The 68357-nt window shown below is 38.2% G+C and overlaps 1 protein-coding gene across 5 annotated transcripts; it reads left to right on the plus strand.

The window, feature by feature from the left end:
* The first annotated feature begins 19619 nt into the window (after positions 1-19619).
* On the plus strand, positions 19620-48623 carry LOC141816650 (small RNA degrading nuclease 5). 5 transcript variants are annotated; one of them, XM_074704392.1, is made up of 15 exons: positions 19620-20157; positions 22783-22839; positions 22910-22975; positions 23989-24122; positions 24327-24445; positions 29234-29341; positions 29406-29476; positions 31326-31385; positions 38620-38675; positions 40758-40818; positions 40976-41240; positions 44413-44594; positions 44677-44972; positions 47891-48029; positions 48128-48623. In XM_074704392.1, exons 1-14 carry the CDS (start codon positions 20053-20055, stop codon positions 48012-48014), a joined length of 1704 nt encoding a protein of 567 aa, XP_074560493.1. In that variant the 5' UTR covers positions 19620-20052; the 3' UTR covers positions 48015-48029; positions 48128-48623. The 5 variants fall into 5 exon arrangements, with proteins under 5 accessions (XP_074560493.1, XP_074560492.1, XP_074560494.1 ...); XM_074704391.1 differs by having other exon boundaries at positions 48113-48621; XM_074704393.1 differs by having other exon boundaries at positions 40764-40818; positions 47891-48622.
* The last annotated feature ends 19734 nt before the right edge of the window (positions 48624-68357 follow it).

Here is a 68357-nt window from a genome sequence, read left to right on the forward strand (position 1 = left end):
GCATGAGAATGAGGTGGTGCTTGTTGTGCTTGTCTGTAAACTTCAATTCTCTGCACATAGTATAGAGTGCTTTTGATCTAGATGGCTTCAACAGAAAACTTCCGTGCCTTATGCACTGGTATGCTTCCATCTCATTGGAATGCTTAATATCATAGAAGTTTTAGCTTCTGTTTGTGGTATACTTTGCTGAAGAAACTTTCACCATATCAGTAGCACTTTTCTTTCTCGCTAGCTTTGACTCGTGTTTATCTCTCTTCACCATCTCTGGCCTTTATTCCACCTACATGTTGGAGCTTTTCATCGGTCTAAGCTTCTCCTTTTTTTTTATGGTATGCATTTCACCCTTTGCTGTTGTCTTTGATGTGCTGGAATTGGTCTTTGATTTTCATCGGTCTTTGATTTTCATAGCTTCCATTGAGCAACATACCTGCTTGCCTTTCTTTCATTTACTCCTTTCATGCCTCTTCAACTTCTAATAAATCCAATCTTGATATTCTACTGTGCTACTGGAATTCCAGGTTAGTTGTTATTTTGTTCTGGCTGCATGGTTCTTGTCTCGGCAATGCTCATTTTAGGGGCCAATAATGTCTGTGCTATCCACAAACTTCAGTCTTCTTCTTCCTACAATGTTTTGTCTTTCTGTAGTGAGCCAATTTTATGGATCCTCTTCAGCAGCTCCAATCAATAGTAGATTCCAATTGAATCCTATTGCTGAAAAATTTGTTGCTGAAAATTTTTTGAATCTGCTTCTTGTTTCGTGCTGAAAATTTTATTGCTGAAAAATTTGTTCTAACGATTGGGTCATTTACTTGTTTTCCATACTTTCTTTTTTATATCAGTTGAAAAATTTATCTGATATTGGTTTGTAAAATTAGGTTTGTAGTGGTGGAATTGGTAGCGGTATTGGAAATTCTACTGGTGGTGATAGCAATGCTGCACCTCAGGTAACTATCTTACTACAATATTATACTTCTCTTTTATTATTTATAACATGCTTTATTATAAAAATTTGTTTAATCATTAATTATTTTTTATTATTATACAGTCAACACTAAAGAAAGTGACTGCTGGAAATATCAATGTTAATGCTAAATGTAAGCTGCTTCATTGGTCTGTTGATGGAGCTGTTGCAGAAGGTAGAATTGCATCCACGGATCCAAAAGCAAAAGTACATCATGTTCCTCTTGGTGGATCTTATTGGAAAGTTTGGATTGATAGAGTTTTCGTGGAGAAGGTGGAGCTAATTCGACCAAATGAAGAGATGTTTTTTCTTGAGGATGCAATAGGAAGCACAGTCGCTTGGGCATCAATGTTTATAGTTTTGTCTGACTGATATAGATGTTATTGATTTGATCTTAAACTTTTTGTAGCAAAGATGATTTTTGTTACTCTGATATATATTAGAATTGTTTGAGCTCTCATTTTATAATTGTGAATGTGATATTGTATGTAGTATTTATCTGTTGGATTTTAAATGCTAGAGAAATGATTTTATAATCATTTGTATTTTTATTATATTTGAGTATATAGGAATATTCAGCAGCGCGTGGGTATGCACTTTTCTGCAGCGCGTGAGCGCGTGCTGCCGATGCATTTTTCCACAGCACACCCTTACACGCTGCGAAAAATGCGTATGCACTTTTCCGCAGCGCGCACCCGTGCGCTGTCGAAAATTACAATCACAGCGCGCGCCTGCGCGCTGCGAAAAAGAGCAACGGCAGCGTACCCTTGCGCGCTGCGGAAAAGAGCAACGGCAGCGCACCCTTGCGCGCTGCGGAAAAGCGCATCCGCAGCGCACAATTGCGCGCTGCGAAAAGTGCTTAACTTTTAACAGCTTAGAGTTATGCAGCATGCAATGTGCGCTGCGGATAGACTTTTTACGCGCTGCGGAAAGTCATATTTGTTGTAGTGGACGAAAATTGATGGGATCATCTTCCGTCATACCAGGATCATCCTCATGTTCCTGAAGAAATACATAGTCATCCGACATAGTGCTTCTTCTTTCTCTTGTAGATCGTCGCAATGGCACTTGTTCCTCAATAGCTTCTTCTTGAGGTTGTTGAGTTTGCACCTCTGGAAGATTAACATTGTCTTGATTTTCTAGAATTATTCCGATATTTTCAATGACCAGACGAGAATCCTGATCATTGTCTAAAGAAATCGGAATAGGAATCAACTCCTCGTTAACCGAAGTAGAAGTTGATTCTTCCTCAAAGACAAACTCCTTTATTTGATTCTTCCCCCCAAACTCAATATCCTCAAAAAATATAGCTGTACCAGTCTCGAAAATCGATTTTAAGTTGGGATCATAAAATTTATAGCCCTCGATCGCTCAGAATAGCCAATAAAATAGCTGCTAACTGTTTTGGGGTCCAATTTATCCGTATGAGGCTTATAAGGCCTTGCTTCAGCTGGACATCCCCAAACATGGAAATGCTTTAGGCTGGGTTTTCGCCCTAACCAAAGCTCATAAGGTGTTTTAGCAGCTGCTTTTGTTGGTACTCTATTGAGAATGTATGCTGCAGTTTTTAATGTCTCACCCCAGAGTGACTTTGGTAAGGAAGAATGGCTAACCATACTCCTTACCATATCCTGTAGAGTGCGATTTCGTCTTTCCGCTACACCATTCATGCTTGGAGAGCCCGGCATAGTGTATTGTGGAACGATACCACACTCCTCTAGGTATTTGGCAAAAGGCCCTGGACGTTGTTCACCTGAACCGTCATACCGACCGTAGTATTCACCACCACGATCAGACTTTACTTTCTTTATCTTTCTGTTGAGTTGATTTTCAACTTCAGCCTTAAATGACTTGAACACGTCCAATGTTTGAGCCTTTTCTTGAATAAGAAAAATGTATGCATATCTAGAGAAATCGTCTATGAATGATACGAAATAGCGTTGACCATTCCAAGAAGGAATTGGAAATGGCCCACATACATCCGTATGTATCAACTCAAGGACTTCTGTAGCTCTATACGCATTCAATTTTCTATCTTTGGTTTGTTTTCCTTTAATGCATTCAACACAGACATTAAAGTCCGTGAAATCAATGGAATTCAGGATCCCATCTGACACAAGACGTTCAACTCTATTTCTAGAGATGTGACCTAAACGTTTGTGCCATAATGCACCCGAAGTATTATCATTTAGTTTTCGTTTAGTACCTCTTGATTCAATGTTTAGGGTTTCATTATATGAAGCATTTGTATCAAGTAAATATAGATTGTCATATTGCATTAATGAACCGGTTCCAACAATTGAATTACTAATAGATAACTGAAACTGATTGTTTCCAAATGAACAAGAGTAACCAGATTTGTCCAAATAACAAACAGAAATTAAATTCCGTCTAAAAGACGGTACCACAAAAGTATCTATTAAATCCAAATAGTGACCAGTACTGAGTAACAATCTAAAGTGCCCTATTGCTTCAACTTCTACCGATTTTCCATCGCCCACAAAAATGCGTCTTTCAGCATCACTTGGCTTTCGGTAGTTCAGGCAACCCTCCATTGAAATACTGATGTTAGTAGTAGCACCGGAGTCTAACCACCAAGTATTTCTAGGTACTGAAGCTAAATTTACTTCAGAACAAACCAAATTAAAAAACATACCATTTTTCTCGCGCCATGCACGATATTTGGTACATTCCTTCTTTATGTGTCCAACCTTATTGCAAAAGAAACAATCTCCTTTATTTTGTTTCTTTGCATTTGGACCTGCAGCATCTACATTCTTTCTTTTCTTGCCCTTATCCTTAGAGGTGATTGCTAGATGAGCACTTTCAGTCTTTTCTTGCTTCAATCTCTCTTCCTCTTGAACACAATGAGAGATCAGTTTATTCAAATTCCACGTTTCCTTTTGACAGTTAAAACTGACCTTAAAGTGGTTGAATTGAACTGGAAGAGAAATCAGAATGAGATGCACAAGTAACTCCTCATGCAAATCAAGCTTTAATGCCTTAAGTTTTGAAGCAAGACTGGACATCTCCATGATGTACTCCCTTATATTACCATTGCCCTTATACTTCATTGAAATCAAGCTCTTAAGAATAGTGCTTGTTTCAGCCTTATCGCTTTTGGCAAAGCGCTTTTCAAGTTCTGCAAGGTAATCTTTAGCATTAGTGGTGTCCTTAGACACAGCACCCCTGAACACCTCCGGAATTGCACGCTTAATGATCATTAGACTCATGCGATTAGAGCGTTCCCACTTCTCAAATTTGGCTTTCTCTTCAAGAGAGCTAGCTACCGTAGGAGTAGGGGGTTGCTCTGTCCGTATCGCAAGGTCCATGTCCATGCATCCGAGAACTATCTGAATGTTCTCCTTCCAGTCCTTAAAGTTGGAACCATTAAGGACCGGTATTGAATTTAAGTTGGCAGAGATATTTGCAACATTAACTTAAAAGAGAACAGAAAATAAACTGTAAATAACATGCACACTACTTTAATTTTCAATCTAGTTCAAAATAATTAGCAAACTCATCCAAGATATCTAATGCACCATTACTTTCAAGTCTTTGGACAGTAAAATTAACTGCTAGTAATATCCTTGTTGTAATAATCAAACACTAACAATAATGCATGACAAATAACAAACTCATCTTTGGATTGATTTGCTATTCTCATGTGAAATCCTTATAATTGTTACGTGTTTACTATCACAGGTAATTTATGTACTCCGGTCAATCATTGACCGTTCTTTGGGCTGATCAAATGATCACATGGAAATACATAATTACAAACATTCAAAATTCAAAATTAAATAAATCAAATTAGAGAGGTCACTTTGGCAACTTCATAATTCAACTTATTTAATTTGAATAAAGAACTAAATGCTAATTAAAGAACAAGATTAAAAATAAAAAATGAGGCCCACGCCTAAATAATTATTTAAAATTTAAATAATTAATTGGACTGTGAATAATTAAATGAGGCACTCGTCTCATTTAATTGGACTTTAAATAATTATTTAAAATTTAAATAATTAATTGGATGCAACTGTTCATGATTTACTCACGTTGAATAATTAATTAGATGCATCTGTTCATGACTTACTCACGCCGAGACACGCCGAGAGCTGTAATAATTAATGGTGGGGGGTTTTTTTTTTAATTAACTTTAAAAAAAACAATCACGTTTCCTTATTCTAACCCACGAGCTCTGCAGTTCCGCCCACGAACGCTGCAGTTTGCCCGCCGCCGACACTGATTTTTTTTTTCTGCCTTAACCCAGTGCCGAGCGCTGCACTTTCGCCCACTGCCTACGCTAGCCTCGCAGACGCCCAACCTCAACGCCTGCGCTAGCCGACGCAACTTGCGAACTGCTGCAGAGACTTTTGTTGCCGACGACAGCCTCCCGTTTATTGCCAGCCTCGCCGGTGTCACGGGGATATCTTACTCGACACGGACAGCGCCTGTGCGCTGCCGTGTACGTCATCGGCCAAAACAGAGACGAACAAGAAATCGTGGAAGAAACAAAATAACACAGTAGGCGTATGAACAATCAAATAAAATGATTTCATGATTTCTTAAGAATTTGGAATAAACCTGGCTCTGATACCAATTGTTGGTATTTTTCCTAATGTTGAGAAATCTCAACACATGTATCTGCTATCCAATTCTTAAGAAACAACAAGATCAAAATTCGGAAGCGTACCGGAATCCATCGCTAGCAGCCGAGGATGATCTTCCAAAAGGTGCAGAGTTCCTTAGGTTTCCGTAGTTTCTCTGACGCCTTTTGGGGACCATAACCCCTTATAAAGATTGACATAATTCTAATTTGGCCCCTCATCAAATTAGAATTACAAAATGGTATCCACATTTATAATTCATAACAAATATGCCCTTAAGTCAAATTCCAAATAAAATTTAGATCACAAATTTTGACTTAATTTATTTGATGACCATATATATTCATTTAATTATATAATTGTCCCATTAGATTCTAACACGACCGCCCTCAGGCGCCCCCCTGTAGCTCCGCCCCTATCTCACAGAGATACAATATTTGAAAGTAGATCTTCTATTATTAGGAGATCTTTCCCAATCAACATCAATGTATGTTTCTATTCTCAAATAACCATTGTTTGAGAAGAGTAATCTTTTCTAAGGACTAGATTTGAGTTAAAATAGAATCTGAAAGATAACATGAAAGTATATACTTAGGGCTAGCATAATTGACTTACTATATTTACTGTAGAAACAATGTTTGAGAAAGATAAATGAATCTCTCAACTAATCTTTGGTATTAATCAATATCGACCAATTTTCTAATAGTTTCTTTTAGTCTATGATTTACTTCAATGGGAGTATTTGCAGGTTTATATTCTAACATTCTTGTTTCCTTTAGTAAGTCGACAACATATTTATTTTGAGAAATAAATATGCCTTTTTTGATCAGATAACTTCTATCCAAAAAAATATCTTTGTTGGCCCAAATCTTTAATCTCAAACTCAATAGTCAAATGTCTCTTCATTCTAGTTATCTCTTCTTCTTGACTACCACCTGTCATCACTATATTGTCTATATATAATAACATAGTATGATTTGCATTACTTTGCTTTAGCCAAAAGTGATCATTGCTTTATTAAATATGTCAAACCAAGCCTGAGGTATTTGTTTCAAACCATATATATCTTTTTTTAAATGAAATATCTTCCCTTTAGTTTTATGCAAGAAAAACTAGGTGGGATTTCCATATATAAACTTTCCCTTTTAACTCGCCATATAGGAAGGCATTTCTAACATCAAATTGTTGAAGGTTCCATCCAAGATTAACAACGCAGATAAGAGAACTCTTATTGAATTCATTTTGGCAACAATGCAAATGTTTTTTAGTAATCAATTTTGTAGGTCTAGCTAAAACCCATTGCTACCAACCAAGCACTTAGTCTCTCAATAAAACAATTTGCCCTATGCTTCACTATGAATACTCATTTACATCCTATTGTCTTATTAACCAAAGTTAGATTGACAAGCTCCCAAATTTCATTTTTTGACTAAGGCTTTCATCTCTTCCACTATGACATTTTTTCCATCTAGAACTATTAACAACTTCCTTCCGCCCCTATGGTATAAAGATAGAATGCAAGGAATACAAACAAAAAAAAAATCTATAGGAAGGAGGCAATGAGCCCTAAGAAATAAAGTTAGAGATTGGATGTTGAGTCATAATTTAACTCCTTTCCTAACAACTATTGGAAGATAAGGCCACTATTACAAGAATTATGGGGAGGTGTTTTAGCAAATAATGTTGGGACCAATGTGAGCTAGAAGGGGGTGAATAGCTTCTTTCATGTCAATGGATTGTGCAATGGAAACTTGAAGCAAATCAACGCACCATATCACGAACACAATCGATTTACTTGGTTCACAACCTCCCAAAGTTGCTACTATTAGTGCAAGGAGCACTAATCTGTCCCCAAAGTTTTGATGTTTGATAATACACTTAGATTTAGTCAGTTTGACTAAGGATTGATCTAAATAGGAACTAATGTTTAAATGTAAGTGAAGTCTAGTCAGGTCAGTTTGACCAGAAGACTAGCGAGAAGTCTTAATTAGTTGGACCGGACAAGAAGTCTTAGTCGATTAGACCAGGTAAGAAGAAGTCCTAGTTAAGGCTAGGCGGAAAAAATCTTAGTTGTGGCTAGGCAACGAAAGTCCTGATCTTGAGGATTGGGCAATGAAGACCTGATTTGGAGGACTAGGCAAGGAAAACCTAGTTGGAGGCTGGATAAAAAATCCTGGTGAGTAAAGCTAGGCAAGGGAGTCCTGACTGAAGGTTGGGCAAAGGAAAGTCCAAACAAGTCAAGTGTTACTGGATGTTTGATAAGTGAGAAGTCTACCTATGAAAGTGACTAGTCCTAACTGAAAGTCAGGCAAGGGAAAGTCCAAATAAAATATTGGCAAGTGGGAAATCTACCTATAAAAATGACTAGTCCTAACTGAAAGTTAGGCACGGGTAAGCCAGTAGGTTAGACCTATAATGTAAGACTTAAGTAAGCCTAACAGGTCAGACGGACTATAGGTATGCTTAAGTTATTTGTTTGTTTGTATGCTGATCTTGCAGAGACCAAGAGCTAGAAGCAAAATGGAGGAAGCATAAGAGGAGAAAACAAAAGTAGCAAAACTAAGTCCGAGGCCAACTTAGGTTAAATTTGAGTTGACTAGATTCGGGTGCCTGGATGTTACTCCAGGCGCCCAGATGGTCCAGGCGCCCTGGATGATCCAGGCATCCTGGATGGTTCAGGCATCCTGGATGGTCCAGGCATCCTGGATGGTCCAGGCATCCTGGATTAAGAAGAATCAACCCTAATAAAGATTGAAGAGATCGAATCGGATCTAGACACCCAAATAAGAATCCAGACACCCGGAAGAGTCTATATAAGGGTCTGAACGTGCACCACAAGGAAGACATCTAACTCTCCATACTCTTTATCCTGCGGTGCTATTGAATGCGAACAGATCCTGCTCGTGCCACTGGGGAAACTCAAAAGGGTGCGCTGCCCTCAAGATTTTTAGATCGTCCATCTCGAGAGTTTGTTATTACATTTTAGTCTTACAATTTATGTTTTCATTTGTATATATTTTATACTGTAAGATAGGTTTCTTCGCCTATGGATAAAAGTTCAGAAAGAAGATCATTAGTGGACTGACGTCTTCCCATACATAGGCCTTGGACGTACTAATCCTCGGGGTTAGGAACTAAGTAAATCCGTGAGTCTCCTGTCTCTTTATTTAATACCGTTGCCAGTCTTTGTGTTAGTAACGAACGAACGATGAAAGTGCTATTCACCCCTCTTCTAGCGCGCTCATTGGTCCTATAGCTACAATCAAGGCATCATCCTAGCGAACTATCACCACTAAACTTTCTCTTTCTCGGACACCTTCTGGAGATGGAGAAGCCTCTTACAATCCTATTTTTACAAAGCAACACATAATGAAACAAAGATACAAATACAAATGAAAACTTTGCTTTGGATATTTTCTTGTTACTTTGGATTGCCTCTTGATTATAGGAAATATAGCAACACTATCTCCAAACCCTCAAGAACCGACGTATTCAACTTCTTAGAAACCCTCTTTTATAGGGTTGTTGTCAAGTTGATTTCCACCTATTAGTTGATTGTTGTCTCCCATCAATTGACTGTTGTAGAAGTTTGACAGTTGACTCGACCATTGAATGGGGACTGACTTCTGTTTTACAACTGAAATCTGTTGGTGCAGGGAGCACCAGATGATCGAACCTTAATTTTGATAATGGCAAGAGGTTCAAGTTAAGTGTATGGTGATTACTAATGAGCTGATCAAAGTGTGTAGGGAGCACAGAAAAGTCCTAGTTGAGGCTAAGCACAAGCAAGTCCTAGTAGAAACTAGGCAATGAAAGTCGGCTAGAGGCTAGGCAATGGAAGTCCTGGCTGGAGGCTAGGCAGTGGAAGTCCTAGTTTGGAGGATTATGCAGAAAGTCTTGGTGGATCAAGTGCATTAGATGGAAGTCTAGGTAGGTCAGGTGTACCAGATGTCTAATAGTGGAAATCCAAGTAGGTCAAGTGGACCAGATGTCTAGTAGTGGAAGTCTAGGCAAGTCAGGTGGACCAGATATCTAGTAGGAAATCTTGAGAGTCAAGGATTGAGGCTAAGCAGAAAGTCTAATAAGGGCGTGTTCCTAGTGTAGGAACAGTAGGCGTCAGTCTGACTTAGGATTTCACCGAAAATCCAAAATCAAGTCCAAAATTAGTTTTAAAACTGTTATCTTTTCCTGTTACTTTTGGTTTTGTGCTAACTTGTAATGCAGGAAAGGAGGGGCGTGAACTTTGGTTCCAAATAGGTAAATTCTCTCGAGTGGAGTAGGTAAGGGTGTGTTCCTAGTATAGGAACAGTAGGCGTCAGTCTGATTTAGGATTTCATCAAAAATCCAAAGTCAAGACCAAAATTAGTTATAAAACTGTTATCTTTTCCTGTTACTTTTGGTTTTGTGCTAACTTGTAATGCAGGAAAAGAGGGGCATAAACTTTGGTTCCAAACGCCCTTATCTGGATCCAGGCGATCAAAGTCCAACGCCCAGATTGGTTCCAGGTGATCGGACGTCAACGAAACAGGGTCAGTGATGTACTGAGGTGGCAGAGTCCCAGTGGTTGGGACACCTCAGCTTCCAGGCGCCCAAATCTGGATAAACATTGTGGAAGTCAAAGTTCATCCGGAACCTCCACGTCAACATATAGGTGCCCAAAAAGGAATACAGACGTCTGGAAATGCCGAGTCAGCAACATCGATGGTAGATCGGCGGACAGCGTGGAGGCGCCTGGAAAGGTTTCCAGACACTTAGATAGCCCAATAAAAGAGCATCGAAAGAGACCCCTCAGTGCATCATTCTAGAGACAATTGACGACCGTCTACACGCAAAGCATCAACCAGGAACGTCGTCGTAACGCCGAAGTGCTGCACGAGAAGTCTATATCTTCATTACTTCAGTAACTTTAAAGATTTTATACTTAATTTCTAAGGGCGGTATCGTTATTACCGTTCTGATGTTTTTGTAATCGCTAACTCCCTTTCGTAAGAGGGGAGCTATTTAGTTGATTGCCCAACGTAAACGGTCAACTGATCATGGGTCTTGGAGTAGCAGTCTATGACTGTGAACCAAGTAAAACACCTGTGTATTTTTCGTTGTGTTTTCATTTTTCCCTGCATTTACAATTCTGATTGCAAGAATTCATGGGGAACCTTATGAAATTTAAAAATACTACCGAAAATGCTATTCATCCCCCTCTAGCGCTCTCAATGATCCTACATTTGGTATCAGAGCGAGGAGCGCTCGAACATAGTGCAACCACTGGTCGAGCAAGTTTTCTTGGTTTTTTGTATTTTTTTCGATTTGTTCTATTTTTCTTCCGCACTACTAATCCAAGATCAAATCTTGGTACATTTTGTTGTTTACTTGTGTGTGAGAGTTAATGACCCATCAGGAAGGATTCAGTACCACAAGGCTACCTCTGTTTTCTAGGGAGGACTTCATCTACTGTAAAGGTAGAATGGAGTACCACCTAAAGACACAAGTAGACATATGGATAGTCATTCAAACGAGATTCACAATCCTAACTGATAATGATGGTCTTCCACAATCTTGCGACAAATGTGATGTGACCACCAAGAAGAAAATTGAAGCTGACGCAAAGGCAACCCAAACACTACAATGCGGGTTGACCAAAGAAGAACTAAATAAGGAACATCAGACACGAAGGTCAGCAAACGGGATCTCCTCATCAACAAACTCTACAATATTAAGATGATGGAAGGAGAATCAACAAGTGGATTGCACACACAGATCCAAGATTTGCTGAATGGGCTGCACCCGATTGGACAACCTGTTGAAAATCAAGATGTTATAAGGTACGCATTGAAAGTGTTCCCTAGCAACACTTGTGGGCATCTATGGTTGATGCTTACAAGGTTTCCAAGGACCTTTCAAAAATCAAACTAGATGAGTTATTTTCTAAGTTTGAATTACATGAACAAACTAATGTCATAAAAGGTGTAACTCTTATTGCAAGACCAACCAAGGAAAAGAGGTCCAAAAAATAATAAGAAGAAAAAACTGATGAATTATCTGAATCAGAAAGCAACGATGGAGTTACAACAGAACTAGTTAATCTAGTTTGGAAGATGTTACGGAAGAAGTGTGTAATAAAAAGATCAGAAGTAAAGAAGATGGAACAAAAGGCCAACTCCAACAAACCTTTGACAAACAAAACGGAGCTTACTTGCTATGAATGCAAGGAAAAAGGTCACTTCAGATCTAAATGTCCTAACTAGAAGAAGGCGCTCAAAGCAACGTAGGATGAATCTTCATCAGAGGAATCAGAAGAAGAACCAACCATAAGTTTCCTTGCTCTTCCAGCTTGGGATGAATCAACTGAAACAAACAGCAAGTCAGATAGCGACTCAAGTTCAAGCCACGGATCCACATCCGTTTCCGAAGGACCCATAACCAATGTAAGCATAGATAGACTATATTCAATAATTTATAATTTATCAAAGAAGCTAACTAGATCTAATGCTCAAGTTGAATCACTCCAAGATGAGGTAGCCCTCCTTAAGAAGAAAATCAACTCCAGATCGCCAACTAAAATTGTTTAAGTTGGAAACTCAACTCAAGTCAAACTTGAGGAAAAGAATTCCTAATTGAAATTTCAGATTGACAATCTGAAAAGATCGCTGGAAAATTTACCTCAGGCTCCAAATATCTTGACATGATTCTTGGAACTCAAAGGGCTGGATAACCGATCTGGGCTTGGACACATATTGAAAAAAATTCTTTGATCATTGGATTCAAGATTTGATAGTATCACAATTATCATTGAAGAGACCAAGGATCCATAAGTCATGACGATAGAGCAACTCTTGGGTTCATTACAAGCCCATGAAGAAAAGAAGAAGATAAATGAAGAGATCACTCAACAATTCCTTAAGACGTCTCTTCAACCAACTAAGAATGTAACGACCCGGCCCCTCGGCCCCTTGGGCGGCCCAACTAGCGGCCCAATTGGCGGCCCAATCGGCGGTCCCTTGGGCGGCCCAACTAGCGGCCCCCTTGGCGACCCCTATGTCGTCAATCGACGACCCTCGACCGTGTCGTTACTCACTAGGACTTTCCACCCCTGGCCAGTGGATTTTTGCCTCCCCAGGATTCGAACTCTAGACCTCCAGGATAAGTACTAGAGTTTATGAATCCTGGTAGCCAAGTGAGAAGTCTCACTTGGCTACCAGAATTCATAAACTCTAGTACTTATCCTGGAGGTCTAGAGTTCGAATCCTGGGGGAGGCAAAAATCCACTGGCCAGGGGTGGAAAGTCCTAGTGAGTAACGACACGGTCGAGGGTCGTCGATTGACGACATAGGGGTCGCCAAGGGGGCCGCTAGTTGGGCCGCCCAAGGGACCGCCGATTGGGCCGCCAATTGGGCCGCTAGTTGGGCCGCCCAAGGGGCCGAGGGGCCGGGTCGTTACAATAAAAAGGCGCCTTTTTATTGTAACGATCCGGCCCCTTGGGCGGCCCAACTAGCGGTCCAATCGGCGGTCCCTTGGGCGGCCCAACTAGCGGCCCCCTTGGCGACCCCTATGTCGTCAATCGACGACCCTCGGCCGTGTCGTTACTCACTAGGACTTTCCACCCCTGGCCAGTGGATTTTTGCCTCCCCCAGGATCGAACTTGTTAGACCTCCAGGATAAGTACTAGAGTTTATGAATCCTGGTAGCCAAGTGAGAAGCGCTCACTTGGCTACCAGGATTCATAAACTCTAGTACTTATCCTGGAGGTCTAGAGTTCGAATCCTGGGGGAGGCAAAAATCCACTGGCCAGGGGTGGAAAGTCCTAGTGAGTAACGACACGGCCGAGGGTCGTCGATTGACGACATAGGGGTCGCCAAGGGGGCCGCTAGTTGGGCCGCCCAAGGGACCGCCGATTGGGCCGCTAGTTGGGCCGCCCAAGGGGCCGGATCGTTACAAGAAGGATGAAAGTTTCTCTAACAATAGAAGCCAACGTGGAAGAGGTTGTGGATATGGACAAGGGCATGCTAGTGAACAAGAATGGGGTTCTAATAACAATAATGAAAGAGGAGAAAATTCAACAAGAGGATGTGGAAGAGGGCACACGAGGTATGATAAATCTCAAGTTAAGTGCTACAATTGTAACAAGTTTTGTCATTATACTAGAGAATGTATATCACCTAAGAAGAAGTATATGAAAAAGTAAACTATATGAAAGAAAGAAAAGAAGAAGATGGCACCCTGTTGCTAGCATACAAAGATAATGAAAGAGGTGAAGATACAGTGTGGTATCTCGACGCTGATGCAAGCAATCATATGTGTGGAAAAAGAAGCATGTTCGTAGAGCTTGATGAATCAGTTGGTGGTAATATATCATTCGGAGATGAATCAAAGATCAACATAAAAGGCAAAGGTAACATTCTCATCCGCTTGAAGAATGGAAAACATCAATTTATTTCGAATGTTTACTTTGTACCAAATATGAAGAACAATATCTTGAGCTTAGGACAATCCTTGAAAAAAGGATATGATATTCACCTAAAAGATAACATGCTCCTCTTGAAAGATGATATTGATCGCTTGATTGCTAAGATGCCCATGACAAGAAATAGAATGTTCTCGCTTAATATTCAAAATGATATTGCCAAGTGTCTAAATGCTTGCTATAAAGACACTACTTGGCTATGACATCTTCGATTATGGGCATCTCAATTTCGGAGGACTAGAATTGCTCTCAAAGAAAGAGATGATGAGAGGACTACCTTGCATCAAACATTCTGATCAATTATGTGAAGCATGTCTAGTTTAGAAGCATTTCAAAAAAAGTTTTCCAAAATAGTCAAGTTTAAGAGTCTGAAAGCCGCTTGAACTCATACACACGGAAGTTTGTGGCCTGATAAAGCCAAGCTCACTTGGTAAGAGTAACTATTTCCTTCTCTTCATAGATGATTTTTCTCGAAAAACTTGGGTGTATTTCTTGAAGTAAAAAATCAGAGGTCTTCGGCATATTCAAGAAATTCAAGGCTATGGTGGAAAAGGAGTGCGACCTTGAGATCAAAGTCATGCGATCTGATCGAGGAGGAGAATTTACTTCAACGGAATTGCAAGAATTCTATGAAGCAAATGGAATATGATGACCTCTAACAGTTCCAAGATCCCCTCAACAAAATAGAGTGGTGGAAAGAAAGAACAGAACCATCCTTGACATAGCAAGGAGCATGCTTAAAAGCAAGAGACTAGCAAAGGAATTTTGGGCAGAAGTGGTTGCATGTGCAGTATACTTAGCCAATCAGTCGCCAATAAGGAGTGTGTGGGGCAAGACACCACAAGAAGCATGGAGCGGAAGAAAGCCTAGGATCTCTCATCTAAAAGTTTTTGGGAGTATAGCCCATTTTCATGTGCTTGACGAATCAAGAAGCAAGTTAGATGATAAAAACAAGAAGTTCATCTTTATTGGCTACGATACCAACTCAAAATGGTATAAGTTATACAATCCAGATACTGGGAAAACAATCATCAGTTGTGATGTCATATTTGATGAAGTAGAAGAATAGAATTGGGAATCTCAAAATGAAGACTATAACTTCTTCCTATACCTTGAAGAAAAAGATAAAGAGCAACCAAGGATGGAGCAAACAAAAGAGGAGCATATTACTCCACCAGTAACACCAACTTCAAGTACTGGAGGAAATTCATCTGCATCAAGTGAAAGAGTACAACGCTTCAGAAGCTTACAGGACATTTATGAGGTAACTGGGAATCAAGATAATCTTACTCTATTTTATCTCTTTGTCGATTGCGAGCCTATGGATTTTCAAGAAACTATAAAGAGCAAAAAGTGAAAAGATGTAATGGATGAAGAAATCAAGGCGATTGAGAAGAATGACACATAGGAGATAACTTCACTTCCGGAAGGACACGAGACAATTGGCATGAAGTGGGTGTATAAAATAAAGAAAAATGTCAAAGGAGAAGTTGAAAGATACAAAACAAAATTGGTGGCAAAAGACTATAGTCAAAAAGTTGGCATTGACTATAATGAGGTACTTGCTCTCGTTGCTCGATTAGAAACTATTAGACTAGTCATCTCTTTAGCAGCTCAAAATAAGTGGAGAATATATCAAATGAATGTAAAATCTACTTTCTTAAATGGAATTCTGGAAGAAGAAGTCTATATTCAGCAATCATCAGGTTATGAAGTTGAAGGACAAGAAGACAAAGTTCTTAAATTGAAGAAGACTCTCTACGGGCTAAAGCAAGCACCAAGGGCATGGAATAGTCGGATAGATAGGTACTTGCAAGAGAAAGGCTTCATCAAATGTCCTTATGAGCATGCACTTTATATTCAGAATAAAGATAAAGATATTCTGATCATATGCTTATATGTTGATAACTTGATCTTCACTGGAAGCAATCCAAGTATGTTAGGAAAAATTCAAAGAAACAATGACTAAGGAATTTGAGATGATAGATATTGGGCTCATGGCATATTATCTGGGCATCGAAGTAAATCAAAGGAAAGACAGAATCTTCATCTCTCAAGAAGGTTATACGGAAGAGATACTAAAGAAGTTCAAGATGGATAACAGCAAACCTATAAACACCCCAATAGAATGTGGAGTCAAACTGTCAAAGCATGATGAAGGAGAAAGTGTTGACCCAATATTTTTCAAGAGCTTGGTTGGAAGCTTACGATACTTGACATGCACACGGCCTGATATTCTTTATGTTGTTGGACTTGTTAGCCGCTACATGGAGGCTCCAACTATCACCCATTTTAAAATCGCTAAGAGAATTTTACGCTATATCAAAGGTACGTCAGATTTTGGATTGCTTTATTCATTATCTAATAATTTTAAGCTTGAAGGATCTAGCGACAATGATTGGGGTGGAGATATGGATGATAGAAAAAGTACTACTGGATTTGTGTTTTATATGGGAGATACAACATTCACTTGGATGCCAAAGAAATAATTTATTATTACACTTTCTACTTGAGAAGCGGAGTACGTGGCTGCGACGTCATGTATTTGTCATACTATTTGGCTCAGAAATTTATTAAAGGAGCTAAATTTATCACAAGAAGACGCAACCAAAATTTGAGTTGACAACATGTCTACAATAACACTAGTAAAAAATCTAGTCTTCCATGATAGAAGTAAGAATATCGATATGCGCTATCACTATATCAAAGAATGCATCATAAGAAAAGATGTGCAAGTGGAATACACAAAGTCGCAAGATCAAGTTGTCGATATCTTCATGAAGCTAGCCGCTTAAATTTGAAGACTTTATCAAAATGCAAAGTTTGCTTGGAGTCACGAAATTAAGTTTAAGAGGGGGTGTTGAAAATTAAATTTAATTTAATTTTGTGTTAATGTGGCATGTTGGGTTAGTGTAGTGATGAGGTGGCAAGTAGTGGTGGTCATATTGCAATAATGGAGTGAGTGAGATAAAATAATAGAGTTAGTGGATTTACATGAGTTGTGTTATGTAGGCTATAAATATGTCATTTGTTTGTAAAGAATGCAAATAAAAATTTAGAATTTAGTGTTTCCTTGTTGTTTCTCTTCCACATAAGTGAAATATTTCTTCCACAAATCTCTTTTATTTTTCTAACACAGCAGAACAGCGCCGCAGCACATGGGGAGGAAAAGAGTGTAGTGATGGAAAGTTTTAATAACAAAATTTAATTTTATAATCTCAATCAACTCCTAATTTAATTTAGATAGTCCAAATGACTCTACAGTCCAAATAGACTTTTTAAAATTCAAATTGAATTCCCCATTAAAATCTATAATAAAATCTGTTTTCAATTTCAAAAATTCTAATAAAATCACATATATATTTTTATATTTATTATTAATGATTTAATATTTTCATTCATATTAAAAGTCTAAATTTATTAATTCGATTAATATTTTTTAAAATATAAATATAAATATATTGATCATATATATATATATATATTTATTATAGAAAAAATTAAAAAAAATCTTGAGGGAAAGAGAAAAGAAAAAAAATGGAGAAAAAAACTCATGCACGTGGGACATGGTCTCGAGCGGGGTCGCATGGCATGGGTTGCCATTTGCTGCCATGTAAGACCTAATTGTGAGTTAGGTTAGAGAAACCCAACTCTACATGGAGAGCCAGTTGGAAGGGAAGAAATTGCTTTCCGCTTGGATGAATAAAAAAATAATAAAAAATTCATCCACAGATGGATTCATAAATTTATCTGCTCATTTAGTAAATAAAAAAAAAGAAAAATAATTCATTTTTGTATGAAGCAAATAGGGAAAAGTTTTTAATCATAAATTTTTTTCCACAATTTTTATTTCGTCCGGTTTACTCTCAAGTAAACAGAGCCTTGGAGTTAAAAGACGAGGAACATATTTTAGAAATTAAGTGACCTTTTCGTAAAACTCAAAGTTGATAAATTTTTTTTAGTATAAAAGTATTTTATATGAAATATTTTTCTCTAAATTGAATTAAGAATAAAAATAATTAATATAGCATAAGAATATTTTCCCAACTCTAAGTTTTTTTAAAGAGTTAAGCGCGCTTAATTTTTATCATTTTTTTTATTTTAATAAATAAATTAAATAAAATTTAAATATTTTCTTCATAAAAAATAAAACTAAAAATCGTATCGGGATCGATCATCCAAGTCTTAGTAAGATCTTAATCCTACTTAGAACCAATTTTGGATTAGGATCGATTGATCGACATCATATCTAAATTGTACAATCTTATTAAAATTTTTTAATTTTAATTCAATATTTAATAGGAGGATTAAATTGATCGTTACTAAATTAATTTAATATTTAATTAAAATTTATTTTAAAATAAAAATAAAATAAATTAATAATAATAATATTTATAATGATAATAAATTGATAGTATATATAATAAATAAATATAATTTATTTATAATTTTTAAAATTTGAAATAAATTTATACTTATTAAAATAATTTAATTAAGATTTTAAAAAATTTATTTAAATTCTTTTATTTAAGTGAGCAATTGATTTGAATTAATTAAAAATCTAAAGCCTTTGACTCTGTAGTTGTTGTTTGGAATTTGGATGATATGAGAAAAAGTTTATTAACAAAAGAGAAAAGAGAGGATGAGAGGAGGTAAAGTATTTATGTTTCTCTTATTTATATTATCTTATTTGAAAAAAAAAGAAAGGAAATAAAAATTAAATATATAAAATTATAAAAATATTTTTGTAGATAAAAGACGGATATGAAATTGTAAAATTCTATCAATATTATATGTAAAGTTGAAATATGAAAGGTCATAAAATAGATAACGTATATTTTTTGGATGAGTTCTCGTCTTTAAGGAAAAGAAGAAAAAGATTAGGGTTATCTATTTCTATTTTCTTAAATATTTCTATCAATATTATAAGTTGGAAAGTTTTTGACAAGATGAGAGAAAGTTTATTAATGAAAAAGTAAATAAAAGGTTGTAAAATATTTATGTTACTTTTATTTGAAAGGAATGGAAGATATTAATTTAATATGTATTATTTATTTGAGAAGGAATGAATGAGAATGAATATTAAATATATAAAATTATAAAAAATAATAATGTATGCAGAAGACGGATGTGAAATTATAAAATTCTATCAGTATTACATATAAAAGTTGAAATATAGAAGCTATCTTTATCCTTTTGAGTCTTATTTTTAAAGAAAATTTATGGTGAGCGATGACGTTGATATCATGAAATGGGGTAGCGGTTGGACGTCATAGACGATTCGATCTTGAACGCGACATTGTGTTAAGTTTTTCGATTTACCTCCTCATAAACGACGAACGACGTAAAGATAAAATATCTAAATAAATAAATAAATTTAAAAATTAATATTTTAAAATAAAAATAAAATTATAATAAAATATTTTTAATTATTTTTTAATTTATATAAATTATAAAAAATTATAATAATTCATGAGTTTATAAGGGTAAAAGTTTACCTTCTCTCCTCTTCCCTCTTTAACCACCTCCATCCCAACCCTTATTTGACCCTCCCCTCCTTCCAACAGAGCATAAATCCCCAACGCTCTTTCACCCGCGCGCTCTCGCTGTCGCCGCCGCTGCAAGCCACCGCTGCAAGCCGCCGCCCGACGCAAGCCGTTCGCAAGCTGCCGGCGCACTCTCGCGCGTCCCCTCCGCTGTCGCTCCCGCCTCCGCCGACGACGTCGCTGCTGCTCCCCTCACCAGTGCGCTCACGCTGTCGCCGCCGCCAGACGCCGGCCGACGCAAGCCGCCGGCACGCCGCCGGCGCCGCCATCTCGGGAACTTTCGCGCGTCCCCTCCTCTGTCGCTGACCGCCGCCGCTGACGACGACGCTATCCTAGCTTCTGATGCCGGAGATTCTAAACCGTCTGTATAATCGTTTGCAATCGCTTGGCTTCTCCTCATAAACAATCAAACCCTCTCTTCCATCCGGGCTCGTTTTGTTTCTCTCTTACGCCGCATCTCGTTGGCATCGAGAACGAATGGATTCGGCCTCTTCCTCTTCCAAATGCTCCGAATGCCCTAAGCGACAGAACGACAATGGTTGTAACTCTGCCGCACAATACTTCGACGTCTATGGCTCTAAAGTACGCTTCTCTTCTCTTCTTCTACTTCCTTTTCCATCTTCCAACGCGGAGCCTCTTTCAAAATTTTTTGGCTTGATATGAGCTGATAGGCTGCTTTTACTTTTGTTTGAACAAAAAGACCGACGTGTGGTTTTGATATGGGTCGATTGACTCATTTTGCTTTTCCAGATTGTGTGAACAACAACAACAACAAAAAAAAAGGACTAATCAACTACTCCGTAGTAACTTATGGAAAATGAGGCATCTTTTTTGATGCACAGTATAAACTTTAGGATGGGATAGCCTATGTATGAAGTGAAGAATTTCGATCACATTTAGATTACTACAATGCGTACCCAATTACTGGATTGGTCTATTCCTTTCAGCTCTGTTTTTCTGCGGTTTCAATTTTTTTTCTTCATGTTCATCTGTATATGATTTTGAATTCAATGACAAGATTAAGAAAATATTTTAAGGAAACTAGACCTGGAAGCTAATGGTGATTTTGGGTGACTTTACCCTTTGTTTACTTCAGTAATATTCACTTTTTGTTTGATTTTCTTTTTTCTTGGTAAGGTTGATTGATTTGCTTCTCTCTCCTAACGTGTTTAGTTGATTTGGGAACTCTTGGTGTAACTTTTTAAGATTTGGCTTGATGTTGTACACCTATTGTGTGACATTATCTAGCAATCTTAGATTCACTGAACTAGGCGATAGCTCAAACTAGGGCGGGCAGAAGGTAGCTCTTAATCCCTACATGGTTAGTTCATGACATGGTGACATGCTTAGAATAGATGGGACATTCCACCTAGTGGTTGGCTAGCTATTTGGGATTGAGATGTGTCATCAATGTTGACATAGGTTCGATGGTACAGATCCAAAACTAGCATGCCTTGACTTGCCTTTAGCCATTTTGGATGAAACTGGTCGAGACAAAGAAATTATCTTATGTGGGAAAACTTTCTTCTCATGATTCATTATTCAATATTGTCTGGAAGTCAATTATTGGAGAAGATGAAACACAACAAAAGAGAGGTGAGGGATATAAAAAAAATGAACTGTTCTTAGCAGCAGAGGGGAGGAGTGATGTCAGTGTTGAAGAAATCAATGGGCATCTATATCATGAATTTGTTTTAGTTTTCATTGTGTCAGCCCAAGTTCAACTCCTAATGATTAACTATGATACACTTATGTATCATAGTTTTGTGGAGAAACTTATTAATATACTTAATGTCATGAGAGCATTACTTAATTTGGATTATGAAAAATTATGTGGTTGGTGTTGCTAGGATATATAAGAGCCAATGCTTCCATCAATGCATGACACTCATTTTGATATTGTAAGGTAAAGTCATTACTATGATATTTTTGGTGCAACTTGGTATAACATTTTAATTCAAGTGACTTTCCTATTGCTATAGGCCTTTACTGGAGGTAAACAAACTAAGTGGATAAGGATTATAGAATTGAAATTTATTTAAGTTGATCTTGACACTGTTTGAAGCAAGCCAAGTGTTGGCACATTGTATCATAATTGTATCATTTCCATTTGACTGAAATTCCTGCAAAGAACTATGTAATACTTAAACCTTGCTTGAATCAATTACTTTTGTTTGAGCTATGAATTCTAGTGTCGAAGTCTTTGTGAAAAGATTGTCTCCTCATTGTTGTGTTTTTAAGTAAACTTGTTTTGTTCATATGCTTGAACAAGACAAATCTAATTGTTGGAATGTTCTATTCTTTCTACATATTACTTTGATTCTGCTTGTTTGTTTAGCTCTTTCAGGTTGCTTCAAGCCTTCTACATTGCAACATAAGTCATCAGAATCTACTGGGTCATCCTTGCTACATTCTTTCTCTACTTCTTACTGTTTGATCTTTTATTCCATTTGACTTTGCCAAGTCTTGCACTTGAGAGTTTGATGATTTGCACGATGAGATCTTCATAATTATCTCAAGCAATCAACCATGCATGTCTCTTGTAATACATTTCCCATATTGAGGAGTATAATGTGGTGAAAGGTTTCAAAAAACATATGTAGGTGGTATGTAATCGATTCACTGCATAGGGCAAATGTTGTATGCACAAACACATGGTGTTGATACTAAAATTATTAGAAATATTTATATTGGTAAAATTGACTAATGAACATACATTCAAATAATACATACTTCAACATAGACAAAAATGTGTGAACCACACAATGTAAAACACACGAAATGTAACAATTTACATTAATCAACAATGTATAACAGATTATGTATTTAAACTTTAGTAATATGCATATAATTATTATCTAAAATGCTCACCACTTGTAAAGCAAGTGATTAACCTACAAGTCACAAGCTACTAAATAGGGTGTAATTTAAGGTTTGTAAGTCATTTTGGTCCATCTAAATTAATTTAAATGAACCAATATATTTTTTTCTTTTTCTTTTCACTGCACATGCCTAGTTGAGAAGTTGCTGTTTAACTATGCATTGATATTTTTGTTTTAAATTTCTTATTGCTGGCATCAAGTTATGGAGTGGGAGTCCAGTATAAGTCAAGCATTTATATCTTTATTATCTAGATGCTGACAACTTTTGCTCATAAAGTTGCTTTCTCAAATTTCAGTTCACATCCTTTATACTGTCCTCTTGCAGGGAAAAGCAGATGTTATATATAAAGCTACTCCAGCTGATTCAACATTAACTCTTCAGGTTAATGCCTACAATTTTTTGTATATGAAACTTCATACTTTGTCAAATCTGACTTCCTCTGGTGATGCAGGATATTCAAGGACTTGTAACTTGGGTCATTGGGGATGGTCTCATGCCATCTTGGGTTTTTGTAAAAGTATGAGTGCTCTATCCTTTTCCTTCTTTTTGTATCTGAAGACAAGTTATGTCCTATAATTTTTGGAATTGCAGGACTCGTAATTTTTGTTATGTATTTAGCTTGAATTGGTATAGGCTATACTTGTGTATATTATTTGCAGTTTCTTGTGTATTTGTATCATTTTGGCTTTTCAATGGGGTTATCTTAACAAAAAATTCCATGTTCCATTATGCGTGCTGGTTCACATTTAGAGGCTGGTATTGCACAAACTCTTGGTGAGAACTGGTATCATTTGGACCATCAAGGAGATTGGCTGGTAGTGGCAGTTCCAGTGAGCAAAGGAGAAGGCATGGTGTCTGTAGGAATGCGGTTTTCTTCTCTTTGTTTCTCTCATTGTTCTGCTCCTTTTCATTAGCACTGAAGTTTCTCCAATGGCCAGACAATCAATCTGTGCTATATCTATATGGCTATACCAGGTGGTTATCTTACAATCTGGTGCTATATCTATATGCATATAATGAGAATGAAACCTTGATTGTCACCAATGACTCATGAAATACTTGGGCTCCATTTCTTCCTAGTAACCTTACTGCCTCCCTGTTCTGTCTCCTCTAACATGCTGTTGTTGCCTCCTCCCTTGCTTTTGGATCCTCCTATCCTGATTGGTACAAATATACAAGTACTAGACCAGCCTGAGGTAACTGTACTGACTAGAAAACTACCACTTTTTGAATATCATTTGATACCTTGAACCCTCTACATGCATTTTTGGTCGAAGATCTCTTTTATTATATGTGAACTAAATTATTCCCTATAAGATGACCTGACAATTAGTTCTAGTATTTTATAGCCTTTTCTGGTTAATAAAGGAATGATAAATATTTCTTTTGATTAAATTCTTATTGAGTGGAGTCTAGCATTAAATTCTTTCACTATTCTGCTCAGTGCTTGTTTTCTGATTGATTTTTTTGAGTAAAACGGGACCTATGTCCATGTTCTCACCAGTCTCTAATCAATGTCTCTTTTATCAGAACAAGCCACTTATAAGGAAAGTCATTCTTCTCCACATTCCAGGCCTAGATGCAGCTTTGTACATGTCACACTCTGGCCTACTTTCTGCTCTAAAGAAATGTTGTGGTACGCCTAAGCCAGCATTAGCTTTAAGGTTTGTGGTCGAATATTTAATCAAGCCATTAGCCGCAGACAATTTCTCTTCACAAAATCAAGATATTATTTACTGTTTTAAATTGCTGAAATTTCAACTATGATTCAAATGGTCATCTCTGATTTTGATACTCAAATCCAACCTCAATAGTTTAACCACATCTATTTGAATAGCTTTTATGTTAATTAAGTTTACCTTGTTTAGATGCCAATTTTACTTGGATGAGTTGGAAACTATTGATGCCCTCCTAACATGCAAAGTGAAAAGAAAGCGCGGGGAAGTTGATCCAAGACCCATGCCACCCATTCAAGCTATTAGACAAGGCAAGTACTAATTCTCAATGTGATATGATGCATATTTTGTTTGTTCTCCATCCGAATTGATAAATTAATGATGTGCTCATCTTGCTTCCCATTTTTCCTTTATAACTTATTTCAACTACATCAAATCTTGGATATTGTTATGCCTTCTACCAAGTAGCTAGGTTCCTGTGCTTGAAACCCACCTTCAAAGAAATGGGGGCTTGTTTCCGCACGGATATATTCAAAATATGTGCTCATGATGTTTGTAAGGGTGGATTGTGCTTCAGATCATTAGAATGAGGTGTTAGAAATATTTGCTTCTGTCAGAGTTTAAAAAGTATGAAAGGCTTAAGATCAATGGGGCATGCAACTTTGCGCTTGGCTGATAGAGTAGTGTGGACTTATTAAAGTTGCTGTTAGTTTGTATGTGATTACAATGATAATTCTATTTGGGTTAGACTTGCTGGAGGATTTATGGTTTTCTAATTACTTTTTTTGTGGTTAATTCGGTCAAATATGCTAGGCTATACTATGAATGATTTATTTACTTCAGCAATCCCTTTAGCATTATGAATTCTTTATTTTTCTCTCACTAGAGGGAGAAATTTCATCGACAAATTAATTCTATCACCGTTTTACTTCAGTTGATGACTGATATATTATATGTTAAGGCATGACTGGTGCAGTGGTACATGTCACATACTACATAGGCCTCTCATGCATTATCAACAAGAAAGCTTCTTGATGGAACAGGAACGAGGGAGAAATAAAATTAAAGGAGATAAAATCACAATTGAAATTATTACGTATGCCTGCTCCCCTTTATTCATTTCCTTTGTCATTGAACAACTCAGGCCTCAATTGCTGTTTTTTTGTCTTGTCCATGCTCTTATCCTAAGATGTGCATGCTAGTTAGTCACTATGCAGGATGGAAGTGTTGATTGGCTTTGAAGTGATATGGCATTTTAGCAATAGGGGATTTATTTGAGTGACATCAAACCAATTTTCAATATCCACTTTAATTATCCATCTCACCTTGATGCAGAGCTCTTATCATGAATGGTCATTGTTAACTCCAATTTTTTGTATTTACCGCATGACATATCTTCTTTATTAAGATTTTGTTTTGGCTGGTTTTAAAGGAATATCCTTTGTCCATTGAACTATAAGAGGGATAAAAAAAATTACTTGGTTTACTTAAGGTTAATGTTTAGTTTTTGTCTATATGGTACTTGATTTACTTAACAATTTTATTTGGTTTCTAATATATTCTACATACTCTATTATGGGTGCATATATTAGATATTCTTAATTTTGTAAGTTTCATTTTAGCAAGATTAATAATCTAGCATGGATATGATAGAAGAAATTAGAATAGGTGTACCAGAGAAAACATTAATTAATGCAATAAAAAATGATTTAATTGAATACCCTTGTGTTAGGGGTGTAATCGAACCGAACTGAGCCAAACAATAAGAGGCTCGAGCTCGAGCTCGGTTCATTTTTTCTAAGCTCGAGTTCGGCTCGAGTTCGATTCGAGCTTTAATTCTTAAACTCGAGCTCGGCTTGTAATGAAATTAAATAGTTCGCGAACGGCTCGAGCTCGGTTCGAAAAATGCTCGTTTAAAGTTAAACGAGTTTAGTTCGAGCTCGGTTCGAAAATAACTTGTTTAAAAGTTAAATGAGCTTAGTTCGAACTTGGCTCATTAATATATAATATTTATAATTCATGTAAGATATATATATATATATATATATATTCGTGAGTCTCTTAACAAACACGTTTGTGAGCCTTTAAACGAACATGTTCGTCGTGGGCCTTTAAACGAACATGTTCGCGAGCTCACGAACCAAATACTGTTAAGCTCGAGCTCGGCTCGATAATATTTTCGAGCTCGAAATCAAGCTCGAGCTCGGCTCGTTAACTTAATTGAACGAACTCAAATGAACTTTTTTTGAACCAAGACTCGAATAGCTCATGAGCAGCTTGGCTCGTTTACACCCCTACCTTGTGTATAGCTCAATGGATGAAAAGATTGTACAGAGACCTAATCAAGGAGAAGATCCATGTAGTCAATCTCAAATAGTTGTGACAAACATAACTTGTTGACCATGTTGATAATGATAATATGGATATGACCAGATCACGAAGTTGAAATTGATCACTCCATGAGAACAAGGAACCTAGTCCTTGTTGACGCTGGTGATTTGCCAGTGCCAACACAAAACCAGCTGTATGGGATGAGATTTTCCTAGTATCATCTGCTACTGATCTGTACAATGAAAGATATCAAAGCCGCTGAACAGTTGGATATGTTAAAGAAGAGGAGGATGCACTTATTGATGAAAAAACTCAAAGAAGAAGAGGCACATATCAATCAGCCAAGGGGAATGGAGGTGGTGACATCTCTCATCATAGGAAGATGAAGAAGAGTGCGGATGTAGTTGCACCAATACTTGGAAAAGAGGAGAAGGTGGCGTCAATTGGGGAAGGAGCATGCGGTGTTGCTCATCACATGAAAACAAAGATTTTCTAGTTGGATGTCTCAGGAAGAGTTAGGAACTATAAGGGGGGTGGGGGATTAATTAATACAAAGTTGTAAACTTAATTTCATTAACTACAATATATATTGAGGTCGGCTCTATGGATTCTTTTATGTCATTGGGCTCGATCTCCTATTATACCCTCATCTATATTTAAATGAATTTTTATCCGGATTAATTTGATTAATTGTTGCTAACCAAATATTCTTTGGTCTCTCTTCCTCGATTAATGTATATATTTGTCGTATGATTGAAGCAATTCAACGCTTCCAAATTCATTTCGGTGTGCTTCGTTCCTGTCGGAGGCCAATACTCCAGGATGTAACAAAACATTAAATCCGGATAGTTGTAAATCGGTGAGCAAAGGTTCTTCCATTGCTGGACCAAACGGGTAGTTTCATCTCTTAAGCTAGAGTGAACTGAATTAGCTAATATGCTTAAAAGCTGTTTTCAACAGCTGTTTATTTTCATGCCAACTAAGTATTTGAAGCTCTCAAACAAGCAACTGTAATATGCTTCCATCCGTCTTGCTTGATAACATATTTTCATCTCGGTAATTTTTAATGTTAGCATTATATACTTCTCTTTAAATTTCATTTTGTCCATAATTGACAACACCCAACACCATTATCATTCTTATATCCTTATCCTCTTGCCACATCTTCCTACCTCAAATATTTCTAACAAAACTTAGTAGCTTTCTCTATGGTCATCTTCCTTCCAATTATGGCCTTCCATTTCATGGCTAACTTGAGGAATAGACATACATCATTTTGTTAAAATAAATTTTTAAATACTTTTGTTGATTGTATAATTGAAATCAGGAATCATTAGAGTTATACTCAGATGGACCCTTGCATGCTGATTCACTAAATCTTAGATTAATATTTAGCGTAGTTTTTGAATTACTTATTATTAAAAGCATGGACACTAATCGTGGGTTCAGGGAATCTAGATTTTCTGTGCTTTTGTTCATTTAGATATTTTCAGTAACACTTTTCATTGACAACTATAATTCCACTCCATATTATATGACAAATTAATCATCTAATGAGCAAATTATATTTTATTTCTTTTCCAAAAATATATTTGTATGTATTTTCATATTGTATCATACTATCATTGTCTTTTAATTGCCGTATATGTTATGTTGTTTAACTATATTTCTTTAATTTGTTTTAAATAAATTAATCATTTCATAATCAAAACTTGTGTTATTTATAGAGAGAATTTTACTTGTCCTCCATTTCTTTACTTTTAGTAAAATATTCGTGAAGGTTCACTATAAATAGAAATATTGACTTGCTACTTTAGAGCTCAAAGGATTTAAGTATTGTGGGGAGATGTAATAGGAATTTATAAAATTGGAAGATCAAGTTATGAATATGAAAATTTTGGGCAAAGTTTACAGATTTAATGTTTAATAATGTTGGAATCATAAAAATATTTTAAAGAATGATATAATTTAAGGATTAAATAATTTTCTTGTTTGTACCCAATGCATGGATTATCAACTTATTCTCTTCAATTTCTCGTATGTCAGTTCATTTTGTCTACACCTCTGTGTGTTCCATTTACAAAATTCCTGCTGGTCACAAATATTCATAATAGATGTGCATGCACATCATTGTGCATTAGAAGTATGAACTCTATGACTCAAGTTTAAGCTGTAAACTATACTTGAGCACTTGGGTTTGATTATTTTCAGGGTTTGGCAATTTGGTTTGGTCTCAACGATATCAAATGATTTAAGTTTATTCCTCTATCCTAACTGGAAGTTGATTGTAACACATTCTATAATATAGCCTCATTTAAGCAAGGATCTGATTTGTTCTCCAGCATATCTTTGAGTAATTTGGTGGAAGAATGCACTAAGCGTCCTTGTCTACGGGTGATATTATTATCAGCATACTTTGTGACATGGAATGCCCAGATGCCATTCAACATGATACTTTCTTAGTACAAACTTCCCTATTGTGAAATGGTGCACTCCTACCACATTCGTGACCACTGCTGTTGTTGAATGTTTATCTTCCATCAACCAATTCCTGTGTATTTTTGCAATCACCTTACAAACAGAATCTTTCCTTTTCCTTAAATAGATCATCCATTTCTTTTCTCATTTATTTTCTAAATACTTAATGCCTATGGTAAATACTAATTTGTTCTTCTTTGGTCTTGCACATCGTTGCATCTGATTGTCTCTGTATATGTGAGTCATCTGTAATTCTGTTATGTTCTTACAAGTTATCCTGTTTTGGTCAGGGAACAATTTTATTCTGGCAAACATAAAGGATCTGCCTTTTCCTATCCACTATTATACTCTTTCTAAAAAGCAACTTGAGGAGAATGGATATTTCTTAAATCTTCCTGGTAGGCATTTTTTATGTGTATTTTAGTGCTTATATTGCTATTTAACGAAAATCTTATGATGCAGGTGTTATCACTACACTTCCATCTCCTTCAGGTTCTCCATTGCATGAAATTCTTGCACTTGACTGTGAGATGGTAACAAACAAATTTGGGAGTTTAATTTAATTGTTAAATTCTAGATTTTGCTACTATTGGGGTTTTATTTTGGAGATGGAAAATTGGGATTCAGTTGTATTCTTTTTTCAGATTTCCATTCATGAAATTTTTTGGATTTGGAATTGCATTTTTAAGCTTCTTCAGATGATGTGTTTTATTTTGTAGGCAATTTTACCCTATGGAAAACTAGTTTGTGTAGAGATTTTATAAGAAAGCTTTGTGCAAAATACAAATCCATTATAACTTCTATGGACACTCTAAATTTGATGAATTCCACATTATGAAATGTTCTGAGATCAATTTGAAGAGAATTTGGCCTATGTTAAAAATTTTCTTGTTCATTGAAATTGGATACGACCATATGACTAAAGATTATTGTTCTCTTATGCTAACTTCATGTACTTTGTTCTCGTAATATTAATTTTTGGTTCTAAGATTCAGTGGAAACAGTGTAGATCCAGGTGCAATCATAACCATTCCTTTTGCTAGGAATATACTTCAATGCATAAGATAGTAACCTTACAGAGCTGATCTATCATGTGTATCCAAGGGGGATTCTACTGCACTTGTAATTTGTTTTTTCATGTTTGAGATTGCAGCCACTTAGATATGTAAGAAACATAGAAAAAGGAATAGTAGGTTTATATAGCCAACAGGTTAGCTAGGTATATATGATTGGAAACTGCACTTGCCATGGGCCATGTATGTAAAGCAAGGTTTAAAGCATTGTCTCGAGCAAGGGTATATTGGTTCTCAACTAAAAGAATACTATTTCGATGTTGTGCCCAACACATGGAGCTAAGGGTCATGAGTTAGGAGGGGAAATTCAAGTTGTCTTGATTTGATGTCCCTTCTTGTCAAGGAGAAAAAAAAAACTAGTAAGTTTGTTCTTGTTACGCCTGACATTGCATTGCTAGATTTGGAGAAGCTTCACAAGTTGAAAACTGCCATGTACTTGCCTCACCTTGATTACTTGCACTAGAGGAAGCCTCACTCTATGGTTGAGAGTCAATTGGTCTTGTGTTCATCTATTGTGGTAGAAGTCCTTGTGAAAAGAGAGTACGATTATTGGGATAGCTCCTTCATTTGTATGAACTGACTCTTTATGGAAAAAGGGTTTAGATTTGAGGGTTGGTCTCAATCCCTTTCGTGTTCTGATTGGCCTGGAAGTCTGGAACGAGATCTTTTGTTTGTGCCAATTTGCAGAAATGATCTTTTAAACCTTGATGTGAAGTTCATAATAGTATTGTAGGCACTAGAGGTTATCAGCATAACCCCATTAATGCATAATAATAGTAGCTGATAATTTCGTTGTAAATTTACTATACCATCTTGGGCACATGGGAACTTAATGGCCTCAGAAATCCTATATAATAACTTCTTATTAGACTTGATGCAACTCTCTCTTTTATTAAAGATAGCGAGACTTAAGGCAACACTATTTGAGGAAATATTCTACTAAGTTGAATAAATATTCAAAACTGACCTTACTGTCATTCTATAGATAATTTGAATCTGTTTTTGATGGGAAATCATTGTACAGGCTTTAATGATAGCCCTATTATTTGCCAAATTATTAAATTGGTGTAGTATTGGCCCCACTAGATCCTAGAAACCTAACTAGCTGTGGGTACTTCCAGACCTTGGATATAAAATTTTCAAATCCTGTCTTACACTGTTTTTGTTTGTTGTGTAATCCATCCCCCTCACCCCCTTTTCCTTTGTATCTTTTAATTCAATATCTGTTTCTGGTATGAATGTGCATACTAGTATTTTTTTTTCTTTAAGTTTCTTATTTCAAAACTGACATTTTTGCTGTTATTGTCAGTGTGTAACAACTGAAGGGTTTGAACTCACAAGAATAACATTGGTGGATGTCGAAGGAGAGGTAGTCTAATTATTCATCTACTATTTTATTTTATCCGTCAGAAATATGTTTTGTTTTGGCCTTTGTTCAACACCTTGTGTAAGTTTAGCAATTTGCTAATTATTCAAGTAATCATTATATCATTGGAAAAATTGATATTGCTAAATTTGTTCAATTGAAGATTATTCTCTCTGTGTTTTCTTCATCCTCACTTCATCATAAAATACAGTGGAACAATAACAATTGCCGCTTTGCTGTGTTAGTTTTAACTATTTGAGGTTGGCTACATGGATCGTTTCCTTCCATTAAAATTGATGCTGGGCATATCACTACTAATATTATCTCTCAATTAATCTTTTATTTTTGATTTCTTTAGCTAGAGTTTTCCTTTGTATCCCTGAATTATAGAATCTATTTGTCATCTTCAAACTTATCCATAATCCATATCATCGTAACTTATTTCCTCTCATTTTAGTATCTATTGTAGCGAAGGATGGTTATGCCACAATCTTATAAATTTTTTCTTTGTAACCTAGGGTAAACATTTTGTTTCAGCAGTTCACTTTTACCATATTAAATATATCTTTATTAATAACTTCATTATAAGTATAGTGGAAGTTCCTTAGATTCATTATGTCTTCTCCTTAATGTTTGACTAGTTTGAGTTATCTGATAAATGCATCATTGGCTCATACATTTCTACATTATATCTACTCCCCTGAACCAATTTGCATGTCTTTTTAGCTGAGGCTTATCTACAAATGCTACTTTGGTTCTTATATAACTTAAGCTTTGATTTTCATGTCATTGGATATTGAATATCAAATGTTTTATAGTAGTTCCAGTCCTCATGTTCCCTTTGGTACGTTGGGTAGTTCTCATTTCCATTACCACACAATTCTAGATCCTCGGATTTCCATTATCATTTGATCCAATAATCCCAATAGAAATTATAGTTCATCTCATTGTTTAAAATCTCAATCCGTATGGGAGTTTTGGTTTATGATCGGAAGGATATGGTTTCGGTACCGTATCATGCCATGCCAATATGATTTTGGTATTTTTTAAATATAAAATATATTAATTAAAAATAAAAAAATTAATATAAAAATTTAAAAAATAAAAAATAAAAAAATTTAAAAAAAAGGAAAAAGAAAAAAATTACGAGATTGTGTCGCCCTCATATGGTAAATGAATAAATAAATAAAAATTTTATTATATATTTTTGAAATTAAAAGAAATAATATAATATATATATATATATATATATATATATATAAAGTTAATGGGATAGTTTTATTAGAGTTTGATTAAGCTGTTTAGATTATCCCTAATATAGCTAGGAGTTGATTGAAATTATTAACTTAAGTTTAAGTTTAATTTTTTCGCTCCTCACACCCACGCGACCTCTCGCATCTCGGCCATGGAGGTCGGCGCGGGATCATGGTGCCTCCATGATCTCGTGGCGGCCCGCGGTGTCGGTGTCGTGCAACAGGCGACGAGCGGCGGGACGAAATGATAAATTTTGTGTGTTTTGTCTAGCATGATATGAAATTTTAAATCATAATTCATCTAGACTGTTGATTCATCATATTCAACATAACTCTCCATTAGGTTGAGTGTTTAATGCTATGCCTAGGACAAAGTTTTTTTCACTGTTTGCATCTGAACATTTGATTGGGTTTTGAGAGAGTTGATTGTTTAACAAGCACTTCTTTTGCTTGAGAATTGTTTTTGTTGAGTAATATTGAATAGAAGTATGTAGGATCCAAGATCAAACATTTAATTCATTATGTCTTGTGAGTTATTTATGTTATAGTAACACTATGTGAATAACTAAACTAAAAGATGGTGGCTACTCAAGTTTCACCATGCAAAATCAAAAGTACACTAGGATGTTCTACTAATTTAGTTTTTATGCATTTTGGCACTCATGCGTCATGTACTATTTTGCTTGAGCAATTGACATTGTTCATAATTGATGGATCCATTCATAATATTTGCCTATGTTTTAACGCTGGTTAGTAACCTAACGTAACTCTCCTTTATCTGGACTTGGGATGGGCCATAGTAGAGATTATTCGCCATAGGAGGAGTTAGCAACTGACGTTGCTGCTTTTAAAAGAAAATTCACACACATCCAATACGGTACTTACATGTCCACTTGAAACGTCAATGCCCAATAGGTATGGGCTAAGTGGAGTGTCCAAGTATCAAAGCATATTTCAAGACACCTATTGTCACTCCCCAAGTAAGTAGATTGCGTTACTACATGAGCAAAATAAAGATAACAATACATTAGTACGAGAACAAATGATTTAGAATATAATTAATAAGATTGTGTAACTATTGAATTAGGAGACATTATAACATAGCACGTATCTCTACTTTATTGTGATAAATCAGCCCTCTATATTTGAAAAACCATATAAGCCAATGATTATACACTCAGTAAGAATTAAGTAAATAATATTACACATTTGGTGATTTTACTTTCAAACCTTACAATTTCATATAGAGAAACCAATAGTACTTTTTAAAATATCACGCCTTAGGGTATAATTTCCACTTACCAGGAGGTACACTTGATGACAATGTGATAATAGGAAACCAAGAGCCATATAAACATTTATTAACTTAAGATAACCAAGAAGTTCAACAAAAGTTCAACAAATTGGGGTATGTATATTTATCAATTTTTAACATAAAATCCAATAGTATCGAAAAGCATATGAATAAAAACAAAATAGTACAACAAAATAAAACAAAGTAGCAAATCGAGGATCTTGTGCAACTCTAAATACTATCTGAAGCCAACTATAACTTCAAAAGGTCACCTTTGCCTACAAAAATGGTGAACACAAATTTGCTAAGTAGGTAAATAGAAAACATGTGTATGAATTTAAGCTGAATCAGGTAAAGCACAAGTTCTTCATTTGAGTTCTTTAATATATCTCATTTTCTTATAATTATTTGTTAATATTTGAAATCACAATTATTATCATTATCTTTTATCACAAATTAAAGATAATTTTTAATTATCATTTTTGTTTAAATTTTCATGCAATAACCTATCATCAATAATATATCTCTAATAAATTAATCACCAATAAATCCACCAAAAAATTAATAACTTAAGCCAATGTCTTCAATGTAATAACATCATCTCATGTATGGGCCAAAGTCCTACTAGTGATATAGTGTTCTCGTACAAGTAGATATGACCATGAGCAACCCCTCGTAACCACAACCTTATGTGCTTCACTCAAATGTGTACTACAAATACAATATGAAAAATAGCTTTAAAAATTTAAAATAAATCTCTAATAATGATGGCATAAAAAATCTTAAAATTAACTATATTCGAAGTAGATAGATCCAATTTTAATAAATCTCTAATAATGATAATGACACAAAATTCTTAAAATCAACTATATTCGAAGTAGATAGAGCCAATTTTAATTCTACTACCTTGATATAATTTAAATTTCTAAACCAGACATCTACTACTATCGAACAACAATTTTTTTTTCTTAAACTAGACATGCCAACCTAAAAGACTAATATAATAAAATTAAATATGATATTTACCCTTTCCCTCAATCGATGAAATAAGGTAGGTGAAACACTCGAGCAAATTAGTCCTAAATAATCAACCATAAACACCATATCGTTGTAGTTAGTCTGATATAATTAGTCATTTCTCAATGTCAACCATATTCACCAATTTGAACATCTTCATTCAAGGAAATTAGGAGGTTCAGAAAAATAGGAAGGTCAACCATCACTCTTGGCTTGGCCAAAAGCAACCAGTTGGTGGCTGCAAATGTTGGGCAGCAAGAGGAGGAAAATAAAGAGAAGGAAAGGGGAAAGGAGGTTGACAATGGTTTCTAGATCCAATTTACCCCTCAGCCCCGAATGCTGGGCATGACAAAGAGGGGGAAAAGAGAGAAGCAACGACGGAGAAAGAAAATTGGGAAGGGAAGGAGGAAAAGGTCGGGCAACAATCGTTGTCATTTTCTCTTGAGTGGCGATGATGGTGATGCAACAAGAAAGAGAGGAGAGGAGAGGATTGGATGGTTGACGACACACGAGGAAGAAGAAAGAGATGGTGTGGCATCAGGTGAGGAGAGGAGAAGAAGGGAAGCATGTGGCTAACAATGTATGTGGAAGAGAGAAAGAGGCGAGAGAATATTATTCCTAACTGCTTAAAAAAATTACTCTAATTTGTTCCAAGTTGACCGAACCAGATATTCCCACGTAAAATTTGGTACTATCATAAATTGGCCAAAAGAAATCTGAATTGAGCCTAGTTCGAACCCCTATGACCCTAATCACCACACCTACCTGATGGGTTTAATCTGAATCCAATTTCATTTCGACTCAATCCCAAATTAAATTTATCCATCTGATTTTACTTATTTCATCATTAAAAAAGTTATATATATATATATATATAATTTAGGTGTGGGAAAAAATATAGGCAAAAATAATTCAATATTTAACATAAAATGATCAATTATGATATTCCACATAACTTAAATCAGCAACATAAAAGCAATATCCCAAATTCTCCACAAAATTTGATATTACAAGCTTGCTTGTTCATTTTTAAAGTTTTTTTTATTTATTTACCATATTTATTAGAGCTTTATTGATGAATATAGTTCATAAACTTTGTTCGTGAACATGTTTATGAACACTGCTCACGAACAATTCACAATCTTTGTTCATGAATATTAATAAGTTATTAACGAGCCGAACACATATGCATTCAAGATTGTTCATTTAGTTTAACAAGTTGTTTAAGCTTGTTTATTTAATTGATCTCGTGTATATTGAATGAATATAAACAATCTCTTACCGAGTCGAATACCAAGCTTGCACAACGTTTAATTCATTTATGGTTGTATAAATAATATCACATATTCCGTTTAATTAGTTAATTATTTTTTTAGGTTTAGGTTACAACCACAATTAATGTGAGTTAAATGGGACTAGAATTGTCACACTTAGCCCGAGTGGTGAAGAGAGCATATGATTCCAATAAAACTAACATATAACAAAGTAGCACCATGTTGACCAATGTATAACCACCATAGTGGGTCCAAACTTTAGCCTTCACTTTAACACTAATCAGTCAATAACATATAGGTTTTCAAGCTTAATTTCCATATAACAATTAACCAAAACAATCACATGACATTTTCACTAGATATATTATTCAATACTCTGTTAACATAATCACAAATATTAATTATACATATCATTTGAAACATGATATTGTGCTACAATATCATTCATTCATATCCTATGTCCTACTAGAGGAACACCATCTCTTCTTGATTTCTCCTCCTTCAAATACTCCTAATTTATTTTCTTTTCTCCTTTCTCTCCTTCCCATTTTGTTCCTCTTTTCCTCTCTTTTTTCTTCACAGGCTCCTTCTCTTTTTTCATTTAATTTTTTGGCAATAAACTCTTCTAAATTCTAGCAATACTTAGTATCTCCTTGTCTCCTTCAAGATTGGTATTTTCTCTAAGTTTTCACAACTCCTAATTCTCTCCCTTATATAGTAATCAAAACTTAATGCGTTATTTATTTACACCCATTAGTTTGTAAGATAGATCTTGCTCTTATCTCCTTATCCATGAAAAACCATGGGCATATATGGTCAAATACCCTGTTGTTATCTCCTTTTAGCATTGTCATGTCTTATCCATGAATTGCCATGGCCTACATGTGGTTAAATATCATGTTCTTATCCTCTACAAGTGTCATCTCATCTTATCCTCATAAAAACCGTGAGCTATGCCAAATTGGGTAAAAGAAAACCATGTTGTTATCCTTATAAGCACAACCTTAGTGGGCTTCAAGTTGGGTTCTTAATGGGTTGGGTTTATAGTTGGACATTTATTTTTTTTTTCAACTTGCATGTGTGACCCAATTGTCCCACCTAACTAAATTGGCTTGCTTGGCCTGCCCGATTGGTTTGTCGGACCCTAACCCTGCTTGGTTGACCTAAACTTCCTTGTGTATGCAACCTATTCGACCTGTTCGGCTTGCTGGCTTATTTTGTGCATCCTACCCAACCAACCAATCTTGTTTTATCGACTCGTTTGACCTACTAGACCTCCGAATTCAAATGGCCTGAACTATCGAGCCTTGATATGGCTGAATCAGTTGGCACACTAGGCCTGTTTAGACTGACTTACCCGTTGAGACCTCTTGACCCACATAGATCGTCGGACCTATCCTGCTTGCCAAGACTGATCGACCTGCAAGTTTGGTATTTATGTGTTTAGTGTTGGATTTTGAGGATGAGGCTTAGTTCTCGTGGTTTTGACCCTTGCAAGGTTGTTAGCATTTTAGAGTTGCTGGTGGGTATTGCTTCACAAGGAGACTTTGGTTGGTATATCTTGATGAGTAAGAGGGATTTGATTTCAGCCCGTTTTGGCATAATAAAAATGGTGGATGAGAGAGATGTCTCATGTATCCGGTTTTCCAGCCTCTCTATGAATGTTAGTAAGTAATAGAAAGGATAGAAAATTTTAGAAATTCATTCTCTCTATTATCTATCCACTCAATTTTCCTTCTAGGTAAACTTTCACTTACAATATTGTAAGATTCAAAATAAGTGTAAGTAATGAATAAAAGAAGATTTATGTTTATCAAAATGCTTTATGGTAGACAAAAACCACGAGCGTTATTGAATTGAACAAAAGAAAATCATATTGTTATCCTTATAGTTATATAAGCTCACTTTAATGAGTTGGGGGTTGAGTTCTTAACATGTTGGGTTCACAATGTCTAATCTCACACCTATGCTTTCCTTGAACAATCTAATGTGATAAAAGAATATGAGCTATATTATCAAAGTGTTTTATGGTAGGTTCTTTGGCTTCCATTTTTTTTTTGTGTGTATTTGGATCCATGGTGATAGGAGGTCTAATATCATGTCTCTTAAAATGGATGGATTAAGCCAACAGATTTCATCATATACCGATCCGTGAAAGACTCACTTTAGCATAGTACTTCAAATTGAAAATGTGGTGTTAAGAACTTTCATAACATAAATTTTGATTTAATCACACATGAATCCTGTGATTACAAACTATCATATTGTCATACTTATCAATTTATGCATGATACTTTTGCTCTAATTTCTTTGTCATGCCATCCTTGATTTTTGATGCTATGTTTTCTATTCTACACAGATAATAAGATGAACTGACCCAATTTTTTTTTTCTTTGCAGGTGGTGCTTGACAAACTAGTTAAACCTTTCAACAATATCCTTGATTATAATACTAGGTAGTACTTGGATGCCATTGAGTTGAAATTTATTTAGCTAAAAATGGTGTCTTGTGTCGGTTGTCCATCACCCCTAATTTGATTATTTGCATAATTATTAAAATCATAACCTTGTAATATTAGTAGCTCAGTTACCCTTTGGATCAGTACATAAATGCACACGTTTTGAAGTTGCAACTATTCCATGTAGGTCATCTCAATGCAAGAATTTGTTGATGAGATGCATATTGAGCCTTCTTGAACAAAAATGTGTGACTTTTTTAAAGTCAGACTTCTTTAAACTTTATGAATCTATATAAGTTCATCTAATTTAGCATACTTGCTCAAATAATATGATAAAGCATCTAGTTTAGACACAGCAGAAATATAATAGAAACAAATAGAGCAATGCTAACACATTTAGTTTTATGTGGTTCAGAGATACCACTCCTACTCCACAGCCTATGACGGATCCGATGTGTCACCCCTAACTAAATTTCCCCTTGATGGGGTAAATCTCTTACAATCCCAACATTAGGATCACTCTTCTCAAATACAACAAATAATAAAAGCTAATAAATACAAGAGGGATTACTAAGAGCTTGAGTTGATGCCTTCAACCTTGTTCAAGATCCTGGAACCATTGTGCATAGGTAGCACACAACAAAGATTTTTATGTATATTTCTAGCTCAAAGCTCTCCAAAATCTTTTATAGATGTTGTCCAACAACTTCATTTTTCTCGCCTTGAGTTGTCAAGAACAATTTCCAGTTGATTGAACAACAAGAGTAGTTGATATGCAGCCAACAAATAACTAGGCAGTCAATTGAAAATTATGCCCCTCAAACCGTTGTGCTCACCTCTAGTCGACTAAATTTGCTCAGAGATCACTCCTTCACTAGAATTACCTCACCGTAAGCCTACACATAAGTTTGGATCAAGCTCTAACTATATTTGTTTAGTTTTATGTGTGTAACTATATTTGTTACACACATCAACTTTGTTGATTTTGTCTAAAAGTGAAAGCCCCATACTACACATCATTTTAATCTCTTGCAACTCTTGTACTTCCAAGTCTTCAATCTCATCGATGCTCTTCATCACCCTAAAGCCCACCTTGTGTCAAACCCTTAGTCCATTGGATGCACTAGTCCCTTAAAGCTTGCTCCATCATGCTATCCTTCATGCCTCACCAAGGATTTCACATTGCATTAGGTCATTGGTCCTTCAGATGCACCAAGTTCTCTAAGCTTCTCTTTGTGTTATCCTTCTAGCCTTGTAAGGCCTTCAATCACTTAGATACTCTATGCCATTCGTCTTTGCTTACATTTGATTTCACTTCGTCCTCTGAGCCATTAAGCACAATTCAACCAATTTGACCATGCCAAGTCATCCAATGGAACAAAACAACCCGACCGTGTTGAGTCCCTGAGCTATCTGAGTTCACCTAAACACTTGATGCTCCCAAGTGTTTGCACCTTACAACTTGGGAGCACTTTCATAGAGGCAATGAATTTAGCTCTACACTCTTTCATTGGGAAGTCTTTTGCTGCTTATTTTGATAATATTCTTGCTTATAATCAAAATCCACATGATAAACACTCAATAGGATTGTTCTATTAACCTTAAGAAAAGAAAATCTCTATGAATCTTGAAAAGTGTTCTTTAGAATGACTCATTTAGTTTCCCTTGGCTTTGTACTAACTATTTTAGGAGTAGTGGTGTACGATGAAAAAGTTAAGGATATCTAATAATGACCCGGCTGAAAGAATCTAAATAAAGCACAAAGTTTTTATTATTTATTTTCATTAATAATGACTCTTGCAACTTCATTAACAGATTTCCAATTGAAAAGAATCCTGATATGCACTTCTCTGCAGTGAAAAACTTCCAACTATATTAAGGAGAAGCTGTTCACTTGCACCATTTTTTTTTCACTTTTAAATTTCAAGAAGACTTTTAAAGTTGGTTGTGATTGCATAAGTCATAATATTTAGTAATATGCAGTTTATGTTGCTTATTCTATGGTTTTATATCCTGTACTTATTTTCTTTTTATTGACATTAGTCCTTTTTCCAGAAAGTAAGGTTTTAACTGATGCAGGTTTAGTGGAATTACTGGTGAGATGCTAAATGATGTGACAACAACACTTGGGGATATTCAGGTCTAACAAAATGTCTATCACTCTATTGATCTCTAGTTAAATTCCTAACTTTGGATAATGTGATTTGCATATTGTTTCAGTTTCAAAAATTTGTCAACTGTTTTTCTTTATTTGTATTTTTGAAAATTGATTTGGCTGCTTGGTATTTGATTTGTAGGAAGACTTCCTGAAGCTTGTGAACAAAGAAACGATTCTTGTTGGCCATTCTCTTGAGAATGACCTTTTAGCATTGAAGATATCTCATGAATTGGTAATTGATACTGCTATTTTATACAAGCACCGGCCTGGTGGCTACAAGACAGCTTTACGAGTTCTATCTCGGAAATTTCTTTCGCGAGAGATTCAGGCTTCAGGAAATGGGCATGACAGTAGTGAGGATGCAAAAGCTGCTATGGATCTGGCACTTCTGAAGATTATAAATGGTACACTGAATCATGGAGTCACTTTTCTGTTATCATTTATATGAAATAGTGTTATTTGTCAGTTACTAAATGTTTATCTAACTGAATGGTGTACATTTTAGTTAACCTTATGAAAGCATGTTTGTCATATCTCTTCTAAAGGATAGTGGCACTGTTTGACAATACCTTCTATTGGTTGTGTTAGCTATATTTCATCTATATTCCATGTGTTTTGATCCTGGTTTGAATTGAGTCGTTCAATTCAAATATGGGCTTAAGACCGCCTAGATAGGAATCACTATTATTTCTCCTTTCTAAATTGTCATTTTAGCCAGACGGGGCACTTTCTTGGTAATTCCATTTCTTTGTTTACTATCTTGGATTATGATCTAGCTGAGCAGGAGCTATGGGTTAATATCCTCAACTAAAGGTGATTTTGGGGTTTTGTGTAGCATGGTCTTACCACAAGTATTAAGGTACTCTTGGCCTGATGAATTAGCTATTAAAATGAAAATTTTTGAGCTTGTTGAGGTTGATACAACTGCATGAACTAGATGCCTGGGGTCTAAGTTCAATTATATTGAGCTTAGAGTTGTTCTTTTTTTTTTTGTTAACTATAGTATGGTGACACACATGTGGTTTTTCAGAATGAAGTTGATGGTAGATAATATTCTGGAGTTGGGTAATTGTATCAAGCTTCCCATGTTGGTGTTTTGACCTCTGACCAGACGGTACTGTACTGTGACAAAACTTGGCACCCTTCAGCAATCAGCATGCTTCAAAGTATGATGAGATCAATTTTGATGAACGATAATCTACTTAGCTTGGTTACCTCCAAATATAAGCCTATAAATTTGAAAGTTAATTGAATTTAAATTAAGATTAGCAAGATACAACAATATTACATATATTTTTGATAATGAATATATATCAAAAAGAGAATATTGGATCATGTAGCATCCTAGTGAGGTTGACCCTAATTTTCTAAACCCAGTTTAAATGATGATCTCAAGACATCTAATAGTGAAATTGGTTTCTCCACGTGTTTATAAATATATCTCTATTAATCACTAAATGTTAAGACTTGACTAGGCAACTAGAGCTAGAATAGACACAAGTAGAGGATACGGATACAAATTAAGTCCTTTTACTTTGGTGTCACTCTTTTTTGTTGTTACTAGTGCCTTGGTTGGTTCTTCCCCTCCTCTTTTTATTGTTTCATCTTCTTCATTTGACCCGGCGGATAGAATTGAATGACGAATCACTAGATGAGTCTATCTTGATTAGTTTCAGCTGCAATAGACTCTACCTCAGTCACTATTTTCAAAATTGTGTTAGCAAGGGTTTTACAATAACATTTACATGTGCTGACATAGTATTGGTACTTGTTAGCGATCACAATAATAATAATACATTATGGTCATGACGACTGTCACTAAATTACACTTGAATCGTGATTTATATTGTGTCTACAGCAAGCAATATTTTGAGCCATGGGCGGAGTTAATGTAGGCCCAGTGTGGGTAGCTGCCCACACTAGGCCTAGAAAAAAATGGTACATGAAATTAAAAAAAAATTTTAAGAATAAAAACATAATCATTAAATGATAAGCTCATTAGAGAAAAGAGTATGCAATGAATCTTCAAGGTCAAACACAGTCTACTAGAACTCGCTTAATTCATGAAGGTATTTATCAGGAGCTATAGATAGATACAATCACATTGAAACATCTTTTCTACTAATTTACAGCGTCCCATCATAATCCATCAGAAGTGACAAATTTGCATCATTATCATGTTGATTTATTCTATGATTTTATTGATATGCAACTTCAAAAGTTAAATAATCATTTCTCCTTTGTGTTGTTTGTTTGTGCTCACAAAATTCATTTTTGACTTTTGACAAGAAAAAATTGATGCAACTAGTTGAGTTTTATCGATAAAATTTCTCAAGATTTATTCTTGTTGTACTTGATGATCAACTTGAAGCAATTGTAAATTAATTATTTTGTGGTGCTTTATGATTATAAGATTTGATATTTTTTTACTTTATTAATTATATAGGAGTGCAAACGAACTGAATCAAGTTGAATAATATGAAAATATTGATATTTGCGTTCGAGTTTGAAAAATATGTGATATTCGACTATTTGAAGCTCAAAAACACAAATAATTTTGATTCGAGCTTGGTTCGATATAAAATTCAAGTTTGGTTCGCCTTGTTCGAGCCTCGATTCGTGTAAAATCGAACTATAGTTCGAAATAATTTAAATTCGAGTTTGGTTCTAATTATTGGAGTTGGGCTCGCGAGCGGCTTGTGAACAATTGAACAAAATATTATAAGTTCGAATTCGGTTCGAAAAAATTATTAAACATCGAGTTTGGCTCAAATTTGATAATTTCGACTATGAATCAAATATTTTTCGAGCCGGCTCAAAAAGCTGATGAACATGTTTGATTCATTTGCACCCTAATTGCCTACACTGAATCAAGATCCTAGCTCCGTCCCTACTTTGAGCCGTCTTTTTTTACTTGAGTATTTCTGGTTTATGCAATTGCATGAAGTTTTAAGAGGTCAAGATAGCTGTGGATATTAGCCTGCATACAATTCAATGGAGAGATAGTTTATATAGTAGATCCAAATAGCTAAAGATGTAAACCTATAAACCTGCATAGAGTTCAATGAAGGGATAAGATTGATATAGTAGATCCCAAATATTTGGAACTAGCATGGTTTCTTGTTGTATGCAAGGAGATGGAAGTAAAGTATTTTAAGTGTTTAATATATGAGGGTAAGTTCTACTAATGATTTGGTTTGCTTATGAGTTAAAGCCTTTAAAATTTCTCTTTTTGAAGGGATATTTCATGTGTTGTATTCAGAGCCGCAAATGTCTCTACATAATCTGGTACAAATTTGCAAATTTTAATTTAAATTTTGAAGTAGAGCTGTCTGTTAAGAGTCTTTTTTGGGCTTGTAATCACTTGAATTGCTTGAGTTGTTGGATGAATTTTTGTTCCTTTGAGGTTGATATAATTGAATTGTCATGCATTCACTGCATTTGTACTGTTTTTTTCAGTTGTTAAAGACTAATGTCAGAAATTTGTTCCAAGTCCATTATTTTACCTTTTAAAGGATTTCCATTTGATAATCTATTGTTTTTAGTAGCTGATATGCTTAGCTTCTGTTGCACCAGGACCTGATTTTGGCTCTCCCCCACAACTCACTCGTAGAAAACTAGTTTCTGTTTTGCATCAAAATGGGAAAACTTGTTCTCTCATTGATGATATTTCTATACTTAGGAAGTATTCTGATGAATTATGCAATACAATTCCAGTAGCTTCAGATTCTGAGGCCCTTTCTAAAGCTATAAAACAGGTTCACAATGTTCTTGCATCTGACTTCGTTCTTGCTACATTGTTAAATCAAAAGTATATCTCATTTTGATTTCTCATTTCAGGTCAAGAATGATAAAGTAAGCTTTATCTGGACCCGCTTTACGAGCTTATTCTCTTATTTTCAGAAGCAAGCTCAGGATGTTGAAAGGTTACAGTATCGAGTTGCAGAGGTTATATCATCCCTGACATGTAAAAAAAAGTCAGCCAGGGCAGCCATAAGTTATGGTTCAGTAAGCTCAGAATTGACTGACATTCTATCTGGCATTAATGATAAAGTACAAAAACTACACAATGCATTGCCAAACAACTCACTGTTAATTATTTCTACTGGCCATGGAGATACAGCTATTGTCCAAAGGTAATATCTACTGTCTTCTTAGATTAAAATCTCTGTTTTTCTTTTGTTACGTTGTTAGTAGTGTACCCATATTTTATGTTGACTTATTCTTTGATAGAGTAAAATAACAAACTCAATTAGCTCCAGTTTTAGATCCGTACCAATCTGATCAATTATAATGATTATAGTTATATTTTTTATTATCTGCAGATGATGTTGTGCGAATTGAGAGTGTGTATAGAATAAACTCGAAGCTTGGATAATGGTGAAACTTAAAAAACTAAAATCGAATATGATGTATATATGAAATATAGTTTTAACATTAGTAAAAGGCTTGAATAGTTAAGACATGTAGAGTAATTGACTCGAACTCAATTAACTATATATTTCTACTATTCAATATAGTCAATTATAGTTAAAATAGTTGTTTTTGTACCTGAGAAACTAGAGATAATCTTCCTATGTAGATGCTATTCATAAGTAATATGATGCTAACTGATGAGTGTAAATAAAATAATATGACTTGAACTAAGGAGAGAAGTATAAAGTTAAAGATTTCAAGTTAAGTAGAATTAAAACTAAATATATGAAATGTAATTTCAATAAGTGATTTAGCAGTTAAGATGGGTAGACATATGACCTTATGGCCCATCGAAACTATAATTTCAAAACTTGAATTGAGGAGAGATAGTATAGGAGTTAAAGATTTTATGTAGAGTTGAGATCAATGAACAACTGATCTTATGGCCCATCGATGTAGTATGAAAAATTGCACCGTAAAAGAAAACCCAAACAACTCAATTCACCAAAGAGGGAAATATTAATAACGAAAGGATGAATCTAATATGTGAGATTCTGACTCCTATAAAGTAAATTGAGAATGAGATTTGTTCTTTATAAAAATATGACTTATTTCACCTAAAATAAATTGTAATAATTTTTTCTCTAAAAGTCTCAATGGTCCACAAAATTATCTTTCAAGAAATATAACAAACTATAAAAATTTAAATATCTTAATAATTTAAAATAAGATTTAAACTTTAAGTGTGTATGTTCTCTAAAACTGAGAAGAAATTGACTCCAGGTAAGTTATCAACTTCTTTCTTCTATCATCGTTTCCAAGCATAAGTAGTGATGATAACACTAAGTCTGTTGATCATGATTTCTTCTTTGTTTTGTCTTGGGTGCGCCTTCAATAAGGCAGAAACCGATGTAGCTTTCTGATTTTGATTCTTGTGAGTTAAGTATTGATTTTCTTCTCTTCTGTTTAAGTCTGCCTTTAAACTAAGTGGAAGTATTCTCTGTAATCCCTTTCAATGAGATAGGAAACGTTGCTTCTCAACTAGAGGTGGATATCTTCTCTGTGGTTCCTTTGTGACAAAGTCAATACGGAACGATGAAGGCTTGAATGTCTCTCACTAATTTACCATACTCTTTATTTGAAAAATTAAACTAATATTTAAATAAATTGATAAATTAAATAACCATGCAAAATTCATTCTTTCTCATAGTAAGAATGATGATTGCAAATGCTTTTGTAGCACTATTTACTGAATTTTTAAGGCTAAAGAATACATGCTATATATATATATATATATATATATATATATACTCTATCAGTTTTTTTTGGAACAATCATTACTCAACTTATTCCTCCTAGTGTTAACATATGTTTCTCCATATACCCAACATAATTCAATTTTATAGATAGAAATAGACAAAGAAATCCAATCAATATGTTGACGGACTTTAAGTCAAAAGTCACTAAGAATGGACACATACCCGTCAATGTCTTGTAATCAATTGTTTTCAATTTTTATTCCTACTTTGTTCTTTTAGATCTTAGGCTTGGGTTATGGTCAATAGCTTGTGAAAACCTTAAATATGGTGAATTTGTTAGAGTGCTTTCCAAAAGACAAATAAAAGATATTCAAATAGGTTCCTTTTAGGAGGCTTAAGTTAATGGTAACTCTTTAGAAGGTGCAAGTGGTAACATTAGAGAGACGACTCATGTAGAGGATTATTAAGAGGTTTTTAAGGAGGCTTAAGGAAAGGATTATTAGAGAGCTCTTGAGAAGGCTTAAGCAAAAGATATTAAGGGTTTTTAAGGACGCTTAAGTGACTATTAATGGGTTCTTAAGAAGACTTGAATTAAAAGATGGTTAATGTTCTTTAGGAGGTTTGAGTAAAGGATCATTAAGGGTCTTTTGGGAAGTCAAGAAAATGATCGTCAGGGTTCTCTTTAGGCGATTCGATTGATGGATCATTAGTCTTTGGATAAGGGTCATTAAATTCAACAAGAATTCTAGCAATTATATGATTAAGGTCGTGTTGAATGCTTTATGAATAGGGCAATTTATCAAGGGGCTCTTTGGGAGTTAGGTATTAGAGTTTGCTTAGGGGTTCTTGTGTCCTAGGTATGGGATCACTTGTGATAAAAGTTGAGTGTCCATGATAAAAGTCAATTATAAATGTACTCTTGTTCAATTAGGGGTTGAGGTTCAATTAAGGGTCTTTCACTTTCGAAATAGTAAAAATTGACGAGATTCTTAGTTTACAACACCAAAGGGCTCATTAAGGAGTCATGAGAAGATTCTTAGTTGCTGGAGGGATGTTAACTCCTTATGAATATGGAGTGGATGTTGAAGGAGAGACTTGGATGAAATGGTGTAAGGGATGCTAAGTATTGAATAGTGAATTAGAAGTTTGGCTCTAATAATAACCAGAGAGTTGCTCTAATACCAATTAATGTGACACCAAGTTGAACCCTCAAATCACACAAAAAATTAGTATGATATTAATGGAGGAAAGGAGGGTAACTACCTCATGTAAAAAAATAATCTAACACAGAATTGGAAAGGATGTTTATCTCCCTAAATGCTATTTGAAACTATATTCTGTGATTTACTTTGTTTATTTCCATTCCTTTTCGTGGGCAGATTAAGGAAATTGCTTAAAGAGGATAAGGAGAAAAAAATCAGCCGGGAAGAAGTTGTGAAAGCCTTGGGAGAACTTCAAGCACGAGCTGAAGTAGCACTTTGTTTCGCTAGCGTCAAACATTGACTTTGCATTGTAGTGGTATGCTTTTCTTTCTCCATGATACTAGTGCTGGCTCTAGTGATGCGGAAGAGTTCTATCATGACTAACAGCTTGTTTTCAAGAATCTTTTCAAACAGGATATTTGACAGTCTACAAGATTAGAACCAGTAGCGGCACATCATTGTAAATGACATCCTATGGTATAATCATTGGAGAGGTCCATAGTTGTAGCGGTACCATTTTTATACAAAATGATACATGCAACTCTGCCTAAGTGGAAGAGAATCATTTTTCTAATCTCGTTCCATATTAGTTTTTATAGTCAAAAGAGTGGTAAGTTACGATCGAACGTTATGTTTGCACTTTCATTTTGTATATGAACTGTGATGGTATAGATAACATGCTGTGTACACTGATTAAACTTTGGGCCCCTCGTAAGACCGATGAGTATGGTATTAGTTTGTCCCAGGAAATTTTCTACCACCGAGCTTAAGATTGAACCTAGACAAAGAATTCAAAAGATATTACTCCTGCTGAACACTGGCGTAAAAAATCAACATGATCCTTGTTGTAAGTCGGTTGATTGGCACAATGGCTTGTCAATGTGGCCACAAATAATCTAGAAGCTGTAATATCTTTTCTAAAGGTTTAATGTACCCCTATCAATGATGATCAGTCATGAATTTCTTTGGAATACAACAAGATTGCCTTTTTATGACTTGCATAATTGAAGAAGAGCCCATGGTCCAGTCTATTGAGGAATAGGCGAGACAGAATTTTGCCCATCAGAGTGTGGATGCTATGTGGATGAGATGCTTGTCGGAGGAATTGTTATGCCAGTGGTTGAAGATGCTTATTGGGAAGAGAAGAAGATTGTTACTGGAGGGACAGAGGAAATTTGATGTTTGCTATAAATTTGCTACCCAGCATTATTATGGCTGTGTATATATTTTACATGAATGTTTAGAATTAAGCTCTTGAATCATTGGCACAGCTGCACTCAACATTCAGATAGACAAACAAAAAGTATCCTCCATAATGGCATTTAGTTTTTTCATCGAAAGCAATTTGCCTCACCCACCCTTTATCCTATAGGTACCCATGTACTTTTTACGCATTTTTCTCTTTAAATATATTGCCTCATTAAATCTAAAACAGGGAGTTGTGATTTCATCATTTATCGAATGAAATTAGGGGGCTTCACAACTATTCAACACATCATCTAGCCTTCCTAACATGATCCTTCGTTAGTGAGTCCCTTAAATTATGACTCAATTTAAGGGAAAAAAAGATACTTGTGCCATCTTGAATTGAACTTCTCAGTAGCTTTCTTAAACTTCTACAACAAGATTTGCCATCAGAGAAATTGTTATAGTACCAATAATAAATTTCTAAGTCATTCCAATTCTGTTTTTTTTTTGTAGCTAACAAAACCTCAAATTTTGATGTTATGGGCAATAGATATGATTTTTGAGCCCAATGAAGTAGCTCTCTAACCAAAAATCAAACTCCACTCACAAATGGATAAATGATCCTCAAGGATTAGTTATCCAACCTGCATATGAGGCTTGCATCTAACTCTCCAAAGCTCTTGGAGACCCACTATATAATATGCCATAATCTTTTGTGCCAAAGACGTTTTAATTAGCATTCTCATGGACCATCCAGGATTCTTAATATCTCTATCAAACTTCCCTAAGCAAATATGAAACCGCGCGTCTAGTACATGTCATGCCATGCAAAGCATGTTGAGATCATCACAACCAAAGCAGCACACTAGCACGTTGTGGAAGGTAGTAATTTCAATTTTTATCATGTTAGTATGTCTCTGTGGAAGATGATTTGAACTACGTGAAAGAATTGATGAAGTTTATCTTTGTGGAATGCGGAATAGGAATCACACCCTTGATTTTGTTCATGTGGTTTGATCCCTCGCGTAACGAGCAAGTGCGTGCTAGTGTCCTTGGATCACAAGGGAGAGGAGAAGAAGGACCGACTATAACCTTTTTAAGGTTTGGACAATCTTAGAGGGAGGGAGGATGTGAGTGAGAGAGCTTAGATCTAGTTATAATTTAAAATAATAATTAGGATTTTAGAGAGTTTAACTGAACCTTATCCACCAGCCAAGTAATTTAGCATCATTCAATGAGATATTCCTTCTCTAGCATATGCTAAGAATATGTAAAATATAATATGAACATGTGCACCGGCTGGCTAGTGGGGAAGGATGAATAGTTGTGATCTAAAGTTTAAATTTCTTGCTCATACAAAGGTTTGTAAATATAGATGATAATTTTATAATTAGTTCGCATGGTAAGTTTTTTATAATTAAAGAAGGCGCTTCGCTTAGCTTCAATGATTATGGAACATTTTGTGTCACCCGTCTCGGCCTCTGGCAGCGCATCCCAGACCTTCTTGATATCCAGGCAACTAAGGTACTGGTCTCGCGTGATAACCATGGCTCTCATAAGCTGATGTAGGGCCCATTTGAAGTCGTATTCCAACATCTTTCCAGATCGATGAGCTAGTAGGTCAAAGAACTTAGAAGATGCAAGGAATACCTTCTTCTGTTCGGCCATCCGAGCCGCCTCCCCAGCTTTGTAGCTAGCCAGATCGGTTTGCGCCGCCTCCAGTCCCACTTGGGTCGCCTGTTGAGCCACCTTAATGGCCTCCAATTCATGGCTCAGCTGGGTTTCTCTCTCCCGAACCTCATTCAGCTGAGTGCTCAACTGATCCCGTTCCTTGGAGGCAGAATGGAAGTCGACCTGCCACTTCAGGCACTCTTCCTGGCTCTGCCGATCTTTCTTGGCAATGGCTTTGGTCGAGGCCCTCACTTGGGCAAGCTCCCGCTCCAAAGCTTGTACCCAGTCATTACTCTCTTGGGCACGTAGGCGCCACTTCTTGGCCTCTGCCTTCGTCGTGGCTTCGGCATGTTGTGCCTAGGCCAGATCGGCCCGGACCTTATCGGCAGCTTTGTAACGACTAGTCCTGTCTACCCGTGGGCATGACCCCTATTTTTCTGTGGGTCATGGGCCTTCGACCATCGACCGTGCCGTTACCTACTAGGACTTTCCACAGCTGCCCAGTGGATTTTTATCTTCTCCAGATTCGAACTCTAGACCTGCAGGCTAAAGTACTAAAGTTTCTTGAATCTGGTAACCAAGTGAGAAGATTGTAACACCCATATTATTTTTCCCTATTTTTAGGATTTTTAATTAGATTTAAAATTTCAATAAAGGTCCTTTAGTTAAATGATAGAAGGGAGTTTGATAAAATAAAATAGGTGAAAAGATTCGTCTTACAAAGATGAATCTAACAAAATTAGTTTGGGTCAATTCGGAAGTCGTTTGATGGCCGAACCAAGCGAACCAAAATTTAATCTGGTTCGATTTAAGAAATTAGACCCGGTTTAAACGGGAATTCTTAATCCCGAATTTAGGAGTACGGTTCACTCCTCTTTATAAAAGAGTTTCGCCCGCCGCTTCCTCTCCGCGTGACCCGCGCCCAAGCGAGCCACGTCCGCCCACCCGCCGCCCGATTCTGCCGGCGAGGAACTCGGAACGGACCGAGGAAGAGGGCTATAAGAGGAGACCGAGATCCCAAACCCTAGCCAACCTCCGCCGCGCCCTTCGCCGCCGCCGCGTGGAGAAGCAGAGCAGACGCCGTCTCTGACCGTCGCCTGCTCGTATGGAGAAGACCCGCGTCGTCACCGGCGCTACGTGAAGAGAAGCGGAGCCGTCGCCATCGCCTCCTATCCATTTTTCCCTCTCCACAGACCGGCCGCGTCCCTTCCTCTGTTCGACGCCACTGCTCAGCGCCGTCGAAATTCAGCCGGCGCCGCCCCTCGCGATCGCGCCGTTGTCCACCGCCGACGGCGAACTCCGCCGATTTGGAAGCTAATTGGGTATAAGAGAAGGTGCTAGAGCACTTCGAAGAAGATCTTCAAATTCATAAACCTTAGTGTCAAAAATCTAGGGAGTAGACGAGGCAAGGTAAGTACACATCACCTGCAGTATAAGTTGTTTTCGTATTGTTCTTCCACATGATTATGTAAGCTTTTCATGACATGATTTCTGTTAAACATGAATGTAGTAATATGTATGCTCTTTCCATGACATGATTTATGTTAGACATGAATGTATTTATGTGTTCTTCCTCTAGTATCATTCATGTTAAAATAGGAATATACATATGTTCTTCCCATAGCATGATTTAGGATTTAAACATGAATACGTAAACTATTCTTCCTATTTAGGATGGAAGTAAAACATGATAAATGATTGAAAGGACAAAGATATAGTAAGTGAAAGTATAAGAACTTTATAATATGTAAAAAAATGTATTTTACTTTTAGGAGGCGGGTATCGGGCCAAAGGTTCGCCCACAATGAATTCTGGGTCAAAGGTTCGCCCATAAGGAAAGGAATTCCAGGCCAAAGGTCGCCTGATAAGATAAGAGTTACCCCGAGTTCTATCAGAGATGCGCTGCCTTCAATCATTTCAAAAGAATTTTCAAATATAAAGAAAATATGTAATACAAGTAAAGCAGTACATGTCTTTATAACTACAATATTTCCTGTTTGATTACGAAAGAATGCATGCAATGATTTTCGTTGTTTTGTGATATTAGGTATGTACTTACTAAGCTTTGCTTATAGTTGCACTCGTTATACTGCAGATAGAGGTAAAGAAAAGCTTACCTTGATAAAAGATTCAATACATGTTCTCAGTTAGGTCCATAAGACCATAAGTGAGGGGGTGTTACAAGGTACTGCTGACTCCTATCAGATGGAGCCGACTGGCCCGACCCCTTTTCCAGCTCGGCAATGCGGGCCACTAGACGCCTACCTTCAATCATAAGGAAAATATTAGAAAGCAGGAATAAACTTAGCTCTCACCCACAGGTCCCGGAATCGCGCCCGGTATTCTTCCCCCTAAAGAGGTTAAATTCCACAAAGGAGGCGGAAAGGACTCTTGGCGACATAGAGGGGGATGACTCGGCCCGAATAGGGGATTACAGGTCAATCGCCGGAGACATAGTAGGGTCTAGAGTGCAGACTGCCCCCGAGCTCTCAGCCGCTTTCCCTACTTCTTTCCCTTGATCCTCTGGTGGTGGTGAGCGCAAGGACTCAGGAAGAGTCGACCGGTCCTAGGTCTTTGCCCGTTTGCGCTTCTTCGAGTGGCGAGGCTCAACCACCGACCCTTTGGATTTCTTGGAGCGATGCTTCTCCTTTATGGGTCGGGAGTGCGGACTGCCCCCGAGCTCTTAGCCGCTTTCCTTACTTCTTGCCCTTGATCCTCTGGTGGCAGCGAGGGCAAGGACTCGGGAAGAGCTGATCGGTCCTGGGTCTTTGCCCGTTTGCACTTCTTCGAGTGGAGGGGCTCAGCCATCGACCCTTTGGATTTCTTGGAGCGATGCTTCTCCTTTATGGGTCGAGTCCGAGCTGAAGAAGGACCACCTGACCCCTCACCTTTTTTCGGAGTTGGCGCTTCAGCTGAAGGCGGGAGGGTTAACCCGTGTTCTTCGATGGGGTGGGGTGGGGCTTGTGGCTGGGTACTCGGAGAGTGAGTGGCCAGCGACATGGGAGTCATAGGTTGTTCAAAGGCCACCTCAGTTGCTTCCTTCTCAGCCCCACAGGGCCTCGATCGATGCGAGGTCCCATTCGAGAACCTTATTCATCGACGCGTTGAATATGATTTAATCTGCAAACGGAAACAGAGTCAGTCAGTAAGCAAGAAGAACATCGAATGATGTGAACTTACATAGACAGTCCGTCAAGGGAGTTGCCGTATGGCTCAGCCTTGCCAGATATAACAAGGCCTCATTGCTGATCATACTGTTTACATTAAACTTTAAATCACTTAATATCTTGGTGGCATTCAAAAAGGGTGAGGATACGCGATATTGACCTAAAACAGGTAACGGGAGCAGGTCGAAACTCCAAACCGCTGGCCAGGGGTATGGACAAGGAGGGCGGATATAGAAAAAGCGTCCTTTCCAGCCCTTGTGCGAGGAAGGATAATCACTTAAAAAGTTACACCCTTATCGAGCCGAGAAGTATAGTATTCCGCGCTCGGCACGCCTCAAACCAAAGAGGGCTAGAATTTGGGAGGCACTCAAAGGGACTTGGTATAGACTACAGATTATAACAACTCCACAGATTAGTCGGAAGGAGTTGGGAGTAAGCTATGAAAGACTGAGATGAAAGAAAGTAGCTAAGTCCTGGAGGAATGATGGAATCGAAAATCTGAGCCCTCCTACCAATTGGCCATAAAAGTAGGTAAAGTAACCTGCAGGTGGCTCATGAGCGCGGTGCTCTGGGGATGGAATGAGTAAGGAATGGTCATCTGGGATATGATATTGATCATGAAGGCGTTGAGCCTCCTCTTGGCTGAAAACAGAAGATTGAGTTTCATATCAGAGATGGTCGAAAGCCATGAAAGTCGCTACGAGGAGATAAAACTATGAAAAGACTTAACGATGGGGGAAGAAAAGGACTTATGAAGGAAGGGGAGACAACGACGAAGGAGAGAGGTCAGAAGGCACAAGAACCGGAAAGCAAGATGGTGAGAACTCAATTCTCAATACAAGACAATTACCCTGAAGGATTCCTCTTTTTTATACTCAGTCTTGTTGGGTTAACGGGTCCATCTAGCAACCGTTAGATCATGACGGTTATATTTCTCCGGTCAGAGATGGGCCGCACCTACACCCAATCTGGTGGTCGCGAACGTTGTCTCTCCCACTTCTTAGTGTCAATCTCAACCCTTCATCTGACTTGAACTCGCAATCACCACCACCAATAATCTGACATCATTGGGCATTCGATCTGACAGTGCAGATCCCATAGTTGATGCTGCACACGTCCCCCATTATTACAGAAGACATTACTTCCTCTTCAAGGGAGATCACGTATCCGAGCTATTAAATGCCACCATGCCGCTAACAGTAAGCCCATTACTATGGATCCGACTCGTAATCCTAGTTTAGGACTCAAATTTGATCGGGTTTCACCGAACCTGGTTGATAATGGCACGACATCCAAAGATAGAAAATTTGTTGATTTTGTTGACATCATTTCGCTTGATCGTCTTGCCTCTAGCCATATCCGTCCTTGTTAATTGCGGTCAGATTAATTATCACTCATCCAGGCAGACTTGGTCATTCCGATCTTATCCCGGTAACTACCGTATATGGGGGTTGGATAGGTCGACCCCTTACCATTTTGATAGCTACCGTATAAAAGAATTTGAGGTCGGCCTTTTAATGACTCTGACCGAGATGGGGATCGGATAGATGGAATCCTCTCGCGACGAGACCGAATTGATACATCTCTATACCACAAGGGTCAAGCCGCCGCCAACTGCGTTGTCTAATTATCTCACTTATTCATGGTGTTACCTAGTCTCACCGAATATCTCGGATGACTCTCTCTCTCCTACACATGAGGACACACCATCCGGTTGGATAAGTTACATCTATCATTTTCAAAAAGTACAACAAGCGTAGATGAGTAGCTCAATTTCCATTACACGAAAGAGAGAAACACAAAATCAATGAAAAAGAGTAGCAAAACAAGACTACGAAAGACCCGAGCCCCGAACTCATTCTCACCCTCCAATCTCAATAGAGGATTCCGAGGACACTATCAGTTTCTCTGGATGGTAAGGGCCCACGATCTGGGTCGGCGCCTCAGCTGACTCAATATGGCCCTGCCGCACAACCTCTGCATAACCTCGAGAAGGACCAGCTTCTGCGCGAGTGTCACCCCTGTCGGCTTCAGGGAGTTCGCTCCACACTCGATGTAGATCCAGGAAATTTAGATCGCTATCTCGGGTGATTAACTTGGCCTTCATAAATTGGCATATGGCGCCTTTGGAGCCATGCTCCATCATTTTGCCCGAACGTTGCGCCAACAGGTCAAAGAATTCTTGGGAAACCAGAAAAGCCTACTGGTGCTCCGCCAAACGTGTCTTTTCGTGCACATGGACGTCGGTCAGCTCAGACTTGGCAACCTCCAATGCACTTCGAGAGACCTCCAATTCGGGAATAATTTGGGCTTCCCAAGCCCGTGCTTCAACCAATTGATGACTTAACCGCCCCACTTCCTGACGTAGTCAGGCTTCAACCATAGAGGCCTCAGCTTCTCGCTGGGTCAGCACTTGCTTTGCTTGGAGATGGGCCTCCTGGGCTATTTTTTCCCTTTGATCAGCATTGACAGCGGCAGTCCTTGCCCAAGCTTGCTCTTGCTCTAATTCTTGCTCATGGATCGAGAAGCCTTGGGTCTTTAAGCGCCATTCTTCTGCCTTGGCTTCTACCTTTTTTCGAGCATTCTGGGAAAGGGTCAGCTCAGCTCGGGCCCGATCGGTAGCCATCATAGCCTCCGACAGCCCGCCCTCAGTAGGCGTTCGTTGCCCCACTTGATTCCAGAGGTGAATAATCTGACTTTCTAAACTAGCGTTGCATTTTTCAATAAGAACCACGTGGCGATGGAGAGCTTTTTGTTCCATCCTCGCCTGCAAACCAAGGAAATACGAGTAGGTTCACAGGAAATTATAAGGAAAGCTACGAAATGGCAATGTACAACCAACCTTAATATAGGATTCACACAGGACTTCGCTCAAGTCCATCATTCCAAGCCCCGGAATGACTTTCTTTTGATACGAACGGAGACGTTCGGCTACTGCCTCGGCTAGCTCCCTGAGGCCTTCTTCACCACGGAAAAGCCTGGTCGGCTGCCTTCTGACGGGGGGAGGGATGTTCCATCTCAGATTGTTAGGGGGGTCCCCTTGGGTGGCGCCACAATAGTTCATGGAAGTCGAGACGCGCCATGCCCCTCGCCAGTCTTTCCCTTTCCTTTGTCTCGAGGAGGAACAGGAGTGGTTCGTAGAGAAGTAGACCCCTCAGTGTGCTTTTGTTTCCTAGATGGCTCGGCTACAATAAGCGTGCCGGAAGACGGGCCCTGGAGGCAGGAAGTCCCTTTTGACGCTTGAGCCCGTGGTGATCCTTCCACGTTCGACACCCCCACTTGCCTCGATGGTTTGCGGGGCAATTGGCGACTGGACTCTATTTTTGGTCGAAGAAGCACCTGTTGGGTTGCAAGGGTGCAAACATAGTCCTACATCTAAAACACATGGAAAAGATCATGAGTTTAAAAAGATGAAAAATATCTTCATTGGCATAAGACCTTTTGGGTAGAGTCCAAGAACAAAGCCATGAGGGCTTAGGCCTAAAGTGGATAATATGATGTCATTGTGGAGATACGGACATCCTTGGGAACCCAACAAGTGGTATCAGAGCGAGGCCGTTCTTCACCAGACTAACCGGCGGAAGAGCCATGATCCAGATCTGACTATGTGGATCGAACCTTAAACAAAGAAAGTGGGTGCTCCCATGTCTGAATCAAGAGGGCCAGACACCAAGTAGAAAGTCCTAGTTGTAGCTAGGTAGAAAGTCCTAGTAGGTCGGGTAGACTGAGAGGCAGAAAGTCTGGGTGGGTCAAGGATTCGGACATCAAACGGAAGTTTTCTGTTTGATGGGGGCCTGTGGTCCTTTATTTGAGGGGGGGATTGTTGGGTTGAAAGGGTGCAAATATAGTCCCACATCTAAAACACATGGAAAAGATCATGAATTTAAAAGGATGGAAAATATCTTCATTGGCATGAGGTCTTTTGGGCAGAGCCCAAGAACAAAGCCATGAGGGCTTAGGCCCAAAGTGGACAATATGAAGGTCATTGTGGAGATGCGGACATCCTTGGGAATCCAACAACACCTTCTCGACAGATGTAGACGTACCTGGGGGAGGCGGTTGGGTTGGAGGCAGAACACTAGCGTCCTCCACTTCATCCCCTTCGACCCAAAGACCTTCTCTGGAGGTGCGATCGCATTTGAGGACTTTGTTCATTGACACATTCAGCATTATTTGACCTATGAAACCATATTCAGTTCCTCAATGATAAGAATGAGCATCAAATGTATGCAGAAACTTACTCAGTTGACCTTCTAGACGTATGACGACTGGACTCAGCCTTGCCCGGTACATCAAAGCTTCGTTGGTAACTAGGTCGTTGACGTTAAATTTCAGGTCGTCCAGGAGTTTAGCCGTCTCTCGAAAGGTTCTAGATTAACGATACTGATCCATGAGGGGCGCAGGAGGTAACTCAGAGGCCCAATAAGTTGGCCAGGTATAGGGGGTCGGGGGTCGAACATAGAAAAATCGCTCTTTCTATTCTTTGTGTGAGGTAGGATATTCAGTCAGGAAAGCACATCCCTGCCGAGCCGCAAAGTAGAATACTCCGTGTTCGGCCTTCCTCAACGTAAAGAAAGCGTGAAAAAGGGAAGTATCCAAGGGAATTTGACATAGCCGACACAGAATGACTGTCCCACAAATTAGGCGGAACGAATTGAGAGTAAGTTGGGACAAGTTTATGTGATAAAATGTGGCTAAATCTTGGATGAAGGAAGGAATGGGAAACCTAAGACCACTTTCCATCTGACTAAGGAAGCAAGTAATATGACTAAGACGTGGCCTATGAGGGCGATGTTCAGGCAAAGGTATAAAGATCGAGTGGTCATCAGGGATGTGGTATTGAATACGGAGAAGCTCGGCGTCATTTCGCTCGTGGGCTGAGCTCTGATGCTCGTACCAAAATGAAGGAGCCGCCATAAATGAAGGCACGAAGAAGATTGATGCTTGCAAAGAAGGCGAAAACACGAAGTGCGATGACAATAATCGCAATAACTTCAGCTACGCTTATATATTGGCGCTGATAAGGTCACGTAGTAGCATCGGTAACCGTTCGATCAAGGCAGTTATTTCTTAGTGGTCAGATACACACCGCACGTTCGCCTAATCTTATTGGCTTAACCTCTCTCCATCTTTTCGTCTTACGCTTAATGCTGACTTTTGATCTTGACTAGGCTATTCATCCCCACCGATAAAAGTCTGACATTCTGTGATACGTGGCAACACGAGGGTATGTCTGACCGTACGGATGTCGTAGCACGCTGACCTCGTTAATGCGGAGATATGTTCCCTGGTATTTACACCGATCACATATCAAGGAACATTAAATACGATCAAATCACTAGTTGGGGGTCGAGATTCAACTCTTGCCGGGCCGATCGACCCCTTGGTATTGCCTCTCTTGAGATTTATCAGCTAGGAACGGGTAGCGTCCGTCCTTGTACTAGTTGCTATCTAGTCAGTCTGCTATCGCCTACTTCGACTATACTTGAAGGGGAGGCTTGTGATGTGACGGATCTTGAGTGGGTCTTACGTGGCAAGGAGGGTCAAGAGTCAATCTGATGTGGCAGGTCCAGGGGTCAATATGTTGGGATCGGTGCGTTCGCTAGAGGGGGTGAATAGCGTTTTTTGATCTTTCTCTATGAGATTGTTAGCGGAAGCAAAATAATAATAATAAAGCACAAAGATCAAACGCTAACCCGGTTCGATTTACTTAGTATCCACCTCAACGAGGTGACTAATCCAAGGATCCACACACGCAGCCGACGATTCCACTATAAAACAACCTCCTTCTTGAAGCACGTTTTGAAGGCGGAGAAACCTTTACAACAGAGTTCCTTTCTCGTACAAGATTTGTAGTGAAGTTTTAGGAGGAAGAGAAAGAGTTTCTACAATGTCAGAGAGCTATCAAGAAGATGAAAGATTCAAATGTTATTTTCTATGATGTTGACCGCTCATTTTATAAAATTTCGTGCACCAGTCGACTGCTCCTAGGGTCATTCGACTGATGGGCTTCAACGGCTATTTAATATGCATTTAATGTGCCAACTGTCGCCCAACGATAGTCTATCAATCGACTGCTCCAACATCAGTCGACTGGTACCAGTCGACTGTACCTCTCGACTAATCTTTTTGTTTGATCCCAGTCGACTAGAATTCAGACTTCAGTCGACTGATACTTCTGAACTTGGCTGTGTATTCTTCGGATCAACCTCAGTCTACTGCTGGCAGGGCCAGTCGACTGCCTAAGCTGAAAACTCTATTTTTCAGCTTCTTCTTCATCCCTTAGCCTTGACACAAGTTTTCAAACGCCTTCCACAAGTCTTGTGCACTTCCTTACACTAGCTTGAGACGTTTCCCTCGACTTTGTCGTGCTAAGTCTTCTCTTGCCATGAGACCTCGCCTCCGAGACTTCGTCCTTTGCCAAGAGGTCGCGCCTCCGGAATTTCACCAAATGCCAAGACTCCATTCCTGGACTTTTTTGTGAACTCAAGTCACACATGTTAGATCACAAACATTGCCTAACTTAAACTGATTCAGCCAAACATTAAAATTTAAATCACTTGGGACAAAATTGCCCCAATACAATAGTCAAACCCCCTTCGATTGGCCCACCCCAATAGCATCTGGCCTGACTCCCATCAACTCAACTCGGCCTCTATGGCCCATAAGTCCTGCAGTTGGTTTAGTCGTCCCTGGATAGCTCGACCCTTTAGCCCTAGCCTCAGACAACTCAGCCATCCTTTAACCGCCAACTCTCGACTGCTTTGTCCGACTCTCGGCAACCCAGTTGGCTCGGCCACCCTCGACAACTCAGATGGCGTGGCCACTCTCGGCAGCTCATTCGGCTCGGCCACTTGCAGCAACCCTGTTAGCTCGGTAATTCTCAGCCACTCACGATGGCCTAGTCAGCTTGGCCATGTTGCTCCATCCTCACTCGCTCAGTCAGCTCGGACCTATTATGGTCTTTCAGTCTCAGTCCACCCCAACACCTTGCCTGACTCCAGCTCGAGCTCGGTCTCCTCGACCATCTTCAACACTAGAGGACAACCAAGCATGCGAATGCTGCCTAGAGGGTCAGGGCGGTTACTAGGTTGTCAGACATGGTTCCCTAGATCCTCTCCTACCCCAACCTATAGCTAAACGGCAAGAATATTCCGCACGGCTGAATGATAAGGAGGTGAGGAGGATGGCAGGCTGGGTCCCCTAGATGCCATTTTACCGACGCATTTGTCAGCAGCTCGCAGGATCTATTCGAAATTCCAATAAGCCCACAAGGATAAAGAATCTCTCCGCTAGTGAAATCGCTGGGATCGCGATTGGAGCGTCCACCGACTTCTTGATCCTCATTCTCCTTTGGTTCTGGGTGCATGAAGAGGACAAGGTAAAGTCAAAGGAATGACGAAAATTGAATCCAGATGCGGAGATGTCACTGAGGGGCAAGTGAGACACGCAAAACAAGAATGCGGAGCTGTCGTAAGTGACTGTCGTGCCTTTTCCAATGTCGGTAGGGGTGAACGGGGCAGGTTGGAAGCTAGTCTTCACCGGAAAGGTCCAAAGAATCTACAACTTGGAGGACTTGCTTCGGGCATCGACAGAGGTACTCGGGAAGGGGACAACCGACACCATGTACAAGGCGATGTTCGATATGGGGATGGTGGTGCCAGTGAAGCGCCTTAGGGACATCAATCTTTCGGAAAAGGAGTGTTGGAAATTTGAATGGAAATAAAAGGTGGTGGAAGGAGGAAGCTCCTTTGTGAATAAGAATATAGTCCCACATTGAAAATTTCAAGGCATAGTTGTTGGTTTATATTGTGTCACAAGCATTGATGTTGTGAACAAATGCATGGGGAGAGGCTCTCTCTCACGCGTGGATGTGCGACGGGGGGGGGGGGGGGGGGGGGGGGGGGTGGAAATCCAAGGCCCGGATTGCACTACCCGTAAGGCAACTTGTGTGCGAGCGTGACCTGTGCACGTCGAATGTCAGATCGGTCAGGGCAAAATTTGTCCAAGCGAATGAACCAACATTTTGGCACTTGAAAATGTTTTCTTTTTGCTCAAATGATAAGTATGCAACTAATGCAATTTAGTGATGCATGAACGTATGAATGCAATTGAATGGCATGAACGTTGATGCAATTGAATGCATGAACGTATGGATGCATGAATGCAATTTAATGGCATGAATGCTTGCAATGTATAGATGAGAAACTCTATATAAGACTCCGGGTCTTAAGCAAAGAGGACAATCAGAAAGAGCTAAGCAAATCCACCACAACCCCATCTTTCTTTCTCCCGTGATAGCGTTCGAGTACTATCTTAATTCGCCACGATCTGCCTGTGCTTGGTGGTAGCATGATTCTGTCGTTGTATCCTGGGAAACAGATGCCCGTTGTGACCTCTAAGCACCGCCGGAGGGGACGAATCTGTTTTAAGGAAACTGCATTGAACGCAGGCCTTGACTCGGCCTCTCGGCCACTCGACGTCTCGCCACTCGGCGTCCACTCGACCACTCGACATCTCGACACTCGGCCACTCGGCGTCTCGACACTCGGCCACTCGACGTCTCGGCACTCGGCGTCTTGGTACTTGGCGTCTCGACACTCGGAGTCTAGGCACTCGGCCACTCGGTGTCTCGGCACTCGGCCACTCGGCGTCTCGACACTCGACCACTCGGCGTCTCGGCACTCAGCCACTCGGCGTCTCGGCCATTCGGCGTCTCGGCACTCGGCCACTCTGCATCTCGACACTCGGCCACTCGGCGTCTCGGCACTCAGCCACTCGACGTCTCGACAGTTTCGGCGACTCGACCCTCTCGACAATCGACGACATGGGCATTCGGTTGACTCAGCACCAGTGATCGAGAAAAACACCAGCCCTTGCTGGCAGCTTGAAATTATCAGTTCAAGCCATCTCTACAAGATAAGTTGAATTGTCTTGTAATTTTAAAAAGAATTAATCTCTACGGTAAAGATTGTATAACAATCTTAAAACAGACTCGTGTTCTGTTGAGATGACAACAGAAAAAGTTGAGGTGCAACAGACTCAACTTGTGACGGCCCCCTCCGCCCCGATTGGTAATGTTCCAATCGCTCAAGGGAAAAGACCAGAGAAGTTCACTGGGTTGAACTTCAAGCGTTGGTAGTAGAAGATGCTTTTCTATCTGAGCACGCTAAATCTGGCTCGATTCTTGACTGAGGAATCTCCCAAGCATGTTGAGGATGCAACTGTAGTGGAAGTTTGGAATCATTTTGAGTTTTTATGCAAAAACTACATCCTCAATAGCCTTGCCGACTCGCTATACGTTGTGTATAGCATGAAGAGAACGACTAAGGAGCTGTGGGAGTCCCTGAACAAGAAGTACAAGATGGAGGATGCAAGGGCTAAGAAATTCATTGTGGGCCGATTCCTGGACTACAAGATGGTTGACTCCAAGACGGTAATTAGCCAAGTCCAGTAGCTTCAGGTGATCCTGCATGAGATCCACTCGGAAGGCATGGTGCTGAGTGAGACCTTCCAGGTGGCAGCGATCATAGAGAAACTCCCTCCGGCTAGAAGGACTTCAAGAATTACCTAAAGCATAAGCGAAAGGAGATGAATGTGGAGGACCTTATTGTACGACTTCGAATCGAGGAAGACAATAAGAGTTCCGAGAGAAAGATGTTCTCTCAGGCTATTATAAAAGCCAACGTGGTCGAGCACGATCAAAGCTCAAAACGGAAGAATTCTAAGTCTTCCAAAATTGGACCCAGAGGAGGCGTATCCAAGAAAAAGTTCTCTGGGAAATGCTTCAACTGTGACCGAATTTATCACAAATCTTCGGAGTGCAGAAAGCCGAAGAAGAAGCAGGAGGCCAACCTGAACGAGGGACTAGAGGTGGACGACCTCTATGCTGTGATCACCGAGCTGAACTTGGTATGTTCAAACCCTCGACAATGGTGGATAGATACTGGTGCTACCAGACATGTATGCTGCAACAAGGAGCTGCTCCACAACTTTGAAGAAGTCAAAGGGGAGAAGTTGTACATGGGGACCTCAGCAACCTCGGGCGTAATAGGCCAAGGAAAAGTAGTGTTAAAGATGACCTCGGGCAAGGAGCTCACTCTGAACAATGTATTGTATGTTCCAGAGATTTGGAAGAATCTGGTCTCGGATCACTTTTAAGCAAGCATGATTTTCACATTGTATGTGAGTCGGATAGAGTTGTTCTATCCAAGAATGGAGTGTTTGTAGGAAAGGGCTATGTAATTGATGAGCTATTTAAGCTCAGTGTAATAGCTATTTGGCCAAAAATTAATAAGAATGAAAACTCTTCCACCTATATGCTTGAGTCTTCATGTTTGTGACATGGTAGACTAGGGCATGTTAACTACGATGTACTGCACAGATTAATTAACATGAAAAACATACCTACATTCCACCTTGACCCGAAACACAAATGTGAGATTTGCGTTGAAGCAAAAATGATAAGGTCATCCTTTCAACATATTGAAAGAAGTAGTGAACCACTCGACCTAATCCACACCGATGTATGTGACCTTAAAGGTACACCAACCCGTGGTGGGAATAAATACTTCATCACCTTTGCAGATGATAACACAAAGTATTGCTATGTGTATCTTCTCAAAAGTAAAGATGAAGCTATAGAAAAATTTATTTTCTATAAGAATGAGGTTGAAAATCAACTTAATAAGAAGATTAAGGTGGTTTGAAGTGATCGAGGTGGTGAATATGTGTCACCATTTGCTGAGTTGTGTGCTGAACATGGAATCATACACGAAACAATAACTCTTTATACTCCTCAGCAAAACAGTGTTGCTGAGAGAAAGAATCATACTCTGAAAGAGATGATGAATGCATTTCTATTGAACTCTGGATTACCAGAGTAACTACCTTTTAAATAAGGTTCCCCGAAAGAAAATAGAGAAGAACCCTTATGAGTTGTGGAAAAGAATACAACCATCCTATAAATACTTACGAGTGTGGGGGGGGGGGGGGTCTTGCCAAAGTAATGGTGCCTGATCCGAAGAGGATCAAGATAGGATAAAAAACTGCTGATTGCATATTTATAGGATATGCACATAACAGTTGTGCCTACCGATTCCTTGTGTATGAATCTCAAGTATCGAAGGTACACAAGAACTCGATTATTGAATCGAGGAATGTTCCATTTTTCGAGCATGTGTTTCCATATAAGACCCAAGAAGAAGGAAGTTCCTTAAAACGGATATATGAATCACAAGAGGAAGAAGAAGTAGATGAACCAATTGAGGTTGAGCTTAGACGGAGTAAACGAGCTCGGATAGAAAAATCCTTCGGAACGGAATTTTATCACTTTCATGTTGGAAAGTGATATCCAAACTTACTCAGAAGCGGCGAACTCTTTTGAGGGTCCTCAATGGAAAGAGGCAATTGCATCTGAGATTGACTCTATCTTGCAAAATCATACTTGAGAACTTGTGGATCTTCCCCTGGGGAGTAAACCACTAGGTTGCAGGTGTATTTTCATGAAGAAAATAAAATCAAATGGCACAATTGATAAGTACAAGGCTCGACTGGTAATTAAAGGTTACTGACAACGTGAAGACCTTGATTACTTTGATACATATTCTCCGGTGTCAAAAATAACTTCCATGAGAGTATTATTGGCTATTGCCGCTCTATGGAATCTGAAAATACATCAAATGGATGTAAAGATCGCCTTTCTAAACGGTGATTTAGAAGAGGAAATCTACATGGAACAACCTGAAGGATTTTCTGCGGCAGGACAAAAAAATAAGGTTTGTAGATTGGTAAAGTCGTTATACGACTTGCAACAGGCACCAAAGCAGTGGCATGAAAAGTTTGATAATGCCATAAAGGAATGTGGATTCACAATCAATGAATGTGATAAATATGTCTACATGAAAGACACAGGAAATGGATATGTTATTTTATATCTTTATGTAGATGATATACTTATCATTGGGAGTAATGATAAGATAATCAAATCCGCTAAAGATATGTTGAATTTAAGATTTGACATGAAAGACATGGGCCTAGCTGATGTGATTCTAAGAATTAAAATTCTTAGAACAGCTGAAGGACTTTTTCTTAGTTAGTCCCACTATGTGGATAAAGTTCTTGAAAAATTCAACAAGAATGATACTGCATTGGCACAGACTCCGATAGATATGAGTCAACATCTATCGAAAAATTGAGGAAAGAGTAGCTCTCAGATGGAGTACTCTAGGGTGATTGGAAGTCTTATGTACCTAATGAGTTGTACACGATCAGACTTAGCATACGCAATAAGTAAACTGAGTAGATACACGAGTAATCCCGGTGTTGAGCACTAGAAAGGGATAACAAGAGTACTGAGGTACTTGAGATATACTCGTGATTATGGACTACAATATACTAGATATCCAGCTGTAATTGAAGGCTACAACCATGCGAATTGGATATCGGACATGAAAGACTCTAAGTCTACAAGTGGATATATATTCACTTTGAGAAGTGCAACTATATCTTGGAAATCTTTGAAGCAAAACCATAATAACTAGATCCATGATGGAATCTGAGTTTGTATCTTGATAAATGTGGTGAAGAGGCTGAATGGTTACGATAATTTCTAGAAGATGTTCCTAGATGGTCGAAACCTGTGCCGGCAATCTACATACATTGCGATAGCCAATTAGCAATTGATCGAGAACAGAGCCATCTGTATAATGGTAAGTCTAGACATATACATCATAGACATAATATCATTAGACAACTACTCTCAACGGGAGTTATCACTGTTGACTATGTAAAATCAAAGGATAACCTAGCGGATCCGCTAACCAAAGGGTTAAACAGAGAGTTAGTTGCTAGCTCATCGCGAGGGATGGGTTTGATGCCGGTAAGAAATGTTGGTGCAAAGGAAACCCAACCTATGCAGACTGGAGATTCCAAAGGGACAACCTAACTGCACCGACTAAGGAACATCACTATGAGGGAAAATGACCCAATGAAACAATGATTAGATGGAGGATAAGCACACAACTTTTAATGATCCAGTAGAGTAGTGTGGAATACTCTTGAGTGATCACTTATGTGAGAAAGAAGTGGGGTCGCTTCGAAGAGAATTGGAGGCACAAATTTTAGATTTTCTCACAGAACCAGGCGTGTTCATGGCCAAGAACGAACACACTCATGAGAATTGAGGTGTATCAGGGAGAGTCTTGGATGAGATGTGTCAATGTTTACACAAACGATAGAACAGTTCAAGGACATCATGTCTACTGTCAGCTAGTAAACAAATAGATCTTCACAAGGGAAGGTTCAAAAGTAAAACCTACCTATCCTATACTGGACTCAACTGCTGAATGCTATCACATACCCTATTTCCATTCATGTGGGAGATTATTGGAAATTTGAATGAAAATAAAAGGTGGTGGAAGGAGGAAGCTCCTTTGTGAATGGGAATATAGTCCCACATTGGAAGTTTCAAGACATAGTTGTTGGTTTATATTGTGTCACAAGCATTGATGTTGTGAACAAATGCATGGGGAGAGGCTCTCTCTCACGCGTGGGTGCGTGGGGGAGAGGGGGTGCAAATCCAAGGCCCAGATTGCACTACCTATAAGGTAACTTGTGTGCGAGCGCGACCTACATGCGTCGAATGTCGAACCGGTCAAGACAAAATTTGTCCAAGCGAATGAACCTACATTTTGCCACTTGAAAATGTTTTCTTTTTGCTCAAATGATAAGTATGCAACTAATGCAATTTAGTGATGCATGAACGTATGGATTCAATTGAATGGCATGAACGTTGATGCAATTGAATGCATGAACGTATGAATGCATGAATGCAATTTAATGGTATGAATGCTTGCAACGTATAGATGAGTAACTTTATATAAGACTCCGAGTCTTGAGCAAAGAGGATAATCAGAAAGAGCTAAGCAAATCTACCACAACCCCATCTTTCTTTCTCCCGTGATAGCATTCAGGTACTATCTCAGTTCGTCGCGATCTGCCTATGCTTGGTGGTAGCGTGGTTCTGCCGTTGTATCCTGGGAAACAGACATCCGTCGTGACCTCTAAGCACCGCCGGAGGGGACGAATCTGTTTTAAGAAAACTGCGTTGAATTGAACGCAGGCCTTGACTCGGCGTCTCGGCCACTCGGCGTCTCGACACTCGGTATCTCGGCACCACTCGGCGTCTCGGCACTCGGCGTCTCGACACTTGGCCACTCGGCGTCTCGGCATTCGACCACTCGACATCTCGACACTCGACCACTCGGCGTCTCGACACTTGGCCACTCGGCATCTCGGCATTCGACCACTCGACATCTCGACACTCAACCACTCGGCGTCTCGGCACTCAGCCACTCAGCGTCTCGGACACTCGGCCACTCGACGTCTCGACACTCGGCGTCTCGACACTCGATGTCTCGACAGTCGACGACTCGGCCACTCGACCCTCTTGACAATCGACAACTTGGCCATTCGGTTGACTCAACACTGATGATGGAGAAAAATACCAGTCCTTGCTGGCAGCTTGAAATTATCAGTTCAAGTCATCTCTACAAGATAAGTTGAATTATCTTATAATTTTTAAAAAAATTAATCTGTCCAGTAAAGATTGTATAACA

The sequence above is a fragment of the Curcuma longa genome, unplaced genomic scaffold, assembly GCF_044706935.1.
Source record: "Curcuma longa cultivar G26 ecotype Majalengka, Jawa Barat unplaced genomic scaffold, ITB_CL_G26_1.1 contig_17595, whole genome shotgun sequence".
NCBI classification, from domain to species: Eukaryota; Viridiplantae; Streptophyta; class Magnoliopsida; order Zingiberales; family Zingiberaceae; genus Curcuma; species Curcuma longa.

Excerpts from the sequence above, each read along its gene's own strand:
- LOC141816650 (XM_074704392.1), top strand. The coding sequence starts at position 20,053 with ATGGATTCGGCCTCTTCCTCTTCCAAATGCTCCGAATGCCCTAAGCGA. Across the intron at positions 29,342-29,405 it reads ATATTTCTTAAATCTTCCTG|GTGTTATCACTACACTTCCA; the intron begins GTAGGCATTTTT and ends CTTATGATGCAG. Across the intron at positions 41,241-44,412 it reads ACTTCTGAAGATTATAAATG|GACCTGATTTTGGCTCTCCC; the intron begins GTACACTGAATC and ends CTGTTGCACCAG.